General features: G+C 35.7%; 2 long non-coding RNA genes across 2 annotated transcripts; one reads left to right on the forward strand and one right to left on the reverse strand.

Moving 5' to 3' along the window:
- Nucleotides 1-11,064: 11,064 nt before the first annotated feature.
- On the reverse strand, nt 11,065-16,384 carry LOC129491820 (uncharacterized). Its single transcript, XR_008660632.2, has 4 exons — nt 16,251-16,384; nt 14,974-15,162; nt 14,487-14,730; nt 11,065-11,346 (listed from the first exon to the last, which is right to left on the reverse strand). It is a non-coding gene; the product is annotated as an uncharacterized lncRNA (long non-coding RNA).
- Nucleotides 16,385-17,902: 1,518 nt separating this feature from the next.
- On the forward strand, nt 17,903-56,684 carry LOC129491821 (uncharacterized). Its single transcript, XR_008660633.2, has 3 exons — nt 17,903-18,085; nt 51,010-51,072; nt 56,596-56,684. It is a non-coding gene; the product is annotated as an uncharacterized lncRNA (long non-coding RNA).
- Nucleotides 56,685-68,087: the final 11,403 nt, after the last annotated feature.

Here is a 68,087-nt window from a genome sequence, read left to right on the forward strand (position 1 = left end):
AGTACATGGCTCAAGAAAGTGTAGTAGTTTTGAAACATTTGTGCAGTTGGTGAGAAGGTCTGGAAAGGAGGAAGTACCTCGTTTTACCTGGGAGTGACCACAAATCTCCCTAAAGGAGTAGAGCAGGATCTGCATCTTGAAAGAGGAGTAGACTTCAAACAAGAGGAGTTTTAGAAAGAATAAGGGAGGAAATAAGTAGGAGAGAAAATGATAGGTAAGAAAGCAAATGTGAATTAAACAAAGCACTCAGGTGAAGCAGCATGAATATTAAGAGAAAAACAGATAATTATAGATAAATGCAGTAGTTCTCTAACTGTAGTGTGCATAAGAGTCACCTGGAAGGCTTCTTAAAACGTAGATGCCACGACCTCACAATCCCTGTTCTGATTCAGTAGGGCTAACCTACAAACTGAAAATTTGCCTCTCTCAAGTCCCCAAGAAGTGTTGACGCTGCCAGTCCATGAACCACTCTTTGGGACACATAGACGAAATAGCTAGAGCTTAGTGAGACATCAACATATAACAGAGGAAGCACAAAGAATAGCATACTAAGAAGTCTGGGCCTATTTAAATAACTAATAGGAAAAATAAGCAGAAGCAAGAAACAAGTTAAGTGTTTAGCAAAGAAGTAACATGATGTCTCTTTATTTCCTTTTTTGTTTTTAAAATATTACTCTGTCAACTGTGTATATGAAGTGTTCAGAGACAGAAACCAGAAGTTCAGTGGAAAGAGTATTGAAGCAAAGCATTCCAGAGTTAGAAAGCGCAATCAGGCAAAGGCAAAATCCTAGAGGAAGGGGTTGAGGGTCTGGACGGAAGAGAAGTTAAGTGTGTAAAAAGAATGATAATTGAAGGCGAATACTACAAAGAGTGAGAAAAATGAAACAAATGGACAATATTTCTGGGTTTCTGGTCTGTAGTTCTGAGTGGAGAAAGCAAGTTTGTGAGTTTATTTCTCTAGAATTTGGGGTATATTGTTTATACATGTATGTTTATAAAGAATGTTCTTTTTGCTTTTCCAGTGATTCAATTATGTGTGATGAGGTCTACTTATTTTTAGCCCATAAAGACTTGCTTCAATCTGAATAAATGAATGAATGGATCTAAATGTCTCTAAAAAGAGAATAGCTAAATAGTCTGTGACATAGTTTTTTAAAAAATACCAAGTAGTAATTTACTTGGCTCTTTTTAAAAAGACAATTTATTGAAAAATGCACATTGTCTTCTTTATATAAAACACACACAGATAAAACTTACTAAACCTTTCTGTAAGGAAATATATATAAGAGCTACTATTTAAAACAAGAGCAAGAAGAGTATATGTATTTGAAGAGATAATTGGATTTGGCCCTGGAGATCAAGAGGGGCTTTAAATTTTATTTATTATTTGCATTTCTACAACAAGAATATATTATGTGAAACTAAACATTTAGCTTTTAGTTTAAAAAATTATAATTACTCCTTTTGTTATAACAAAAGGCAAATTATAATAGGTATTATAAAAACATAAATATAAAATATCTAGACATCTACTTTACGATAAATATACAAGATCAGTATCAAGAAGAAAAAGAACAATGACAACAAAGACTTGACTAAATGGAGCCATGTGATGATTCAATATGGAAAGACGCAAAAGTATACAGTTGATCCATTCACAACATGGGATTGAACTTCGTAAGTCCGCTTAACATGCACATGTTTTTCAGTAACAGGTACACCAGATGTGTCTGCCTCCACTGCCTCGTCTTTTACCTCCTCTTCCTCTTTGGCCTCTGCCACCCCTGAGACAGTAAAACCAACCCCTCCTCTTCCTCTTTGGCCTCTGCCACCCCTGAGACAGTAAGACCAACCCCTCCTCTTCCTCCTTGGCCTCTGCCACCCCTGAGACAGTAAGACCAACCTCTCCTCTTCCTCCTTCTCCTTAACCCAATTACCATGAAGACAACAAGAATAAAAGCCCTTGTGATGATCCATTTCCACTTAATAAATAGTAAATACATTTTCTTTTTTTATGATTTTCTTAATAGCATTCTTTTCTCTAGCTTACTTTATTGTAAGAATATAGTATATAATATGTATAATATATAAAATATGTGTTAATCAACTGTCTATATTATCAATAAGGCTTCCAGTCAACAGTAGGCTATTAGTAGTTAAGTTTTCAGGGAGTAAACGGTAATGGGCAGATTTTTTACCGTACAGGGGTCAGCACTCTAACTCTCATGTTGCTAAAAATCAACTTTGTATATAACAGCTCTTCAAACACTAATCTATCCAACTGAGATTCCATTAAAATCTCAATTGGTTCTTATTCTAATACATGTGGAATATTAAATGTCAAGTGTATCACATATCAAAATACTTTAACTGTGTATTAATTATGACAGTGTGGTGTCAGCACCTCAATGTAGAATTGAGTTTTTTAATCAGACTGGGATTCATAACAGATACCTAAGAAAGTATGTTATAGTGATCCGGTATCACTTGCAATGAAAGTAGTTGCTGCAAAATTTTCACTTGTTATCATGGGTAAGTTTCATCCACCCCCACTGAAATAAATTTTTTAAAAAACTTTAGCTTCCTCTTCTGTAAAATGAATAAAATACATTTTAGGGATATTGTATGAATACATTAGAAAATTATTATAAAAGCCCCATTATAGTCTCTGGTAAATATAAAATAATTTTCCTTAAATTATTTTATTAAATTATTAATTTTATCAATAATCATGTATTATTTAAATAATTATAATAATATAATTAACAATTATAGTAGAATTATTAGCAACATATGTCATACATTATAATAATCAATGATTATATTAATATAACTGATATGTATATTGATTAATATGTATTCATTATCAAACTTACTGAATTTAGATTAGATGTGATTCTGTATCAACGCATACACAATTACCCTGTTCTTTTGGATGATTATTTGCTGTTTCATGTATTTTAACAAATGCCTAGTGATTAATATCAAGTATGTTTCCAGTTTTTGGCAATGTAAATGAGGTTGCAATGTAAACTTTTCACAAGCTGCTTGTGCACATATGTAATTGATTCTTTAAGGCAGCTGATAAAAAAATGAAGTATTATGATGAATTGTGCTCCACATTAAATTATTAAAAATTGTTTTTCAAAATCTGTTCAAATTTATTTTACTATCAGAAATATAGGGGTGTATTCAATTTTCCCACATTTCCCTACAACTTAAACAGCATTGTGTACCAGCAACATTTTCATATTTTAAACCATATTGGTGAAAATCATTTCTTATTGTTTTCATTTTCAATCCTTTATTTATACACAAATTGACCATGTGTTCATATGCTTACAGACAACTTTTTTAAAAAGATTATATCTTCATATAGTGTGTGTATTGTTGTACTCGGTATTTTTTTTCCTGTTTGAATGAGTTGCCCTATTTCTAAAATTAAGAAAATTGGCAATTTGTTGTGTCCTTTCAAACAGTATTTTTTCTAGTTTGCTATTTGTCTTTGATTTTTTTACAATGGTATCTTCCTATTTACCATTCAGAAATTTTGTACTGAAGAAAAACTCGCTAGTTAGTACTTATACCCCAAACCTTTAATTGTAGTGCAACAGGTAAGGTGAGAGATTTAGGCAATACCAGAGATCAGTTTTATAAAGAATCTAAAATGTACTTATATATTTATTCTATAGCATTGGAGATTTTAAAAAAAGCTATCTGAGTTATACTCCTGAGCTAGTTTTGGGAACAGGCCTTGCCAATGCTGTAGAGAGCAAAAGTTTTATGCTAATCTAATTTTCTCACTTGTTTTTTAGATCCAAGTAAAGTGTAAGACTGACAAATTTGTCTAGGAGACAATATTTTAGTACAATATGTCACCTGGTTTATTTTGAGCATATTTGTGGAAATACCATAAGAACTTTTATGGCATAAATTCTTCTTTCTTTAAAGTACAGAATTCCTTATGCTGTCAATATTTTAATGAACTCGAACATGTTTAAAGTTTAAATTTAGGTGAAATAATCAGAGTGACTTATATAATAAAAAATAGGAGATAAATTTAACAAAATACATATCATGGTAGAAGCCAAAAATATTTTCTAAACTTTTTTTCTTAACAAAAACATATTAAACACGGCTTGCAAGTGCTTTAGGAAGAAGGAAGACACCCAGTTATTTAGGACCTGTTATAGTTCAAAAACTTACACGTTATCACACTTCTCATAACTAAGAAAACTAATGGCCCAAAGCCAGCCATCATTTATCTTCTCTTAACAAATATTTATTAAGCAAATACTATATGAACTTTGTTTCAATAACTAAGAAATGCAGTGGCAAAACTAGAAAAAAAGCCTAAAACCTCCTGCCTTCTTGAAAACTACATGGGGTAAGAAAATGAAGGTTATAAATAATAAATTTTATAGTTGGTTAGAAAGTTTAAGCCATCTCTAAGAGAAAAAGTATAGCAACTATTACATATAAAGGCTGAAAGTTAATGTTAGGTTAGCTCCTATTCTAATGGCTAAGTCCTATTCTACTCTATCACGTGATTGAGATGTTAAAATTGGGTTTCTATATATGAAGGAAGTCATCAAAGCTTTGAGGTCTGCCTTACATTTCCAGAATACTCGTGAAAGAGATAGAGCATTGAATAGAATTCTCTTAGGGAGGAAACCAGAGGCCTTTGTAGTTTCAGGCTATGAAACAGGGATAGGAGAAATTAAAGACGGTCTTGTAAGTAGAGTGTTTAAATAATTATTTTCCATTCAACACAGAATGTAACAGTAAAAGAGGGTTATTAATAATTATACTTAGATAATAGGATAGAACTCTCGAGACTGTTCCAAACTATCACTAGTAGTCATTCCATTTATCATTGTGAACATGATTTTGCTGACCTCTCATGTAGAGCCAGAATATACACAACTGAGCACACTGCTTTCACTATTGCATCTTCAAAGAATTCACATTTTTTGCCCCGTTTTATCATCTATCTGAAAACTTCAACTGAGGATCCTTGTGATGGAGTAAGCCTTCTTGGCAAGTGTCAGCAGAATTCACTGTGTAATCTTGCGCTATGGGAAAAATAAACAAGTGAACAGTCTTAGAAGCTTGTATATTACTTTGCACCAGACACTTCTGGTAGAGGTCACAGTAGTATCAGGTGGACTGTAGTTCACAATGCTTGAGTGGAAAATATCATCCTAAAATCTATAATATTAATAACACCAGGATAGTGTCATTACATGGATGACTTCTTTTAAATTTCATGGAACTTTGACTGCCATAAGGTCTCCCTGTATCAGAAGTGACATGTAATCTTGAAATCTTGATTTGTGGGGTGCCAACCAGGCATTGCAAGCATGATACTCTGACCAAGATCATCCCTTACCATCTTCTCTCTCGTGTCATTCCAGGTCTGCCACTGCACATAGACTCAAGGGTTACAGAAAACTGAGACTTTTTTTCAGATTAAAAAATTTAGTAATCAGCAATGTAATTCAGGAAATTATTTTATAAATATGTCGTTACAATGTATAGATTCAAATACAAATACATAATTTGTGTCATGTACCACAACTCGTCTCTAAATTGAATTTAAAAGAAATGAATAGACTATATGTGATCTTTTTGCTATCAGTCAACATTGTGTTAGTTTTTAGTCATTCTATTATTTAATTTTCTGTTATTTAATTCCACTATTTAACATTCTGTTATTAATTTTTCCCAACTACGATTTTGATGTTATACTCATCTAGGTCCCACATGCAACATGCAAAACAATCAATCAACTGTCCGGTATTTCTTTGATGGTATATTGTGTTCTTGCTTTTGACCTGAAAAAATATGTCCATCTAAAGTTACTTGATTTTTATTGCTTTCTGATTTTGGATTTGTGCTACAGCTTATTGTATGAATAAACACGGCTGAATAGACAATTACTGAAATATATTTTCAAAGAGCAAATATTAAATGCTTTTACATGAGGTTTTATATTTTAATATATAAAATCACTTTGGGGTATATAAACTGCTAATTAAGCTCCTTAATTGATTCAAAATAATCTGTTAGGCAACTGTAAATATAACAATGTATGAAATCAGATAATTTTATGTTGTATGGATATTGACATTAAACATTATATAGCTTTGGGATCAAATATCATTTGAAATACTGCTTAACATCTAACCAACAAAATAAACAAAACCCTGAATGAATCAAACTTTAGCTATGATCCAATAATACATTTACATAAGCAAGTACTAAAACGATTATATGAATAATATATCAAAAATATTTTGGTCAGAAACATCTGAAAAAATAGAATTTGTATTATTACCTGCATATTGGTACCTGTAAAATCTTATAGCTAAAAAATAGTATATAAAGCCAAACATAATATATTTAATGCAACATTTTTGTGTTGGCAGTCCTAGTGGACTAATATTTTTGTGTCTTGGTAAGCCAGTATGGAATTTTTGTTTTAATTATATTTTCTTCTGAAAAAAATACATTACTGTGCTCTAATTTATGCCAAGCCCAAGAAAAATGTGATGGAATGAGGTATATATTTATGAAATTATATTATATGTAGAAAAGTAGCCATCAAGGGCAAAAAATATCTCTTCTCATACAGTTTGTTAAACCTTTTTAAATAGTATGCACATAGCCAAAATGCACATAATCAATATTTCCTTTTCTCTAAAGCTCTCTTAGGATATAAACTGATTCTGCAAACAGATGAAAATCCCATCCAATGAGGTTCAAAAAAGAAAATTTAGTGGTGGTTGAAAGTTAGGCCACAATAGCAATTAAATATTTTTCATTAATGTAATTATATAAACAAAACTTCAATCATATGGAGCCATTAAAACGATGACTGTGGTCACAGTAGCAACATAGAAAACATTATATAAAACATAGCAGGCCACCAAATAATATAGGCAGTTATAAGTTATAAGTTATACATTGCAAAATAACTTCTAATTTAACTTTTAAATTTAAAGATAGCCTTCTAAGTTTAAGACAACCTACCTGCAAACTGAACAATCAAACCATGCCCTTTCAAAAAGAAGATAGATTTGTTAATTGTGTATAGTAGACAAAGAAAAATGTTTACAACTACTCACTCACTTCTCCTACTCTTGGTTGCAGTGCAGGCTACTCATATAGCCTTTATATTCTACCTGTGGATGTAAAGTGGATCATAGCTCTCTGTATATTAGTGATTCTGCATGGAATACAGAGATGTTGGATCACACTCAAAGCTCTGTCCACACGTTTGCAAGATAAAAAGCAAAGAATCATAGGAAAGATGTGCCATGATGGACCTCAGTCCTTAGATGATGCTGTCTTTCCCCTACCATCGATAAGAGCATAGGCTACTGTTTACTTGTTGTTCCACTCAACATGAGCTCAGGAGCTTCGTTTTCATTGGGTTATCTCCCCTGATTACCCATTCAGAAGACTTGGTGACTAATTGTACTGACTCAGCTGTTCTATTTTACTTAGGAAAATAAAATTTAGCAAATATTAGAATTCAAAAGGTGTCTGCAATCTGATCTCATAAAAATTTACCATCTCTGATAATTTACTGAAAACAATATATTTCTAGTCAAAAGATGTTTAGGATGAATACTGCTTTTATTTCTTTAGCATAAGGTAATCATTTTTAAAAGTCTATACTTATTTTCCCATGTTGAGGCTGACAATTTCTTTCCTTTTCCCCTATTCAAAGGGAAAAGTATTTTTTAAACCAAATTTTAAGAAATCTTTCATTCACAATGTAAAAAAAGTTTTAATTATCCCCCAAAATTACTTTATGGAAACACAAAAGTATCATAGCAATGGTTAGCCTGGAATGGAATTATAGTACAATTAAAATCTGGAGTTGGAAACCTCTGAATTTGGTTCTTGACTTTACCACTTACTAGCTATGTGAGGATCTAATCTTTTTTGAACCTGTATGTCTTCTCACATAAAATTCGAAAAATACTATTTACCTTGAAGGGTTACTGTGAAAATTACAACTAACATATATAAAGCACCTTCTGGATACACAGTTAATGATCAACAAATGGTACCTATTTTATTTACTTTTAACTTTCCCAAAATGTGATACAATTATATATTTAAGAATAAGTCTAAGAAGACTTAAGTTTTTGGCATTAATAATCCAAAAGAAATATTCGCCCACTATATATTTTATTATATGTCCACTTAATTTCAAAAGCAATAGAAGTACAGTTGTCATAAACAAGTCCCATTTTTGTTAACACTAACAGCATCTGGAGCCAACACACCAGGATGTTGTATCTGATAAGATTTCCCTAAAGAATTTCTATTCTTTTTTTAATGTATATTATTTATTTATTTAATATAGATATATTTTTATTACACTTTAAGAAGACATTTATGCAGCCAACAGACACATGAAAAAATGCTCATCATCACTGGCCATCAGAGAAATGCCAATCAAAACCACAATGAGATACCATCTCACACCAGTTAGAAGGAAGTATTTCTGTTCTAAGTATGAGCACCTGAATTAAGAAACTATGATTTATTCTTGGTATTAGATCTATTCCCTTCTCACGAAGCCTTGCAAGTATATCTTTGTATTTATGAGCTCACCTGCCAAATAAATAAGGAAAAATCTGTCATGTTTAATTGAGGAAATAATTGTTATAACATGAATAATGTCTGCAACAAACAAAAGGAGAGTCTGGATTGAGGGGGCCTGTTTGAATGTCATGGCCTTAATCAAAGACCTCACACACTCCACCACTTTGAGATGGTATTGTGAACACAAAGTGCTAACTTTTTCAAATTGCTCATAATTTTTACAGAATTATTCAGCACAGCAAAAGGTTATAAGAGAATTGGATCTACATAAAGCAAACCTTCATATGAATATATACCACACCCACATGGGATGGGGTAAAAAATCATACTACTTTAATGTCTAAGGGACTTTCTGCCATGGTGACCTGGTCATCTCTGGTATGAGTGCTCTATTCCTAATAGCTGCATAGGATATTAATAGGTATTAGGTCTAACACGCTGGTTCTTGTCAGAGTAAGTTATAATGCCTTCAGCCAGAGACTCCACTATCCAGGTTTTGCAGCGCAAAAAAGTACAATGCATCCTTCTATTGGCAGCAAATGGCATGAAACAATGAAAGGTAAGAGTAAAATTTGTGTCCTAAGTAAGCCCTAACATGTGACTCCCAGATATGACTGGTCTACATGTTGGCTCCACTATTCACTATCCGTTAGGTTGAGGTTTTATGTGTATATAAATCTCGCAAAACTAATAAACTGATATGATTGCAGTAGATGTGATTAGTGCACATTTAACTAGGCTACCCTTACCAATTTGGCCATAGGTCTTATAAGTATGCAAATTAAACAACACTATTTTGTTGCTCATGATAATAGATAATTTGAGTTGTTTCCCTTAGCTACCTCTCATGGGTAGAAAATCTTATGCAGAGCCATTCTTTATTCAAATAGAATCTTTATTCCGAGTCTTGCTGAAGACTTTTCTTCTCTATTAACATTGCCCAGTTCTATAATACCTGTGTCTAATCTCCAGAGTGCACCAAAAAAGAAAATTCAGAGTGTCATTCTTGGAGAAAATTGAAGCCCAAATCTACAATCCCAACTTTGGCAGCTACTGTGTATTTATCTGGATCAGTTTTAACACATTTAATAAGATGAAAGACAGACATTCAAAACAGCACTATATATTTATGTCATTAGTCCTAGAAGGTAATCTAATTGTTTTAGCACCCACCACAGGAAGCAAATAGACAGTGCTGAAGTTAGCTATAAACTGTCTGTTAGGCACTAAGCAAAATAGGAGATTAGCATTTTGGATAAAATTTCACTTTCAATATTGTTTTATATTGAATACCTACTATTTGCCAGACATATTTGTAATCATTGATTGGTTTCTCAAGCTAAAACTGACAGAGAAAGTTAGAAATGAGGAAACTTAAGAGAGTACATATTGCACAATATTTCTTAAGAAATGACCTAGATAATTATTTGCTATGAAAATTGGAGCCATTGTTCAGACTACAAAGATAGGGCAAACATCCCATCCCAGCTATTTATAACTAGTTAATGTCAATTTGGATACATGTTTGTGTATGTCTATATCTATGTATGTTAGGCAATAATAGCACTGTAAGAACATTTCTGAAATCATTTGCAATGTTAATATTCCATGTATTGGCATTTGCTCTCTCATTCCAGATATACACATGCCCTCCCCTATACTAACATACATATGTACTTACTTATATGTTTACTTATATACTTAAATATTTACTTAAATATATATTAAACATGTATTTATATTTACTTATATATATTTGCACATATATATTCAAAAGTATTTTTATCAGTTAAAATCTTATTGAGTTTAATCATTTTGCAAGTATATGTTTCTTTTGAAATAACATTTGCATATTGAACTACTAAAACAAGGCTTTTTAAAATTTGACTACAAATGAAGAGATATAATTGAATTATACAAGGCTACAAGTATTCATCTCATATACACTTTAACGCAAGTTTTAAAAACTTGTATAAACAGCTCCTCGTTTCTAGAAAACTTGAGCAATCTGATAATAATATGGTGTTTTCTTATTGGTTTATCATAATGGCCTGGTCTGAGAGAATAAGAATTTCACTATGACAGATTCATCAGGAACAGGAGACACTCCAAATTTCTTTTTCTGTTGTTGTTTTTTGTTTTTGTTTTGCATATGGTGGCATTCTTTTCCTCCTTGGAGGCCTTGAAGTGAATTTTGTGATTATATGAGAGGAATTAACTTGAATGGAAATGAAAGTTTCTATTTAATATTTTCAGATCTTGATCTATTAGAAACAACAAAGAGTTAAAATGATAGTGTAAACCTTTTTCAAGGAAACCACTTAGTTTATTCCATGAAGGTATGAACTAAACATTTGAAATAGTTTTCAAAATATTTAACAAGGTTTGATTCTTCTGCTAAAACATCAGTGTTTCCTTAGTAGTCATGTTCTATGACAGTAAACATGTCTCTTATATGTTTGAGCTCAGGTATAAAATTGAGAAAAATTAGGCCATGTCAACAATCAAAATTCAGACATGTGCATGTATTGCTAACAGTCTGTGGATAACCTAATAGCGAGTAGACTGTCAAACAGTAAAGAAGAACTTTTGAGAAAAAAAGTCAACATAGTGGAATAATACATATTGATGGGTAAACTTAATTCAGCCCCAAACCCTGAGTGTTGGTGGAGGAAGTTGCAGTTTTGAACCCTCTGCCTTTCAGTGGCTCAGCTGCTCATCCTGGAAAGAGAAAAAAAAAAACCTCTTTCAAAAACGTCTCTACCTCTTTCAATGTGTCAACACACCATCTTTTCTCAAGCTGAGGTTCTTAGGAACTAGATATTGAGACAAAGATAGCATTTAACACTTATTTAGGGTGAGCAATCCCAGAAAATCCAGAATGAGGGAAGCAGGAAAGTAAAGCAGAGGAGGGGAAGGAAAATTGAAGTTGTTGTCTTATTGAGTTGATCTGAAGAGTCAGAAAAAACGTAGCTGGTTCCTCAGTGCCACCAAGGAAAATTGAAGTTGTTGTCTTATTGAGTTGATCTGAAGAGTCAGAAAAAACGTAGCTGGTTCCTCAGTGCCACCAAATATCTTCTGAATGTGTGAAATAATTTTCTGCATCTCAAAACAGTCTATGTGAGCAATACCAACTTACATGCTATCTTCTTCCTTTTTTTTCTTTCGTTGGTCAAGGGTCACCCAAAAGCACATTTACTCCACCATACTCTCAGGGTGTGGCTTACATTGGGAAAAGTATCTGACCTGGGTCCTTAAGTTGGTGTGGTTCTTTCCATAATCTGTGTAATGGAACTTGGTCCTAAGCCACATTTTGACCTCTGAGGGAGCCTAAATATTAAAGAGATGGAGACTTAGGATTTTCTGTAAAACAAATTGGCTGAGCAAAACACAATACAATATCACTGCTGCTGTAGCTGGTCCAAAGGCAATAATTAATATTAATCATAAATGTCCTTTACTGCCAATTCTATATTTTAGTGGAGTGAACAAGACCTTCATCACGAGATATATGAGCACTTATTTAACTTGCACATGCTGTTGAAGTTGCCAATGAGTTATCACTGGACAGAAAAATACTAGAGGATACTGTAATGAACTCCTGTATTAAAAACATATCTCCCTTTCTCCATCATGTATTTGCAATCCCAACTTGTCATAGTAATCAGGGTTGATTACCTCAGCCGATAGAGAAATTATTCTTCTGCCACTTGGCACAAAGAGTCCAAACTAGCGAAGTGGCAAACACAGCCTCCAGTTAGGTAAAACTCTTGTAGTGTACCTTCACAAAGGGGTTAACTTTTTAGAAAACATAGATTTTAAATACAGCAGAACATAATTTGGCATAAATGGAAAGCAAAAACTCTACAAGTAGATGATGAGAGTGATATGGAGAAGGGTCTATCCTTATTCATCCCTTAATTCCTAGACTTATAGTTTCTCAATATGAGGAAAATACCATCCTGTACTGTCCATTTTGATACTACCTTAACCATTCAACGTGGTTTGTCCAAGCTGCAGATTTAGTTGAGCTAAGTCTTCAGTAGGTCCTTCCAATGTTCAGTTAGTCATCTGCATCTGTGTGAAGAGGTGCATGATATATTTGATATGATTCTATAGGTTTGAGCCCATTAATTCATTCCCGGGCTATAAATGTGTCCTTTAATTCAAGGTAATATTGTGTGTGGTACCATTTTGATAGAAGAAGTATGGATGCCATTGACTAAAGGCATTGGTAAAGTCATTGTGAACAGACAAGATATCCCAACTTTTCAAGTTATGTAATATTTATTTTAAGAATAATTCAATGCTCCTTGTAAGTGAGAAATTATGATGTTTCAACAAACTACCACCCAATGGATAGCTGGTCTTTCTGAAAGGTGGTGTAGTCTCAAAAGCTCAACATCAGCCTCTACTACTGGCAGATTGATAATGTCAGAAGCTAGTCCAGATATGGTGAGGGTCTATATTGTTGGTGACAATTATTGCTCCATCCCTAGCCACTCTACCTGTGAGTCTGTGTTTACTCTAGGGTAAGCTGAAGACCAAAGCTGGAAACACCCACATGTTGACAAATCCTGTATATCCAGCTTTTGAAAGCCTTTTCTGCTTTGGAAGATCTCCAATTGGCATTATAAGTGAAACACAAAGATCTACGTGTCCAGTTTCATGCGTTCAGTCATATAATTCTTGTCCAAATCCCAAGTCTCAGGCCTCCAAGTCAAATTATTCTTCATTTCTAAGGCATCACAGCATAGCCATATATCAGTTTTCTTCTTCCTTCATAGCATAACCATAACTCAGCTTTCTTTTTCCTCCATGTTATATGGAAAATTACGTGTTCCCTAGCAGCTCTGTTCATGGTAAGTATTTCCCTCATATCTGTACTCAAGGCCAACTTGTGTAAGGACAGTAATGCAGCAGCTATTAATTCCAGCTCAGTCCCACGATTCATACCACGTCCCTGTAACGGTTCATATCCTTTCTTCTTCTATCAGTTAATTTTTGGGATTTTCCCATGAAGCTATATATGTGGCATTGTTGCTAAAGAGGTTGGAAATATGAAAGCATGGGACAATTACTCGTGATTATGAGGCAACTATTTACATATGTCTTCTGCAGCAGATCAGGCTACTGTTTGACTGTAGCACTACCAACACACAAGAGACTGTTGCTATGTTTGCTTACCCTTAAGCCTTTTGAAATTAGATGACATATGGCTACCCACAATCGTCGTCAATTAGTGTGTTATCAGGGGATCACCCTCCACATAGATACCAATAACTTTTTAGAGAAGAGAAAATAGTTCTTCTGAGATAGATATCGCCCCCTTTCAAGACCCAGGGTCTATGCTGCAACGTTCCTGACTCCAGATGCCATCATTATTTATCCTAGATACCGCTAGCAAGATTGAATCTATTTGGTCTTAAGATGCAGGTGATTTTTTTTCTTTTTTTTTTTTTGAGATGGAGTCTCTCTCTGTCGCTCAGGCTGGAGTGCAGTGGCGCGATCTCGGCCCACTGCAAGCTCCACCTCCTGGGTTCACGCCATTCTCCTGCCTCAGCCTCCCCAGTAGCTGGGACTACAGGCGCCCACCAACACACCCGGCTAATTTTTTGTACTTTTTAGTAGAGACGGGGTTTCACCATGTTAGCCAGGATGGTCTCGATCTCTTGACCTCGTGATCCGCCCTCCTCAGCCTCCCAGAGTGCTGGGATTACAGGCGTGAGCCACCGCGCCCAGCCTGGAGTCTGAATATTCTTAAGAGTAGTCTCTTACAATGGCCCTCACTTGACACTATCAATATTTGAAGTCACGCAATAAACGAGGTCGAAGAGTACAATAACATTTCAACTCTGTACCTTTTAGTGGCAGGAGATGCAAGGCGCAACTACTTGTCCTGGCCCTTAAGGAGGATAGTATAACATATCACAGACCACTGGCTTTCCAAGAAGTTCACAGGACCTTGTTTTGTGTGTGTGTGAGATTTGTTTTTCTCTTATCCTCTGCCAGGTCTATGTCTTCCTACGACGTCTAGGAAATTTTCCACTTTCTGGTCAGGTCCACTTAATATTATGCATTAATATAGTAGGCCAGCACAATGTTCTGTTGAATAAGTTCAGGACTACATAGTCACAGATAGCAGGACAGTTAACATAGATTTTTTATACTATTTTTCTTGCCCTGTAATTGCATATTGCTTTTGATTATTTCTAATAATGAGGACTGAATAAAAGCCTTCTATACATAAACAGCTTCATACCAAGTACCAATGTTTGTATAGATCAGCTCTAATGACATAGATAATATGTTATAATATAGTAAAATGACTACAATTCGGGCTACTACCTGAATAAGTTTAGACGTTATTTGTTAATTTTTCTATGTATTTTTTTTCTTTTCCTTTTTTCCTTGAAGAAGCCAGATGAGAAAATTGAATGAGGATATTGTGGTGATCACAACCATGCATGCTCAAGTATTTGTTACTGTGAGTAGTCTTTGTATGCCTCTGGGGTTTCAGTATCACTTCGTTTTTTTCTGTGGAGAAGGAAAATATTATAGATATCATTGCTCCCATATCAAGAAAATGCCAAAGGCTCTTGACCTCCCAATACTTTGCCATTCACTTTAATATCATCCCAAGTAAATACAGGTAAAAACTTCAGTAAATGGGATGCCAAGCATGTCAGGGATTTTTATCTTCACAATTAACACAAGCTTCACACCAAAATCGAGCCAGATGCTCGGTAGAAAACATATTTTCATTCATAGCTGAATGTTAATGTCCCGTAAGTAAAAAGTATATGCTGATTTACTTTGTCTTAACAGAAAATCTTTTTCCAAAATGGAGGAGATAGAAATGGAAAGGGTAAGCATGTTTAAAACTTTTGTAATTTTAAAAACACATTTGAAGCTAGAAGTTTTCACACTAGTTTCTACAGAATCTCTTGAGATGCAGACTACTCCTCTGAGTCTATAGATGAAAGTGCTGGCAGGAGGAATAAACAAGACTCCAAGGTGTCCAAACACATTTTGAAATTGAGCAGTTTCAGTATACCTGCTTTAAACACACAGCATTCTTGTCATATTTTTCTAAAAGAAAGTTTAGGTTTTTTTGTTAATGTTTTTTAAGCCACTGATCTGATCCAACATTTTAGTGTTCACTTTGGGCAATGATAAGTTTACTGAAATCTAACTTTCAAAGTTTATACATCAGACAACTATAATATATCCGATATATTCATGTATTAAATAGTTTCTTTAAAAATACATAGTTTTGCACTGCTTTTAAAGTTAGTATCTTGGGGAAAAAAACTGGTTTATTTAAGCCAATAGTCCTGAACTCTGGGGAAGTTATTAATCTTTCTTGTGTTTCAGGCAATATCGTATTAGTGAAGTGAAAGTTCTGGTGATGAGATTGCTATATTTTAGTAGATCTCATAGCTCATTTTCTCCTCTTGTGATTTGAAAAAGTGTGGAACAAAGTTTCACAGTATATAAAATCCTTATTCTATTTTCTAATAAAATTAATAATGTAGTTTATTTTTTCTGGAAAATATTTTTAAAGATAAAATTATAAATTACAAATATGCAAATACATGTTTCATTATCTTATAGCCACTTACCTTGAAAAGGACAGATGTAAATTTATGAAGAAGGCTATGGAAATAATGATTATGTTTATATGCTTCTCCATATATGGCACACATTTTCACAAGTCAGAAAAATATTCTTCTGTCAAAAATGTGAATAAGGGTCTCTACGAACTAAGCAAAATGTGAATAATATTGAATACAAATCCGTAAGACTGACAGATCAGCTTAGAATTATGTGTCACTGAATTAGCAGTGGGACAAAAGAGAAAGTACATAATTCATACAGACAATGAAGCAAGTAACCAACTCCAAAGCTAGAATAAAACTAAGTAGAATTGAAAGCTTTGCAGGAATAAAATTGCAATGGGCAGAAGAACAAATGGAATCTGACATTGTGACTTTCCATGGCCTAGATCTCTGTGACTGGAGATATCAAAAGATATATACGAAGTGTTAGTGAAAAAAAAAAAAATAAGGTTGCTAAACTTGGAATTGCTGGAAAGCAAATAATACTGAAGCAAAATCAGTTAATATGGCTGGGTGCCACAGTGATTTGCCATTGTCTTTCAAAATACGCTCTTTGTGGAAATGTTGAAAGGAAAAGTAACAGAGATGAGATTCAAACGTCACTTGAAGTTTTAGTTTTAACTTTGTGACAAATAGCCTCGCTATATAACCTTGGGTAAGTAACACGACTTCTTTGATTTTAGAGATTTTTTTATAAAATAAAGGTGTTGGGAAAAATAATGGAGGTCTCTCCTTTTTTTCACATATTGACTTTTAAAAAAATTAATATTTTAAGTAATTTAAGAAACAGGCTGCTAGGCATGATTCCAGGATCAACAATTTATTAAGAATATTTTTAAAGTTTTTCTCCGCCTCAGCATCCTTATTCATCAATTGTGGTTAATAAAAGTATGTATCTCTTATGATCATTATTAGAAAAATATGAAATAATGCATGACCAGTGTTTACTATACAGACTACTGGAAAAAGCATTCAATATATATTAGTACAGATTGATTTACCATGAAGCTAATACAACCTAAGCTTCAGGATCTTTATTTGCTAAGTTCTTCCCAACATTCTATAATTGATTTTGAATTAAAATGTTGAACTATTTAAAAACAAAAAAAATCCAATACATTGAATAAGCTTGAAAGCCTCACAAAACTAAAAAAAAAGTAGCATTTATCTTTGTTTTTATTACATATTTTTAAATTAATAACTAGAACTGTTTAACATTTAAGAAATGTATTTGTTCAATTTGACATATAAAATAATGTTTTCAGGAAGTTTGACATAACTGACAAGTAATAAAATTTATCATCTATAATAGAAATGATATAAAATAATATCTATATAACTATTATTTCATTATAAAATTGACGCTAATTACAAGGGTGTCATTATGTATTTTAAATAAAATTGACTGGGTGTGGTAGCTCCCATCTGTAATCCCAGCACTTTGGGAGGCAAAGGCAGAAGGATTGCTGGAGGCCAGGAGTTAGAGACCAGCCTGGGGACCACAGACTTGTCTCTACAAAAAAAAAAAAAAATATTATCCAGGAATGGTGGTCTGCGCCTGTAGTCCTAGCTATTCAGAAGGCTGAGGAGGGAGAATCTCTTGAGCTTACGAGTTCTAGGCTAAAATGAGCTATGATGATGTCACCGCACTCAAGCCTAGGTGACAGAGCAAGACTCGTTTCCAAAAAAAAATTAATTTTAATTTTAAAAATTAATAAGTCAACTAAGTCAGCTAATCAGCATGACTATGTAAGTTCATTTTCTCTTTTCAGGCACTAGATTGTGGTTCCCACTGGGAAAATACAATACTGCGGAGGATGGAATATTCATCTGTACTGGTCAGTGAAAGGGTCAAATTGTTCTAATTAGCTATGATTTTTCTGAGGAGAAAGAAAAACATGTATACATCCATAGTTTAAGGCTAACAATTCCTTCTCTTACTCTCAAATTGGTGTGATGAAAATTAAAAGTAAGCTTCTTATGCTCTTACATTCCTCATCTGCTTCTACCTGAAACCTTTTAGAACAGATTTCTGAAAACTTATTTCTACAGATAAATTAAAAATGGTATTGCACAGACAATGAAACCCAGGGGAAAATACAGTGTGAGGGCAAATCCAGGAGATATCCAAGTAAGGCAGAACTGCTAGGACACAGACACTGACAGGAATAGTTCTGAGTCTATACTTGCTATTGTTATAGGTACACATGAAAAGAATTTCTTCTCCCTGAGCCTCGGATTTTTTAAGAAAAATCTGCACAAAGCTGATATTTCCTACTCTGACTATCTTACATAACATACAGTCAATATCACATGAGATGAGGACAAGTACTGTTTTGCTTTCACATGTTTTACAAATAAAAGTTTAGTTAATTCCCATAGAACAGTTTAAAACTTACATCTTGCTGGCCCTTATTCACAAGAGGGTTAGTTTCTCAAAATATCACTAAAAACCACTTTCTTCTTTCAAATTATCCCTATAACATGATCTGAAGACTGGACATCATAGATAATTTTATAAAGGCCAAATGTGTTAATATAAAGATAGAGAATAAGACAGTGGTTATGGTGGTAGAGGTGACAGAAAATGGAAATATATAGGTGAAAGTACAGAAAGTAGCAAATATGTAGGCTGGACAAGACAGAGAGCTAATGTACAACATGAAGACTATAGTTAATAATAATGTATTGGATTCCAAATTATTGCTAAATGAGTAGGCTATTGCTGTTCATGCCAGAGGAGTGGCGGTGGGGGGAATAATGGGTAATTACGTAAGATGACAGATATGTTAACTTATTCTACTATAGCAGCCATTTGACTACATATACGGTATTGTATGACATTGTATACTTTAAATATACATAATAAAATTTATCAAAAATAATAAAATAAGATGAATTGATTGTAGATTCATTGTCTAAGATATTTGATAGTGGCTCTGCCATTTATTAGCTGTGCCATCTGTTATTTGAAATGTTTGTTTTTTTCATTATATTATCCATTAAACCAGGTTAATAATGGAGATAGATGTGTAGAATAGATTTCTAAATTTTAGAAAGTGCTTGTAATATGGTAAATGCTGCATAAGATTTTGTGCTATTATTATGCAATACTATAATGCCAAATGTGATACTTAATACCCAGGGAACATTACACTAAGAATAGACATTTTACAAAAGAAAACATAAGCATCCAGAATTACACTACACAAACGAAATGTTTTCACTTTTTAATATCTTCTTTTTTGTTTACATCCTTGAGTGTTTTCACGGAATTGCAATTTAATATTTTGTAGTTGCTTTACAATTTAGCATTATATTATAAACCTTTATCATATTTTCTTCTAACATTCATACCTCTGTTTAATAGTTAAAACATTTCACGAAGAGTACGGCAATTAAATTATTTAATCATTGTATCATTGTTTGAGATATAGTTTATAGATGTAATGAAGTTACCATAGCGTCAGAGGAAAAACACTCAGTTAATGTTAATCATTTACCAATTTTGTTATTGTTATCAAACATCGTGCTTATTAAAAAATAAATGTTATTTTATCTTTCTTCATATTATCTTAATATACGTTTTTAAGACCATGATTATCATATCAAAAATAACATTTTTAAGATGCTTGAAATATACCACCATATTGTTCTTTAAAACAGTATCATCCATTCAAGTGTCAAAGTAATATATGTAATATATGTGTATACATTTTCTATAACTCCCAGCATTAAGTTTATCAATAGTTTTAAGTTTCGATGATTTAATACATAAAAAAGATGAAATATTTTTGTCATTTTATTATACATACCTTCAGAAAAGACTAAAATTACTTATGAAAATAAATTAATAGTCTATTTCTTAGAGAAGTTTTCAAATAGGACTTGAATAGAAAATGAATAAAGTTCTATATACCCCCTACCTTGCATACAATGTCACTAAGTAACATTGGTGTAATTCATTCATTATAATAGCTGAATCAATATTGATGCATTACTATTAAGGAAATTTATGGAGTTTTCACTAGGGTTTACTCTCTCTGTTGTGTAGTTCTGTGGGTTTTGCCAAAAACATAACGGCATGTATCCATCAATGCAATATAACACAGGATAGTTTCAGCAGCCTGGATATTGCCTGTGCTCTGCCTATTCCTTAATCCCCTCTCCTGCCCAGCCCCTGCTAACTATTGATCTTTAAGTGTCAGTATAATTTTACCTTTTCCAGAATGTCATGTAATTGGAATCATATAGTATGTAGGTTTTACAGATTGGCTTCTTTCATTGTAAGTTTGTTATTTAATTAAAAAATGTGTCAGATCTTTTTATTGTCTCTGTCAATTGATATTATTTATTTATTTATTTTGAGATCTTGGAAACTTTTATTATTTCGTTAGTGTCACTTGTATAAATGGATTTTTAATTTTTTCTTTTTTCACTAATTATGAGGACATACATTTTTAACAGCATAACATTTTTAAAAGCTTTTTAGCACCTCTTATAGCTTCAAATTACTAATTAGTTACTTAGACTTATAATGAAAATGCCATGTATGGTGCAATTTTTTCTTTTAAATATATTTATTACTTTAGAATATCATAGCATAAAATGTATACAGTATAAAAACATCAACAATAAAATTAAAATCACCTAGAGAATGGCATTAGAAATAATTCTGAATGTATTCTTTCTTAATATTAAGAATTTTTTACACAATTAGGATAGTGGAATGTGTGTGTGTGGGTGTGTGTTTGTGGGCATGTGTGCATGTTTTAAATAAAAATGCTTTATGGATCTCTTGATTAGTTTGGGTTTTGGTGGTTTTTCCTCATACTTTTACATGTAATTTTCTCAATAACATTGAGTAAATACTTTAAAATTTAAGTGTATACCATAAAATTCACCCATTTTAAGTATATAATGAAATGACTTTTAGTAAATTTGCAGTCTTAAAGTCATCACTGACATTGAGTTTTAGAATATTGCATAAACCAAAGTGCATGTTTACAATTAATTGTGCACTACTGCCCCTGCCCCAAGTGACTACTAATCCATTTCCTGTCTCTATAGATTTGTCTTTTCTGTACATTTCATATAAATCAAATTATACAGTATGTGTTCTTTCATGTCTGGCTTATGTCACTTGGCATCATGCCCCAGTTCCCTCTCCTTCAGCTCTTTATACTGGGATACTACTAAATATAGTAGTCTACATTTATTTTTTTCAGAACTTTCTAGTGGGTCCTCTGGGCTACAAATGAAATAGAAATGTTATCCTCTGTGACTCTTCCAGCCTCACATTCTATATCCAACCCAGCATTTCTACTCATGTCAGCTGTTTATTTATTACCCTACAACCTGCAGAGAAGACACATTCATTTATACCTCATTTAGTGTTGGCCATCACTTTCTCTATACCTCTAAGATCCACTCCAACAGTGAGCTTCCCAAACTTGTGGAGTCCTTCGCTGGGTACAAAATATGGAATCCCAAGAAAATGTCTCCAAATCAATGGCTCTTCTTGTTTACAATGTCTTATATTCCGGTCCAGGTAAGCAAACTCAATCTAAATCAATATTAGGAATACTCTCTTGCCTCCTGTGAACTTTTAAAATCTAATCATTACAACTGCTTTATCATATAATTCTTTTCTTCCCTTGTCAGGATCAGCAAGTTCCAAATAACTCTCCTTTGAATTTAACCCTAGTGAAACTGGAGGCCAAGAGAGAAGATAGAGACAACTCATGAGTAGATGCCGTATTGTCTTGTTGAAGCAGCATCTTCCAGCCTAGGAGAAATTCTGGCTCCTATTAGGGATGGGTTGGCCACTTTCACAAGCTAGGAGAAATTAAAAGGCTTTGTGCAGCCAACATCATGTGAGGCACTCATCTAGTCTCATCCCATATTTCTGGGTTTCAGGTTTCAACAATAAGGCTCTGACCTTAGCATAACCTATTTCATTTGGAAATGTAAATGTTACCTGAGAGCTATAATTATCAGATGCCCAGGCTGCTTTTCAGCTGTGCAGCCATATCCATTCCTAGAGATTAATGTCTCTTGTAAGTTACCAAAAAAGATTCCCTTTCATACGTAGCCTCTAAACTGCTTGTTGCCTCAGTTTTTCACTATTTCTCTGCAATGTGTCAATACAACTCAGTTGTAACTGGCTACCTCTGATATTACTATGGGCATTGCTCGTCTCATATCTTTCAAATCTGAAATCATTGCACTTACCACTGGGACATTTTGCAGGTCTCCAACAATGAAATCTTTAATAACTGGAACAGCACCAGCTGGGGCTTTCTGACTTCTTGCCTGGTTTTTCAGACTACTACTGCAAACAGCTTTTAGTGAGGTTGCTCTGAGAAACATACGCTAAGACAGAATTTGACACACAATGAATTCCTGAAGAAAATGAGAGTTAAGAATAAAGGTGAGGGAGATGAACAAGATGAGATCTTTAGCCACAAATCTGCTGTAAAGAATAAGGAGAAAACAGAAAGTTTGAATAAGAAGTTTCAGTATGCAGTGCAACTTCAAGAAAGATTTGGCAAGGCCAACTGGGAGTCCTACAGCCAAAGTCACTCAGTGGATTAAGTCCCACATCTCAAGGAAATGGTCTTCATTAGAACCTCAAGAGTGCTCGTTCGTCGGCTGAAGCATTGCCTAGGCGTAAATGTGGTGGAATCCAGAGTGGCAGCAGATGGATCCATGTCAGACAATTATTAGGGCATCTCAGTGGTGCATTTCTGAGACTGCCACAGAGGCTTTCAATGCACAATAATAATTTAGTGCAAAAATTAAGTATTCTCAAGTGCTGCCATTTACCATGTCTTTAGAAAACAAGATTAGCACATTGACCAAGGAGTATGTAGTAATTAAACAAAACAAATGAATCAGTAACTATGAACATACTCAACTCAGGTCAGATATCAAATAATCCTTTGTGATATTTATTCAAATTGTTGTGACTAATAAATCAATCTGGCAATTCATTTTATCCCTTAGAGATCTCTCATACTTTGTAGTGAAAATATTATTTTCCTTTAAGAAATATATAAACTGCTAGAATTAAAGGATGATATATATCTTTTGGTTTATAATCCATAGCAAATTGTGGTTAGCCCTAAACTGCTATGCCTCAGCTTTGAGAAACATTAAATTGTAGAGACCAATAGATATTATCCTCAATGACTTGTGTGATTCCTTCAGGTAGTTTATAAATAATTGAGGATGATAATTATCCTGCTGCTAACTCAGAGGATGTTTCTTCGTGGTTTTATTGAGAAACGATCACAATCATCATCATTATAATAAGAAGTCACATATTAACTAACGTCATACCACACATTAGATGCTTCAGTCTATTCACTTTATATCCACTCTGATTCATGTCTCACAATTCTCCACATTGCAGCCATCTTTTTAAATAATTAAACCTGATTATGCCCCATTATACTTAAAATATTTTAATAGATCCCTAGTCTCTTAAGATGAAGACTGAAATTCTTGGTATTGCCTTCATGGTCTAATGTTGTGTGCTCCTGCTTATTTCTCCAGTTTTATTTCATTCCACTCTGCCCCTCCTTTCCTTTTAATTATTCACACTGACGTTCTTTCTCTTCTTGTAATGCTCCAGCATTCTGCAACATGATCCATCTTCTCTGGTAGCTCCATTTAGAGCAGTAAGCAGAGTTGTCTTTTGGGAATCTATTTGTCACTGATCATCATTGTCTTATAAGGTATTAGGCTACTCTATTATCTGAACCTTTCCACAAATAATACATTTAGCCTATTTTACATAAAAATGACGGAGTCTCGGCCAGGTGCGGTGGCTCACTCCTGTAATCCCAGCACTTTGGGAGGTCAAGATGGGTGGATCACCTGAGGTCAGGAGTTCAAGACCAGCCTGGCCAACATGGTGACACTCCATCTCTACTAAAAATACAAAAATTAGCTGGGCATGGTGGTGGGTGCCTGTAATCCCAGCTACTCAAGAGGCTGAGGCAAGAGAATCGCTTGAACCCGGGAGGCGGAGATTGCAGTGAGCCGAGACCGTGCCATTGCACTCCAGCCTGTCTGGCCTGGGCAACAAGAGCAAAACTCCCTCCTTCAAAAAAAAAAAAAAAAAAAAAAAAAGGACTGAGTCTCATATTTCACTTATTGGGAGGCAATAATAATAATAATTTAAAAAATGATATTCACAGGAGAAAATACAGTTTTGATCTCTGCTTCTCTTACTTCCTAACTGTGAAAACTAATCATTAATTTCCTAAACTACACTTTTGCTAAAGACCAAAGTTTACTGAGTTGTGAGGATAAAATAACATGCTTTATTTTAATAAAATGTGTAAGTTATTCAGAGAGTTCAAGAAACTCCTGGTATCTAATTATTCAGGAAAGGATAGGCATTCAGTATGTGCATATTTATTTATTTATTTAGAGACAGAGTCTCAGTCTGTTGCCAAGGCTGGAGTGCAGTGTTGTGATTTTGGCTCACTGAAACCTCCGCCTCCTAAGTTCAGGTGATTCTCGTGTCTCAGCCTCCTGAGTAGCTGGGCTTACAGACATGCCCCCCCACACCTGGCTAATTTTTGTATTTTTAGTAGAAATGAGGTTTTGCCATGTTGGTCAGGCTGGTCTCGAAATTCTGGCCTCTTGTGATCTGCCTACCTGGGCCTCCCAAAGTGCTGTGATTACAGAACGGCGCCACAATGCCTGGCCCTGTATGTGCATATTTAAATGATCTAAATGTTTGATTCAAATGAATTCATGTGGAAATAGTCTATATGACTAACAGTTACTATTCCAAAATTTATTTTAAAATTATTCTCTGTGTACTAATCAATCACATTTCAAAAGTAGTTATTTCTGTATAAACTATATTGTTGCACAACATTCTGAAGAAACTCAAATGCATTTCCTCTATGTCCTCTGAAATTCTGAAGACAAAACTACGGTATTTCAAATATCACCTAAATGTGGGTTATCTCTGAGAGTATCATCTTCTCTGGCTGCAGCTCTTGCCAGAAACTTTTGGCATTCCTGTTTGGTGAATGCCCTGTTAAGAAGAAGATTAAATCATCAGTATCACGATGTAATGTCTGATAATCTTATCTCCCCCTTAATGATGACATACTAGATTTTCTGAAAAGAAATCCGTCCCTCTACCAGACATAGATTATACATTTTGGATTTCCTTTGTGAAAAATGCAGCTCTCATGTTCTATTCAAAAGTTCATTGGCTCAGTTGTCTGTTCAAGTGCATGTTCTGCTAAGACTCTCAGAATTTTTACCTCTTTAGGGAAGATTAGCTCTTCCCCTTGAGATGCAGGTGGCCCTCCTCTTTGTCTGAGGACCACATAGTACCTTGGTTTCTGATATCATTTTGTAAGAACATAACTTTTCTCATTAAATCATATTAAATTAATCTTCTACATATCTCATCTACTTTACACCTCCTAAAAGAAAAGCATATTAGTAGAAAACTGGGTTGTCAATTACAAATAATAAAAATTGGTGCTTTGTATGTGACTTTTTTTTTTCCTTTGGTCATATAAAGTACAGGAACATTTTAAGGCAAAGGTGAAACATTTTAGTACCTAGAATGAGTTGGGCAGCTTTCTGCTTTTATTTATGTGCATCTTGACTTCATCAGGAATAATAGGAATCTACATAAAAAGCAGAATCTTGCCCATTGATTTTAAAGCCTAGAATAAGCAGAGTTAATCCACTTTTCCTCCTATCAACACACACACACACACACACACACACACACACACACACACACACACCCCATTTAAAAAAAATGTTTGCATTCCTCAACAACGTCCAGATGAGGGACCAGTTTATGTACTGCTGGCTCCCATTTGACTCTGACAGTCACTGACCTCATCTAGGTTTTAGGTTAAGTGCAGTGGATAGCTTTATTTGCTGGTATCATGGATGATTGCTCTAGGAATAAATAAAACAAGGAAATAAAGCCAGAATTCTGTGAGGACTGCCTACAATTCACAGCACGTAGTCAACCAACCGATATAAACGTCTTTTCTCACATTTACCAACATTTTCTAGTGAGCAAATGACAAAGTAGAGATTTCCTCTTTCATCTGTATGAAACCAATATTTATATCATTAATATTTGATGCAGTCAAACGTTTTGATAAAGATGATGCCACCAGACAATTCTGAACCAACTAAAATAATATAAATTCAGAAAGCTGTGTGATCCTATCTTTCTAATTCAAATTTTTGAGACTCACAATAACTCCTTAAGCTTCAGTTTTTCTTCAAACCAAAGTAATAGCAATTTTAAAATTCTGACTCCTGAAACAATGTGTTAGGTGTTCTAATGGAACTCCTACACATCATCTGGCTCTTGGAAAAATTATTATCCTCTATGGTAATAAAGTAGTTCCTGAAAACATAATGACTCTGTAAAAATATCAATTAAAATAGTTAGCAAGGAAATAGTTTAGACTTTGAGCTTTTGTGGGATTTCTGTATAGAAATAAAAAGTCATCATTCAATTTTGTTCCATATAACAACATTTAAAACACAGCTGTGAAATATGAAGTGCTTACCTTAGGAAACTTTTTTTCTCTTTCTTTCTTGATGTGTCTGAGATCCAGATTAGATCCACTTCATTGATTAAAAATATTGCTTCTAGCGATTTGCCAAAAATTGTGTTCAGAAATTTAAATTAGGTTAAGTATTTTGTAGCAGACTGCCATAATGATTTTCCAAAGCAAAAAAATCAGTTATCAGAATTAATGATACATAATATTAATTTTATGCTTTTACTTACATTGCCTTGCTTCTTTTGGTTATCTATTTTCAAATGAACTCCTATAACTCTATAACTCCAATGACCCTGGCTGTGGCAGAGGGGACAGCGGGGTTCAATATATTTCTTTAAAACATCTTCCTGTTTGTGTTCAGAAGTTGTGTGGAACATATATAGAAAATGCAACAGATTACATAGTCTGCTAACTCTGCAAATATGAAATCCCCCTAAAGTGGCAGTTGCACACTAAATGGCCTTCCCTGGGGTTAGCAGTGATGGAGTAGCCGGCATGACCTGCTGAGTGAATGGAGCAGCTGCCACTTGAAAAATCAAGGGATGGGCCCCTGTTGCTTAATGACTCTCTTCATAACTCTGCTAAGGACACAGCTCTTCCCTTTCTTCTCTTATTAAACTATGATGCCAAATGAAAGATTTGTTGCTTAAACAATTTAGTCTATCATTCATTGTGTCATTGAGCCTTTGAGTTCTTCACTAATAAAGGAGGTATGAAGCACCTACTATGTACAGGTTATGCCACAAATTAAAGCTACTGAAACAGAGATAGCTGGTCTCTGCGTTCAAGGAGACTGTCTTATGAGGAGACAGACACGTAATCCTCAAGACAGGAATGAAGTTCTACAATTGCACAAATGGGAGAGTTAATTATTCTACATTAAGATGTTAAGAAAGCCTCCACATAGGGTATTCTTCTGAGTTTCATGAAAAGATAGTTTTTAGATACTTGGTGGCTTTGTCATTCATTCTTTGCTGTGAATGTATATTGGAAAAAATTACAGTTATTAATTGCTCAAAAATACTTTAAAGCATTCACTTTTCTTAGTAAAGATGTTATCGATTTCAAGTGACTTGCAGTCCTCAAATGCATATACATGCTCCAGAATGCAATATATATATTGCTTGAGTTAAAGGAGCAAATAGTGAACATCTTAGAATGCTCCAGGGATCACTGGATACTCTAAAGGAAAACAAGCTGAAGGACAATCAAAACAGAACATCTGCCCTACCATCCTAGTTCTTCTTTCCTCCACCGCTATCCTGACCATTCAGTGTGTCTACTTTTTAACTTACCATTCCTGTTATAATCTTATTTTAACCTCATCTCTTTCTGTTTCAAGCTCCACAAAATTGTATAGAACAGTACTTCTTAAATTTTATTATGTCATTAATACAGACATCTAAAGATCTTCTAAAATGCCTATTCAGAGTGGGGCTTGAGATTCTCCATTTCAAACAAAAAAATTTCCAGATAATGCTTATTCTCTTGCTGACACTTTAAGTGGCAAATAATATATATCAAGTTTCAGTTATATATAAGGAAATCATCCTTATTTATTTTGACTTTTATTTAAAATTAATTGGAATTGTGAATATTATTGTGCATATCTGTTACTCTTCTGGTGGGAAGTATTTTAAAGGTATAATGGGTATGGTACAAAAGTGAAGTATTTATACTACATAAAAAATTCGTAGCCACTTGGAGGGAAAATACATTGAGATAAGATGCATATAATGTATACAGTTGAACATTTGGAAATTGGGAGATACTGGTTTCTTGTTCAAGGGATCCTATTGATACTATCGTCTATAATAAAATAATAGCCATTGGTCTTAATCCTCCTCTAAGATTCACTTCTACCTTCTGCCACGATTAATCCTTTGCACCTAGCACACTGCCATATAAAATAGAAGCAATTCTTAATTATTTTATCCTTGAATAAAAAAAGAAATACATAATTATCCAACAACATTGTTTTTCTCCTAGCAGGTCATTGAGTCCTGAGCTAAAAGCAAGACTCTAATGTAATACATATGTGCTAGGGTTGATGTTAGAGACCTGGATGGGGAAGAGGCCCGGAATATAAAAGAAAATGTGTTGTGCTTCTGGGTTGACATTTCTGCATACAGATAGATTAAGAGTTAAACCTGATGATCGTGAAAATACGGGGGCTCCTTGGGAGCAGAGATATAGATGAGTAGAACATATGCAATTAACAAACTTAAACATTAGAATGGAGGGCATCTGAGAAGGCATTTGAATACTTTATAATTTTGCCTAGATATACAAATAAGCATTGCATACTTTTTACATCAGTAATCAGAGAATGGTATAATTCACTTACTCAAAAAATAAATCCTATGGTAACATAAATATGTATATTGTATTGTTAATTGCCTGATTCTACAACGATCGTCTTAAACAACGCTGCAATTGATTTTTTTGGCAGAATAATATACCTTTTAAAATTCTACAAGGCAAAGGTCATTTCTGTCTCACCTATTTATTCCTGACACCAAATTGGAGCATAAGAGGTCTAAGTCTATGTTGTTGACGAATGAATGAATGAGCTGTTGCTATAAACATTGCACGTAAGACACTGTGACATAACGGAGCCTCTGAATATACCTAAAAAATAGGTGTTGTTTCTAGAATACACATTCTAAACGTAAAGTGTTTCTTTCCATTCAGGTTTGGTTGGGCAGGTGTTAGAGATATTTCTAAGCAAGATACACCAGTATTTCACTCTTTAAATGTCTTCATTGGAAACATTAAAATTACACCTTGGAACAAGTACAAATTCACCCATTTTACTAATTTTCTCCTAAAATAATGTGCAATTGTGAATCTTAAATATTACATTCATCTGTTTTGCTGGACTGTGGAAATACTACTCAGACTACATGCTAACTAATAAAAAAATTAATCATTTTTGCTGTATTCAAATGTTGTGAAAATAAAGTACATAAAACACATTTAAAGAACTAGCAATCTATCCAAAGTAATGATTATGTTTCATAAAAATCTTATCAATTACATTTTTTAAGGGCATCAGTTCTGGAATATATAACACAAATTAGCTGTGCATTTCTTTACCTAGAAAATTTGATTCTAATATTTTAGTCAAGTGAAATAATCTGATAATTTAGGAAAGATATATTTTCTAGGATATTATTTGCTGTGTTTTTAATGCCCCACTTCAAATTTATATACTAAAGAAGAATTAGTTAAAGAAAGAGAAGTATGTACATTCAATGTGATGCTTTGCATTTATAAAGAGGAAATTAATTGACTTCTATATTCAGCCATAGAAGAATGCTGAAGGCATATTGTTAAACATTTCAGAATCTTTTATTATCATTTAATTTCTGTTAAAAATAAGTAATTAATAATTCTTTATAACTTTTCATTTGAGAAAGGAAAGTTTCATGTCTTATTTTATACACACAAAAAAACCTATTTTTCTTTTAGAATATGTTTTCTAACAGCAACATTCAAACTTTTGGTATATTTAGAAACTCTCTTACAGCAACCATGTAAAAAATGCCTTTTGGTAAGCAATATTATTTTCCTAAATCTGGTTTGGTTACTCAAGAAGGATTAGTAAGTGTGGGGTATAAATTCACAAACAGAAGTGCATAGATGTTTCTTCCACGTATCATAGGCTAAATTAAGTATTAATTTTAATCCGTAAAAATGAATTGGTTCCTACAGGTAATGTGATTCATGTTCAAAACTTCCTAATTTGTGGTGTGCCCCTTCCACGTGGAAGGGGTTCCACAAGCATGATATTACTAGCTTCCTCTCAGTGCTCTCCCTCACACCAAGCATTCTTTGCAAAAGACAAGTTAGTTTATTTGGCTATTAAATTTAAGAGCAGAACATAGTATGCCTATATGGTTTGCTATTTCTTCTCTTTTTGCATAGAAGCCAGTCTCCTCCCCCAAAAATGTACTCTAACTTTCTATGTAAAAAATTTTATAAGAACAGGCATATTAGAAGTACTCAAACATTACTTATGAATGGGGAGAGAAGATATCAAATGTGTGGGTTTACTATGAGGAAATCAAATGAGCTACAGATACCAGATGTTAGCTTTATTAGAAAAAAATGTATATTTTTATCTCACATATTCTACAGGCTTTTTGTCATATTTCTCTGCTCAAAGTTTAGCTCGGAGAGGTGGGTATTATTTATCGCTTTTCTAAGTCCCTAACAATTGTCAAATGGGATTCTGGATACTGAAAATGTTCAAAATTCCCCCCTAAAATTTATGTTTACTTTCTGTTGTTGTTTCTGTCTGATTATAAATCTAGACGAGAATACTGATAGAATCAACATAATAAAATACAAAAATATAAAATAAATATAATAAATCAGTTATTTCAACATTTAGAAGCAATTATAGCTAAAATCTTCTCATAGTATGTTGGGCTCTTAATGATTATTTTAAACATTTCTGATAATACTGAAAACATAATTTGCATACTGTTTTATTCAATTATCAGCTATAGTATAAACTTTTTTGGTGCATAAAATGTCAAATAATCTTGGCTTTAATCATTCCGTTATTGTCTATTGTTCAGATGCATCTTTTTCTTTTAAACTGCCCTTGTACTGGCACTTAATTTGTTTCTAATTTCTCACCACTGTACATAGTGTTGTGTTGTATATCCTTGGGCCAAAATCATTATTTGCATTTCACTTATATAAGACCTTATACAAGAAAATTGATGAATACAAATTTACCTAACAGATTCAACGTTCCAAATTGTAATAGTAATTTAAATTATTGCAGGAGTGAACATTTTTAAATGATTTTACAAAGTTGCTTTGTTTTTTAATTTAAAAGCAAAAGTAATAAATGCTCTTTATAGAAAAATGAAACATTTAAAACAAGTTGGACTTTCAGAAAATGTATATTAACTTATAAAAATTTTGCATAATTTGTTTTAATATAAACCTGGGATCCCTGCCTTTCTTTCTTATAGGTATACTTCAATGTATTGCATGGATAACTGAAGTTTCCTAATTGATAATTGTTCAAGATTAATTATTACATTACATTAATGTATACATGTTTCACATTGAATCCCTTGAACATTTATCTTACCTAATAACTCAAAACTGTGTCTGAATTTGCACTAGCTTCAAAAAATTAGTCCAAAATAAAAATTGCAAAACAAAATTGATAAGGCTTCATAATCACCTCTTCTATGGAATGTATTGGTTTTCCACTCCCTAATTCAAAGTATCTCGGCTAATTCAGGAAATCTCTAAGGCACTGTCCAAAGTCCCTGTAGTTAGATCCCAAGCTACCTCAGAGTTCAATGTATTTTCCTCTTTTGATCTGGCTTGTTGGTTAATAACCCTTGGCACTGCACTCACCCAAAACATTAACTATATTCCTAATGTCTAAAAGATACCCACTTATCACTGCTGTTTCACGTCTAATAAGTACTTCCACATTGAATATTTCAAAAAAAAATCTCTTTATTCTTTCTCCCTCTATAAAAGTATTTCTCCCAAAATACACTTTTCCTCTGGGAGAGAACCACCATTCTCCCAGTTGTTAACATCAACACCTAGAAGTTATTCTTCATTTCTCTATTTTTCTCATTTTCAACATCCAATCTACACCATACTCTATTTTTCTCCAAAATATATTCCACATTTTTCCACTCTGCACCCACTTTACTACTGTTTCCTTGGTCTAAGCCACAATTATGTCTTACTTAAATCCCTATAATAGCCTCTATCTGGCCTTCCTGTTTCTAATTCTATTCCAGAAATCCCTCTTTCCCATTGTAACCCAAGGCATCTTTCCAAAATGTAATGATGTGAAGTGACTGCTTTCCTAAATCCTACAATAGCTTTCCATTGCAGAGTTTACAGCATAAGATGTAGATCTTACTGTGGCCTGCAAAGCTTTACATCTGTGAGTCCCTCTCTGCATTTCTCTTTTCATTTCAAAATGCTCATGAACCAAGCCTTCCCACTCTACCTTTCAGATCCTTGAATTGCTGGCTCCTTGTCATGTAGGTCTCATTTCAAATGACAATTGAAGTGAAAAAACATATCATTAACATATTTGCATAATAATTTCCTTTCCTCTTGATGATGCTTTATAAACTATATTAATTTGAGAGTTGACTTGAATGTAATAGCAAATAAAATATTTTTAAAAGTTATGCGAATAGTAAAGTTTCTGAGAAGTTGCTTCTCTGTGAATAACTTCCAGTTGCATTAAAAATTAAAAGTAAATTGTCCATCTTAGACATTTCCAGGGAATTTCTTTCTTCGAAATTGTAGATATATTTTCCATAAGTTCAGAAATTTACAGTTCAGAGATATATAAAACAAATTCTTTTCTTTTGTTAAAAAGTCTATTATTTTTAATATAAATGCTTATAGAATATTTTCATAATTATGAGGGGTCCAAAATGTTATAGGGCATGCACAAAATTTCATAGATTTTTGACAAATGCTCAACACTCTCAGATAGCACACTCTCAGGATTCATAACACTAGAAAGCCTTCTTACTATAAGCATTTATTTTGTTAACTTTGTTTTATCTCTTTCTCAGAAATGATTGAAGGAATCATTATGTTGAGTTCCTTCCTGTTCTGGTCCTTCATATCTATCAATCTCTCTCTCTCGTCAGTTTAGTCTCTCATTTTTTCCCTCTACATTACAGTCACTTCATTAGGATTTATAGTGTCAGCTTTGCTATTATATTTTTGAATTTGTAATTATTTCTTATTTAATCTACCTCAATTTTCCATATATGTTTTCTCTCATATACATACACATGATGTTGGTATACAAGATGAATGTATATGTATTTACTAGTCTAATTTCTCTTTACATCTCTTTTATGAGGGTAAAAGGTAATCGATTTTACTTACGTAGTTGTCTCCAAAAATATCAGGTGGGCTATTAAATATTAGTCCCAAAACTTTATTGCATTGACTCCTAAGATACCACTAGTTTCTAATAGATGTTTCATGAAAATATTTGTATGGTCAAATAAATTTTAATATACCTCTTATTATATTCTCTCTAAAGGGATTCCATATATACTCTCAAAGACATCAGAGTAAAGAAATACATTTTGTCTAACCTATCATTTATAAAACTTATATACACCAACATTATATTTTCATAGTTGATTCCCGTTAGAAACGCAGCCATAGATAGGATAGATACAATGGCTTGAGGCTTGCTGAAAATTGACTACAATTTGTTCATAGCATATAGAAGAAATGAAGCAAAAATCATTGTTTTCTAGATGGTATTGACACTAGAGATCTGGATACGATTCAGATTTTACAAATCAGATGAAGAAACTTTTAGCCACATGAAGTGAGAAAGATTTCCAAGAGAAAATTTTACTTTTTAATGAAGCTACTTGGCAAGAGAGGGAAGGAGCAGGCATGTTTACTGATAAGAATACTTGCAGGGTACCATGACCCTGGAAATAACAGCGTTGGTCACTTCTTATGTACCCCAATCTAGTGAGAGAAGCAAAGGCAGTATGTACTTTAGTCACCAGGCCTATGGATTGGTTTGGGGAATAATTCCTGAAACTTTAGGTTTGGGTGGGTCAATTTACTTCTCTAAAAGACGACTTGAGCTCTCTGTTTCCTAATAAACATAATTCTACTAAAAGTAGATAGAAATAATTCTGTTATTTATAACATTACATTTCACATTTAATAATATTTATCAATACTGTATGCAGGCAACAGAATAGAACCCTAAGGAAATAGAAATCAGGAGTGATTATCTGACATGGTCAAGTTTCCAGGCAACAAAAACTATTATCCTTAGAGGATGGAAGATGGGTGAAGTAAATAATGATGTAGGACACACACCTATTTTCTGAAAGCATAATGCTGTTGGGTCAAGGTACCACTGCTAGAAACCACTAGGGCAGGAATGGCTTAAGCCCCCATCAGATCTCTTTTATGAAAGTTAATGTACTGATTGGTGAAGAGAGACACTGATATTGTAACAGACACTTTCGTAGATTTGAATAATCTGTATATCCAAAACTCCTACACTCCCTGAGCTTCTCCTGCCAGCATAGGCTGGCTCTTTGTAAGTTTAATGGGTAGTTTATGCCCTGAGAAATCTTCAGTGACATCACCTTCCTTATTTACATTGTCATTCTCCCCATTGCCCCTCTTTTCTAATCCCTTCCCTAATTACCTTTAGATTTATAAATAGATCAGACCTTAACTTTCAAGGGAGATCATGTACAATTTTTAAATCAAAAGGAAAAGCTTTATGCACCAAAAGAATTACAAGAGTTCACTGATTTATGTCCATGTAAATCTTGGATCTTGGAATGGTGTGGAAATAGATTTAGAGAGTTCTACATTAAGGAAGAAGAATGGTACATTTAAGTCAAGCTGGCTTTTCAATATGGGTGTATTAGTAATTCTGTGCCAACTCTTAGGCTGTCTGACCAACACCTGGACTCAATGTAGGCCAATGCTAAATGCAATTGAATTGCTGGAGATTGTTTGATATAACATTAGAGAAAAGAATTCTGAAAGTTATACATAACCTTTTGGCTTATATATCTGATAAGAAATTAGCAAGTGGGAGATCAAATCCTCCCGTGAAAATGCTAATGACCTGGCAAACTCACTAATGGTATTTACTAGCTGGAGAATGCTTATCTCTGAAATACTTTTAGCAGGAGACACCTGATGTATTTCAGATTTTTTTACAGTTAACACACCTGGAATTATGAAATTATGGAATTTTGAGGGTATGATTCCTTGGAAGTGTCAAACTATGTAATTACTGGAGTATAACACAAGGACTTTTCATTACCAAAATAGTTTTATTTTCAGCAATACACACATCGTTTAGAAACTTCCTATGTTAAATCTGGGCCAAGAAAATTCAGGACCTGGAAAGGGGTTTTGACAGTACAGCATATCTCCAGGTTTTACCTAGTATTCCTATCTGCATCTTTGAAAATATTAGCATGGCTTGACACTGGTTAGGACCGTTGATTACAATTTGGCTACCTGACACTTTCTGTTTTCTCAATATCACTGGACAGGACTTGGATACATGGGCTACACCTATCTGAAGGGGAGGCTGTAAAACACTAAACAGAGAATTTGCTTATAAAGGAAGAACAGAAGCCTAGATATTGAGGCAGTCAACAGTCTTTAAAACATTTGCAGCATATGTTCTACTATGTCTTAAAGTAGCTCAGTTAGATGTTAGACTAAGTTTATATATTTGATTATATTAAAGAAAACTGCATGAAGAGACTCTCTAAAGTGATGGTACAAATCTCTGTGCAAGGACATACAGTAAACATGTTTATAATATCAATATTAATTTATTCATTTATCAAAAATTATCCATTAAGGAATTTTATGTGTATTTTTCAACAAGTCTATCAATTCAAGGCCAAGAACACTTTATATAACCATCAAACATTTTTTATCATGTTTTATTGGAAGTAAAACCTCCATATTAAACCCAGACCACACCAATCTTAAGTTCTGAAACTTTTGGAGAACTTGAGGTGATCTGTCAGGGTTTATAAGAATGTAGTCTCAAAAAGCTTCTAGGGAATGAATTTATCCAACAGTATAATAAAGAAACTGGAGTTTTAGAAACATATCTTCAGGAACAAAAAGTGGAAAGTGTCCTAGAACGTAGGATAATAATGAACAGTAGTCTATAGTCAATTGAAAGTAGAGGCCCAACCTTAAGGCATTAAAAATATATTAAAAAACAATAAATACTTCCCATGGGCTTCTAGTTTGCGATATTTATTCTGGACATACAGGTTTTAGTTAAAAGAAAATGGTCACTCTGTTTGCTCCAGGAGAAAGGTAGAGCGCTATGGAAAAAGGGCCAGAAGAAAAATGAGCTGTTCGACTAACACAGCTGAGAGCACACAGCAGCAGCATCCTCAGAGCCAGCGGCTGCAGCAGGGATGGAGGCAGTGCCAAGAGCAAGCAAGTCCTCAGAGACTACATCAGGGCTCACAACACTGGGACTTGGCAGCTTTCCTGGCAAAGACACTTCTAGGTATATTTAGGCTCCAGTGTGTTGGACATAAATTGGGTGGCACCTGTGGCCAAACTACTTCATTAGTTGTCCAGGGTACCAGCAGTTGTGACTAAGGATGACAATAGAAAACATGCATGGTGCTTTCTATGCGTCGCACACTTTCCAAAAGTTTACATATATTAATTTAATGAATCTGATGGCTTTCACGCCCTTGCTCATAAGCACACACAATAAGTTTAGAGCCAGAACTCAAGCTCAAAATCTATTCACCTAAACATTATGCTATGCTGAGAGACAGAGTGTATAATCCAAGGAACATGTCAGAGATCTCCTGCTAATCCCAGAGTTATTTGAAAGCTTTCAGGATTAACAGGAGTGTGGGTAATGTGGAAAGGAGGTGGCATGACCAGAGAAATAGTTTGAGGTATTTGATGTCACCTTATTTCACTATCAGTAGTCCTTGAGAAATATAGATTATAGGGTATTAGATAAGGTAGACTCTTTTAAGTAATTCAAAGAGAAAATGTATGCCTGTGAACATAATCTTAGACATATTTAAATTACAAAACCAAAATATTTCCCTTTCCAATATTTCCATAGGAAAGATGAACAAGAGGCCAGATTAACATAGATTTACATTTAAACATTCATAGAAGACTCCCAGGGTAAGGTAAATTTTCTGGAAACCAAACAAATATTTACTTATGCCAATAGCATCCCATCCATGGCCACAGGTAAGGGTTTTTTTTTTTTGTTTTTTTGTTTTTTTTTTTTACCTTTGAGATCAGCACTTTATTTACCTGATATGTTCCACTAACTTTCTCAACTCTTTTTTCTGATTCTTCTCTATAGACAATTTCATGCCAACTGCCTGAGACACATGGAGCTAGATTCAAAAACATTTCTTCAGGCATATGAACTATATCTTTCCCCAAAAAACAAAGTATAGAAAATACTGCAAATGGCTGGGCGTGGGGGCTCATGCCTGTAATCCCAGTGCTTTGGAAGGCCAACGCAGGTGGATCGCCTGCGCTCAGGAGTTCGAGACCAGCCTGGGCAACGTGGTGAAACCCTGTCTCCACCGAAAATATAAAAAATTAGCCGGGCATGGTGGCATGCACCTGTAGTCCCAGCTACTTAGAAGGCTGAGGTGGGAGGATCGCTTGAGCGTGGGAGGTCAAGGCTGCAAATAAGCCAGGACTGCCACTGAACTCCAGCTTGAGTGACAGAGGGAGACCCTGTCTAAAAGAAAAGAAAATACTGCAGGTATAGGTGAAAGTCTGCTAAAAATCTGTTTTCTGAAAATGCCTTTTGGTATTCCTATATTTATGTACTTAATTTTATTTTATTTTTTTTTCTTTTTTTTTATTATACTTTAGGGTTTTAGGGTACATGTGCACAATGTGCAGTTTTGTTACATATGTATCCATGTGCCATGTTGATTTCCTGCACCCATTAACTCGTCATTTAGCATTAGGTGTATCTCCTAATGCTGTCCCTCCCCCCTCCCCCCACCCCACAACAGTCCCCGGAGTGTGATGTTCCCCTTCCTGTGTCCATGAGTTCTCATTGTTCAATTCCCACCTATGAGTGAGAACATGCGGTGTTTGGTTTTTTGTCCCTGCGATAGTTTACTGAGAATGATGTTTTCCAGTTTCATCCATGTCCCTACAAAGGACACGAACTCATCATTTTTTATGGCTGCATAGTATTCCATGGTGTATATGTGCCACATTTTCTTAATCCAGTCTATCGTTGTTGGACATTTGGGTTGGTTCCAACTCTTTGCTATTGTGAATAGTGCCGCAATAAACATACGTGTGCATGTGTCTTTATAGCAGCATGATTTATAGTCCTTTGGGTATATACCCAGTAATGGGATGGCTGGGTCAAATGGTATTTCTAGTTCGAGATCCCTGAGGAATCGCCACACTGACTTCCACAATGGTTGAACTAGTTTACAGTCCCACCAACAGTGTAAAAGTGTTCCTATTTCTCCACATCCTCTCCAGCACCTGTTGTTTCCTGATTTTTTAATGATGGCCATTCTAACTGGTGTGAGATGGTATCTCACTGTGGTTTTGATTTGCATTTCTCTGATGGCCAGTGATGAGGAGCATTTCTTCATGTGTTTTTTGGCTGCATAAATGTCTTCTTTTGAGAAGTGTCTGTTCATGTCCTCTGCCCACTTTTTGATGGGGTTGTTTGTTTTTTTCTTGTAAATTTGTTTGAGTTCATTGTAGATTCTGGATATTAGCCCTTTGTCAGATGAGTAGGTTGCAAAAATTTTCTCCCATTGTGTAGGTTGCCTGTTCACTCTGATGATAGTTTCTTTTGCTGTGCAGAAGCTCTTTAGTTTAATGAGATCCCATTTGTCGATTTTGGCTTTTGTTGCCATTGCTTTTGGTGTTTTAGACATGAAGTCCTTGCCCACGCCTATGTCCTGAATGGTATTGCCTAGGTTTTCTTGTAGGATTTTAATGGTTTTAGGTCTAACATATAAGTCTTTAATCCATCTTGAATTAATTTTTGTATAAGGTGTAAGGAAGGGATCCAGTTGCAGCTTTCTACATATGGCTAGCCAGTTTTCCCAGCACCATTTATTAAATAGGGAATCCTTTCCCCATTGCTTGTTTTTGTCAGGTTTGTCAAAGATCAGATAGTTGTAGCTATGCGGCATCATTTCTGAGGGCTCTGTTCTGTTCCATTGATCTATGTCTCTGTTGTGGTACCAGTACCATGCTGTTTTGGTTACTGTAGCCTTGTAGTATAGTTTAAAGTCAGGTAGCGTGATGCCTCCAGCTTTGTTCTTTTGGCTTAGGATTGACTTGGCGATGCGGGCTCTTTTTTGGTTCCATATGAACTTTAAAGTAGTTTTTTCCAATTCTGTGAAGAAAGTCATTGGTAGCTTGATGGGGATGGCATTGAATCTATAAATTACCTTGGGCAGTATGGCCATTTTCACGATATTGATTCTTCCAACCCATGAGCATGGAATGTTCTTCCATTTGTTTGTATCCTCTTTTATTTCATTGAGCAGTGGTTTGTAGTTCTCCTTGAAGAGGTCCTTCACATCCCTTGTAAGTTGGATTCCTAGGTATTTGATTCTCTTTGAAGCAATTGTGAATGGGAGTTCACTCATGATTTGGCTCTCTGTTTGTCTGTTATTGGTGTACAAGAATGCTTGTGATTTTTGTACATTAATTTTGTATCCTGAGACTTTGCTGAAGTTGCTAATCAGCTTAAGGAGATTTTGGGCTGAGACAATGGGGTTTTCTAGATATACAATCATGTCATCTGCAAACAGGGACAATTTGACTTCCTCTTTTCCTAATTGAATACCCTTTATTTCCTTCTCCTGCCTGATTGCTCTGGCCAGAACTTCCAGCACTATGTTGAATAGGAGCGGTGAGAGAGGGCATCCCTGTCTTGTGCCAGTTTTCAGAGGGAATGCTTCCAGTTTTTGCCCATTCAGTATGATATTGGCTGTGGGTTTGTCGTAGATAGCTCTTATTATTTTGAGATACGTCCCATCAATACCTATTTTATTGAGAGTTTTTAGCATGAAGGGTTGTTGAATTTTGTCAAAGGCCTTTTCTGCATCTATTGAGATAATCATGTGGTTTTTGTCTTTGGTTCTGTTTATATGCTGGATTACATTTATTGATTTGCGTATGTTGAACCAGCCTTGCATCCCAGGGATGAAGCCCACTTGATCATGGTGCATAAGCTTTTTGATGTGCTGCTGGATTCGGTTTGCCAGTATTTTATTGAGGATTTTTGCATCAATGTTCATCAAGGATATTGGTCTGAAATTCTCTTTTTTGGTTAAGTCTCTGCAAGGTTTTGGTATCAGGACGATGCTGGCTTCGTAAAATGTGTTAGGGAGGATTCCCTCTTTTTCTATCGATTGGAATAGTTTCAGAAGGAATGGTACCAGTTCCTCCTTGTACCTCTGGTAGAATTCAGCTGTGAATCCATCAGGTCCTGGACTCTTTTTGGTTGGTAAGCTATTGATTATTGCCACAATTTCAGAACCTGTTATTGGTCTATTCAGAGATTCAACTTCTTCCTAGTTTAGTCTTGGGAGGGTGTATTTGTCGAGGAATTTATCCATTTCTTCTAGATTTTCTAGTTTATTTGCATAGAGGTGTTTGTAGTATTCTCTGATGGTAGATTGTATTTCTGTGGGATCGGTGGTGATATCCCCTTTTTCGTTTTTTATTGCATCTATTTGATTCTTCTCTCTTTTCTTCTTTATTAGTCTTGCTAGCGGTCCATCAATTTTGTTGATCTTTTCAAAAAACCAGCTCCTGGATTCATTAATTTTTTGAAGGGTTTTTTGTGTCTCTATTTCCTTCAGTTCTGCTCTGATTTTAGTTATTTCTAGCCTTCTGCTAGCTTTTGAATGTGTTTGCTCTTGCTTTTCTAGTTCTTTTAATTGTGATGTTAGGGTGTCAATTTTGGATCTTTCCTGCTTTCTCTTGTGGGCATTTAGTGCTATAAATTTCCCTCTACACACTGCTTTGAACGTGTCCCAGAGATTCTGGTATGTTGTGTCTTTGTTCTCGTTGGTTTCAAAGAACATCTTTATTTCTTCCTTCATTTCATTATGTACCCAATAGTCATTCAGGAGCAGGTTGTTCAGTTTCCATGTAGTTGAGCGGTTTTGACTGAGTTTCTTAATCCTGAGTTCTAGTTTGATTGCACTGTGGTCTGAGAGACAGTTTGTTATAATCTCTGTTCTTTTACATTTGCTGAGAAGAGCTTTACTTCCAACTATGTGGTCAATTTTGGAATAGGTGCGGTGTGGTGCTGAAAAAAATGTATATTCTGTTGATTTGGGGTGGAGAGTTCTGTAGATGTCTATTAGGTCCACTTTATGTAGAGCTGAGTTCAATTCCTGGATATCCTTGTTAACTTTCTGTCTCGTTGATCTGTCTAATGCTGACAGTGGGGTGTTAAAATCTCCCATTATTATTGTGTGGGAGTTTAAGTCCCTTTGTAGGTCACTCAGGACTTGCTTTATGAATCTGGGTGCTCCTGTGTTAGGTGCATATATATTTAGGATAGTTAGCTCTTCTTGTTGAATTGATCCCTTTACCATTATGTAATGGCCTTCTTTGTCTCTTTTGATCTTTGTTGGTTTAAAGTCTATTTTATCAGAGACTAGGATTGCAGCCCCTGCCTTTTTTTGTTTTCCAGTTGCTTGATAGATCTTCCTCCATCCCTTTATTTTGAGTCTATGTGTGTCTCTGCACGTGAGATGGGTTTCCTGAATACAGCACACTGATGGGTCCTGACTCCTTATCCAGTTTGCCAGTCTGTGTCTTTTGATTGGAGCATTTAGCCCATTTACATTTAACGTGAATATTGTTATGTGTGAATCTGATCCTGTCATTATGATGTTAGTTGGTTATTTTGCTCGTTAGTTGCTATAGTTTCTTCCTAGCCTCAATGGTCTTTACAATTTGGCATGTTTTTGCAGGGGCTGGTACCGGTTGTTCCTTTCCATGTTTAGTGCTTCCTTCAGGAGCTCTTTTAGGGCAGGCCTGGTGGTGACAAAATCACTCAGCGTTTGCTTGTCTGTAAAGTATTTTATTTCTCCTTCACTTATGAAGCTTAGTTTGGCGGGATAGGAAATTCTGGGCTGAAAATTCTTTTCTTTAAGAATGTTGAATATCGGCCCCCACTCTCTTCTGGCTTGTAGAGTTTCTGCTGAGAGATCAGCTGTTAGTCTGATGGGCTTCCCTTTGTGGGTAACCCGACCTTTCTCTCTGGCTGCCCTTAACATTTTTTCCTTCATTTCAACTTTGGTGAATCTGACAATTATGTGTCTTGGAGTTGCCCTTCTTGAGGAGTATCTTTGTGGCGTTCTCTGTATTTCCTGAATCTGAATGCTGGCCTGCCTTGCTAGATTGGGGAAGTTCTCCTGGATAATATCTTGCAGAGTGTTTTCCAACTTGGTTCCATTCTCCCCATCATTTTCAGGTACACCAATCAGACGTAGGTTTGGTCTTTTCACATAGTCCCAAATTTCTTGGAGGCTTTGTTCATTTCTTTTTATTCTTTTTTCTCTAAACTTCCCTTCTCTCTTCATTTCATTCATTTCATCTTCTATCAGCGATACCCTTTCTTCCAGTTGATCGCATCTGCTACTGAGGCTTCTGCATTCTTCGCGTAGTTCTCGAAACTTGGCTTTCAGCTCCATCATCTCCTTGAAGCCCTTCTCTCCATTGGTTATTCTAGTTATCCATTCTTCTAATTTTTTTTCAAAGTTTTTAACTTCTTTGCTATTGTTTTGAATTTCCTCTCGTAGCTCAGAGTAGTTTGATCGTCTGAAGCCTTCTTCTCTCAACTCATCAAAGTCATCCTCCATCCAGCTTTGTTCCGTTGCTGGTGAGGAACTGCGTTCCTTTGGAGGAGGAGAGGTGCTCTGTTTTTTAGAGTTTCCAGTTTTTTTGGTCTGTTTTTTCCCCATCTTTGTGGTTTTGTCTACTTTTTGTCTTCGATGATGGTGATGTACAGATGGGTTTTTGGTGTGGATGTCCTTTCTCTTTGTTAATTTTCCTTCTACCAAACAAGACCCTCAGCTGCAGGTCTGTTGGAGTTTACTAGAGGTCCACTCCAGACCCTGTTTGGCTGGGTGTCAGCAGCGGTGGCTGCAGAACAGTGGATTTTCGTGAGACCACAAATTCAGCTGTCTGATAGTTCCTCTGAAAGTTTTGTCTCAGAGGAGTACCCGGTTGAATGAGGTGTCAGTCTGTCCCTACTGGGGGGGTGCCTCCCAGTTAGGCTGCTCAGGGGTGAGGGACCCACTTTAGGAGGCAGTCTGTCTGTTCTCAGATCTCCAGCTGTGTGCTGGGAGAACCACTACTCTCTTCAAAGCTGTCAGTCAGACAGGGACATTTAAGGCTGTGGAGGTTCTCGCTGAGTTTTTCATTGTCTGTGCCCTGCCCCCAGAGGTGGAGCCTACAGAGGCAGGCAGGCCTCCTTGAGCTGTGGTGGGCTCCACCCAGTTCGAGCTTCCTGGCTGCTTTGTTTACCTAAGCAAGCCTGGGCAATGGCGGGCGCCCCTCCCCCAGCCTCGTTGCCGCCTTGCAGCGTGATCTCAGACTGCTGTGCTAGCAATCAGCAAGACTCTGTGGGCATAGGACCCTCCGAGCCAGGTGCGGGACACAATCTCCTAGTGTGCCGTTTTCCAGGCCCGTTGGAAAAGCGCAGTATTAGGACGGGACTGACCCGATATTCCAGGTGCCGTCTGTTTCCCCTTTCTTTGACTAGGAAAGGGAACTCCCTGACCCCTTGCGCTTCCCGAGTGAGGCAATGCCTCGCCCTGCTTCGGCTCGCGCACAGTGCGCTTCACCGACTGTCCTGCACCCACTGTTAGGCACTCCCTAGTGAGATGAAACCGGTACCTCAAGCAGAAATGCAGAAATCACCCGTCTTCTGTGTCGCTGGGGCTGGGAGCTGGAGACCGGAGCTGTTCCTATTCGGCCATCTTGGCTCCACCCCCTGGGTTTTTTTTTTTTTTTTAACAGTGTAACAGATTACAATCAATTTATTTATATATTAATTGCACAGTGGTCATGTAATAAACGTAAGAATTACAGTTTCAAGGTTGTGATCATTTTATTTCAGTAATAATGTTTCATTTTTAAAACATTAAAATTTATAGACTGTATGCTATATTTATGTTGAAATTCTTATTGCTCAAATACAGATAGATTAAACTAAGTTCCCATTTTCATTATAAGTTTTCAAAGTCTAAACTCCAAGATAATAGTACTTAAACTTTTTTAGAAAAATTACAGACCTCTCTCCCAAAACAATTTTTAACCACAATTTCAAAATATATGTTAAAATAAATTGTATATATAGGTGGTTACCCTTATATAAGTTTTATAAACATAAGGATACTCAAAGTATAAATTCTTAAGACAGAGATGAAATAAATTGTTAAAAATTGTAAGAAGTTCGGAGCATTACTACCTAAGAAATCAACAAGATAGAGTGCAATTTATTTTAAAAAATAATGAATGCAAATCCCTATGTCTGATAAACTAATTTTTTTCCATCTGTCACCCACCAGTTGTCAGATATAATTAAAAGAATCATGGTTTTGTTTCATGATTCAGAATTTTTACTAGGATATGTTAAACGTCATACCCATGTTTTTTCACTGTTTATTGTGTCTGAATCACTGATACTATTTTAATAGACTGTTTTCTTACAGAAATGTTTTAAAGTCATTAGCCATTCTGGGAGGTTTATTTAGCTTAATCTAGCTAATATAATCCATAAATCATTTTAACCTGGCATGTGTACACTGTAATTTGTCAAAATACATTAAAAGGAAAGAAACTATTGAGAGTGTAACTTTCACATAGTGCCTCATGGAACTTCACTGTTTCCTAAGGACATATCCTGCTCTGTACGTGACACATGACCTTCTGAAATAAATGGCCTTAGGGAAGGTGCCAGTGCCAGTCTAAATATTAAATATTAATAATGCATAACTATATTTGTGTGTGAGTGCGTGTGTGTATATATATAAAATTGTAAATATGTATATGTAAATAAATATACATATACACATATAATTTGTATAAATTTAAGGGATACAAGTGCAATTTTGTCACACAGATATATTGCCTAGTGGTGAAGTCTGGGCTTTTAGTGTATTCATCATTTGAATAATGTACATTATTATAGCCATTAAGTAATTTTTCATCATCCATCCTTCTCCCACCTGTGAAAACATATGGTGTTTCCCTTCTGTTTCTTAGTTGTTTTATTTAAGATAATGGTCTCCAATTCCATCTATGTTGTTGCAAAAAACATGATTTAATACTTTTTTATGGCTGAATAGTATTTCATTGTGTATATATACCACATTTATTTTATGCAACCATGAACGGATGATGGACAATTAGGTTGATTCCATATTTTTGTCATTGTGAACAGTGCTGCCATACACATATGAGTGCATGTATCTGTGTTTATATAGTAATATCCTTTGAGTAGATACCCAGTAGTGTGATGACTTTTACATTGTTAAATTCAAAATGTATATTGAATGCATATATTTCATCATTGATAGTTGTTATTTAGGATATTGATATATAATTATTTGAATTATTCATCATTTACCATAGAAAGAGAAAATTTAACAAAACACCTATGTACACATATATACATTTTTTCATTTTTTAAAAATTTTTTTATTTCCATAGGTTTTTTTGGAAGAGGTGGTATTTGGTTACCTGAGTAAGTTATTTAACGGTGATTTGTGAGATATTGTCACACCCATCTCCCAAGCAATATACAGTGACCCTAATTTCCTAATTTGTTATCTTTTATCCCTCACCCTCTTACCCCGTTTTCTTCTGAGTCCCCAAAGTCCATTGTGTCATTCTTATTCCTTTGCATCTTCATAGTGTAGCACCCAATTATGTGTGAGAATATATGATGTTTGTTTTCCATTCCTGAGTTACTTCACTTAGAATAATAATCTTCAATCACATCCAGGCTGCTGCCATTGCCGTTAATTTATTCCTTTTTATGGCACAGTAGTATTTCATCAATATATCTATATGTATCTGTATATAGATATAGACATCAGAGTTTCTTTTTTTACTTCTTCTAAAAAAAATAGCAGGATACATGCAGGACATGCAGGTTTGTTACATAGGTATACCTGTGCCATGGTGGTTTGCTGCACCTATTGACCTGTCCTCTAAGTTCCCACCCTTACCCTCCAACCCCTAACAGGCCCTGGTGTGTGGTGCTCTCCTCCCTGTGTCCATGTGTTCTCATTGTTCAACTCTCACTTATGAGTGAGAACATGCAGTATTTGGTTTCCTGTCCCTGTGTTAGTTTGCTGAGGATGATGGCTTCCAGCTTAATCCATGTCCCTGCAAAGAGCACGATCGCATTCCTTTTTATGGCTGCATAGTATTCCATGTTGTACATGTACCACATTTTCTTTATCCAGTCTATCATTGGTGGGCATTGGGTGGGTTCTATGTTTTTGCTATTGTAAATAGTCCCGCAATAAACATACATGTGCATGTCTTTACAGTAGAATGATTTCAATTCCTTTGGGTGTATATACCTAGTAATTAGATTGCTGAGTCAAATGGTATTTCTGGTTCTAGATCCTTGAGGAATTACCATACTGTCTTCCACAATGGTTTAACTAATTTACATTCCCACCAACAGTGTAAAAGTGTTCCTATATCTCCACAGCCTCGCCAGCATCTATTGTTTCCTGACGTTTTAATAATTACCATTCTGGTTGGTATCAGGATGCTTTTATTTTTCTTTCCATTTGTTTGGTTACTTTTCCTCCATCCCTTTATTTTGGGCCTATGTGTGTCTTTGAACATGAGATGGGTGTCCTGAATACAGCACACCAGTGGTTCTTGACTGTTTATCCAATTTGCCAGTCTGTGTCTTTTAATTCATGCATTTAGCCCTTTTACATTTATGGTTAGTATTGTTATTGTGAATTTGATCCTGTCATCATGCTGCTATTTGGTTATTTTGCACACTGATTGATGCAGTTTCTTCATAGTGTCATTGGTCTTTATATTTTGGTGTGTTTTTGCAGTGGCTGGTACCGGTTTTTCCTTTCCATATTTAGTGCTTCCTTCAAGAGCTCTTGCAAGGCAGGCCTGGTGGTGACAAAATCACCCAGCATTTGCTTGTCTGGAAAGGATTTTACTTATCCTTTGCTTATGAAGCTTAGGTTGGCTAGATACAAACTTCTGGGCTGAAAATTCATTTTTTTTTTTTTTTTTTTTTTAGAATGTTGAATACTCTTCTGGCTTGTAGAGTTTCTCCTGAGAGGTCCACTCGTAGTCTGATGGGCTTTCCTTTGCAGGTGACCTTGCTTTTCTTTCTGGTTGCTCTTAACAGTTTTTCCTTGATTTCGACCTTGGATAATCTGATGATTATGTATCTTGTGGTTGATCTTCTCATGGAATGTCGTAATGGTGGTATCTCTATTTCCTGAATTTGCATGTTGACCTGTATTACTAGGTTGAGGAAGTTCTCCCGGATAATATCCTGAAGTGTGTTTTCCAGATCGTTTCCATTCTCTTTGTCTCTTTCTGGTATACCAATCAATCATAGGTTTGGCCTTTTTATGAAGTCCCATATTTCTTGGTGGCTTTGTTTATTCTTTTTCATCTTATTTCTCTAGTCTTGTCTGCATGCCTTATTTTAACAAGGTGGTCTTGAAACTCTGATAACCTTTCTTCTGCTTGGTTGATTTGGCTATTGATACTTGTGTACGTTTCATGAAGTTCTCATACTGCTTTTCAGCGCAACAGGTCGTTTACGTTCCTCTCTAATTTGGTTATTCTAATTAGCAATTCCTCTAACCTTTTATCACTGTTCTTAGCTTCTTTGCATTGGGTTAGAATATGCTCCTTTAGCTTAGCATAGTTTTTATTGCCTATTTTCTGAAGACTACTTCTGTCCATTCATCCATCTGATCCTCTGTCCAGTTCTGTGGCCTTGATGGAGAGACATTGTGACCATTTGGAGGAGAAGTGGCACTCTGGCCTTTCAGGTTTTTAACATTTTTTTCATTGATTCTTTCTCATCTTAGTGAGTTTGTCTAGTTTCGGTCTTTGAGGCTGCTGACCATGAGATGGGGCTTTTGTGGGGGCTTTGTTGTTGGTGGTGGTGGTGGTGGTGCTATTGTTGCTGCCTTCTGCTTGTTTGTTTTTCTTTCAGTAATCAGGTCCTTCTTCTGTAGGGCTGCTGCAGTTTGCTGGGGGTTCACTTCAGGCCCTATTCATCTGATTCGCTTCCCCCCTGTAGATGTCACTTAAGGAGGCTGGAGTACAGCACTGATAGATGCCTGTTTGTTTTCTTTCAACGATCAGGTCCCTCCTCTACAGGGCTGCTACAGTTTGCTGGGGGTTCACTTCAGGCCCTATTAATCTGATTCGCTTCTCCACCTGGAGATGTCACCCAAGGAGGCTGGAGTCCCACTGATGGGACTTCTGACCTCAAGGGACACCAATCTGATGCCAGCAGGATTGCTCTGCGTAGGGTGTCTGACAATCCTAGAGGGTTTCACCCAGTTGGGTGGCACAGGGAACAGGACCCATTTAACAAAGCGCTTGGTCTCTTGGTGGAGGGGGTGTGCCTCCCCAGGGAGAAACCTACTCATCTAGGCTGCCCAGATTCCTCAGAACTACCAGGAGGAAAGGCTAAGTCTGCTGGTCTGCAGACACTGCGGCCACCCCTCTCTCTAGGGCCTCAGGCCCAGGGAGATCTGGGTTCTCTCCCTGAGCCTCTGGCTGGAGTTATTGGAATTCCTGCAGGGGAGTCCCGCCCAGTGAGGAAGGATAGGTCAGGGTCAGGCCTGAAGAGGCCCTATGGCAACAGAGTGCCACTTCCAGTGTGTTGGGCAGTGGGTGACAAGTGTTGGGACCAAGCCAACCAGCCTCCCTCACTCCAACAGTGGAAAACCATAGCTTGGAACTATAGAGATGGGTGCCCAGGGAGCTTAGTGTGTTAAGCAGTTGTAAGTCCCAGTGTTGGCTGCTGCCTCTTCCCAAAGGAGCTCATGTGGCTTAGACAGCAAACAGGCACAGCTGAGATGCTGGTCGCCCCTTCCCCAGGGAGTTCTGTAGGCTTAAGTAGATCCCAGCTGAGAGGTTGTTAAGAGTCTGTGAGTTCCCGGGTTGGGATGCTGGGCCCTGGTAGCATGGGTTTGTGAGTGGGATCTTCCAATCCATGGGTTGCACAGTTCCATGGAAAAAAGCATAGTTTCACCAGCTGCATAGCATTGTCACTCACCACCTCCCTTGGCTGGGGGGAGGGTGGATCTCAGGTGAGCCACAGCACCACACTGTTCTTCCTTCTCTCTGTGGGTCACATCAGCCTTCTAGTCATTTCTGATGAGAGAATCTGGATACCTTGGTTGCTGGTGAAGGATTCACACGCTTATTATGTTTTTTTTTGATGGGAGCCTCCAAACAATGCTGTTTCTAGTTGGCCATCTTGGCCCCACCCCTACATATATTTTAAATACATCTTCTAAAACAGTTTTGAAACACTATTTTCTGTAACTTCTAGGGTCCAATCACCCAGAATAGTCTTTCAGGTCCTCTACCAAAATGGAAACAAATAATTAACAAATACATAATCTGTGTTAAAAATTATCTGAAGTAAAACATTATCAAAAGGGCATACAAAGATTTCTGAAAGCAGTTGTATTTTCTAACTATATTTTTGATATTGTACAGAAATAATACCTAGCAATAAAAAAACAGCAAGCTATACTGGTGGTCAAGCCAACTAAGTTTTCAAAATAGAAATGTGCTCTACCCAAGAAGTTGACTTCTGTGATTGTGGTGTATTTAGTTGTACTCACTGCTAAATATATTTTATATTTTGACAATAAGACATTACACATCTCCTTCTATTATTAATATTTATCTCTATGATTATAAAATCCCTTTGCCCAGCCACTCTCTGATTAGGTGTCTGTTGTGCTCAAAACCTAGTAAATGATTTTGCCAATATCTTAAATCAGGAATAATCACATCTTACCCAAGGGGAGACTCTTAATGTCCAGTATTCAAACTCCTGTTTTATATCAGTTAAGATACAGCTTAATTAATTTATATATAACTAATAATTCTTAATAATAAACTTTGATTCAGAATTAGAATGTGTAACAATTTAAAAACCAGAATATGAAAAATCAGATTCTGTTTCTCACCATTGCTAAAAATTGGCTCATCCTGAATCAGAGACAGTCAAGAAAGAATTGCTGATAACTGACAAATGAGATTTTTATGTGCAGGCTTGAATTTACATAAAAATACCATATGTTTTTCTCAAAATGTGTTATTCTAAATTTCCTGCTATATTTGATGTCATTCTTTTAATCTAAAAATTAGAAATGACTGATGTCATTCTCTAAGGTCTTATTGTTTAGATAGGTCAATATTCAAAGATGCTCTCCTGTAACAGCTTCAACCATTGAAAACCCGTTGCTTCCTTTAAAGAAAATATTAATCTTGAATTATAAATGAAATATATTTATATGGCAAAGAGATAGTGCGCTGACTTAACCATTTTTGACATTCTTTAGAGTGTGGAAAAGAATTTGGCATGATAATAAGCAGCCTGATTTGGGACACATGTAAGGCACAAGGTAAATGAAAATTTGTTAAATAATTTAATCTATAAAAGGTAATTAGTAATTTAGAAATGTAGTATCTCTGTGTTGACTCTTTATCTCCTCAAAAAGTGCAGTTGATTTATTTTCCCCTGAGTATGAGGTTTTCCACTGATGAACCGGCCATTCAATATGCTTTTTTCTCCCCTTTCCCACATCTGGGTTATATTTCTTGAATTTACCTGTGTCTGTTTAAGTAACATACTGCATGCTGTTTAATGATAAAGCCTTTTGCTTACTTGAAGGTAGGGTACTTCCAATTCTAATAGCATTGTGGTACAATAGTTGTTTTTATTTCAATTTTATGAACGGAGTAAATAAGGCAGAGGTATTTTAAGATTTCATTGACTGATAAACTTGAGACTGTTGACTGGACCACATTTTCCACTGGAAATTAAATATAAATTCAAATAACAATTACACCATGTAATTTTCTGGGTCTGCGAGTTCATAACAGCCATTATATGACAGCTATAGAAGTCACATTAGTAATACATCTACACACACTCATCAGCCAAAGACTTCATTTTCAACCACAGTGTGCACAGTACTGGAGATTATCCCTATGTCTTACGCTGAGTGAGTTGCTTCTTTGGCAAGGGACTAAATTCTTTAGGAAGGCAATATGTTTTGGAAGGCAGGAGTCAGTGGAAGGATAGTGGAAAGGAAAGGAAGTAGAGTAGGTGAGTGGAAGCAATGTGAGTGGAAGAAGAGTGAAAAGGTGCTTTATATTAATGCTTAAAATAAAAATGGAGTTCCTTCAAACTGAGGATGCTGTCCTTCACCATAGATATTATCACAGTTCACTCCTACTGGAGAGAAATAAGAGGCTTTTAGAAAGCCGCAAGCCTTAACAAAGTGGTTCAATTGCTATTTTATCTAGTTCACTAGTGATGCCTTTCCTAAAAGTTTATCTGTAGATGCAGAGGCTTGCTTCGCACTGCCTTCAGGGCTCATAACATCATTTTTTTTTTTGCAGAGAAATAAACTCCTGCTATAGTAAAGCAAAGGGAGGAAATTCCTCTGTGGGCAATAAAATACTGTAACTATATTTAGGTTACAATCATAGATAGTGTTACTTGGAAAACTGACCAGGGCCCCTACATAGCCAAAATATAATGGGCAACATCCTGCAAATTCTGTACCAAAGGGCTTCAATTCCAAATTTTTCTGAAAGGCAGATAGAAGGGGACTTATGTAACATGAGAAGATGCCTCTGTCCAGATGTGTTTCTTAACAGGTGGAGATTTATTGTTAGTCACGGTCAGTTAAGAGATTTTTCTTAACAGGTGGAGATTTATTGTTAGTCTTGAGTCAGTTAAGATCCACCTAATTGGAATAACCAAAGAGGTTTTAGGGTGTGGACCCTATAAGCAGTCTTTGGTTGTTCTTTCTATTCTCTCCTTAGAGAATTTAATTTTATTGTTTAATAGCATACACATGATACTAAATGGAAAGGCTCCCTTTCATCCTCAACCTCCAGTGTCCCAGTTTTCTTCTCCAGCAGCAACCACAGTTAGGCATGCTTTGTACAGTCTTCTGGTGATAGTAAAGTCATATTCAAGCATACTTGTGTACATACTCATATATATATATATATGTATACACACACACACACACACACATATTTTTTGAGATGGAGTCTTGCTCTGTTGCCTAGGCTGGAGTGCAATGGTGCAATCTAGACTCACTGCAACCTCCGCCTCCCAGGTTCAAGTGATTCTCCTGCTTCAGCTTCGCAAGTAGCTGGGATTACAGGTGCCCACAACCATGCCTGGCTAATTTTTGTATTTTTAGTGGAGACGGGTTTTTACCATGCTGGCCAGGCTAGTCTCGAACTCCTGACCTTACCTGACTTAAAAGGTGAAAAAAAAAAAATAGAACGGTACATTCCCCTGTAACAAATAGACTACATATGAAAAGTCTCAGAGCAGATAAAGCAGTTGAACAAAATAGTCCTCTGGGTTCAGTTCTCTGGTGTATTCTTGATTTACTTCTTTGGGTTGTATGAACGGTGCAGTAGCCATTGAGGACGATTTCCTCATTTTAATGCCCTGAATAGAAAGTAGGCAAGGGATGCTTATCTTTAGGTATCTGTTTTTCTCAGAGTGGAAAAAACTTTGTATTCTACTTCTGGTTATAATTCAAGTACCAGAAGGGGGTTAATAATCTTACCCTTCAGCCAATCACTGACAAGTGGAGAAAAAAATGATTTAGTCCCTGAGACAGGTAACATTGCCTCTTATAAATGAAAAAAGAATAAAAGAAGAAGTGACCATTTGTTGATGGACAAACAAAATATATTATCAATATTATCTAGCCTGTCAATATATTTAGCTGTTTTCTCTTTGACTCTTTTCCATTATACATTGAGAGTAACTGCATTAGTCTGTATTCATGCTGTTGATAAAGACATGCCCAAGACTGAGAAGAAAAAGAGGCTTAATTGGACTTACCATTCCACATGGCTGGAGATGCCTCCAAATCATGGCAGGAGGTGAAAGGCATTTCTTACATGGTGACGGCAAGAGAAAATGAGAAGGAAGCAAAAGCAGAAACCTGTGATAAACCCATCAGATCTCGAGAGACTTATTCACTATCACGAGAATAGCATGAGAAAGACAGGCCCCCATGATTCAATTACCTCCCGCCATGTCCCTCTCACAACACTTGGAAATTCAAGATGAAATTTGAGTGGGGACAGAGCAAAACCATATCATACCACCCCTGGCCCCTCCCAAATCTCATGTTCTCACATTTCAAAACCTATCATGCCTTCCCAACAGTGCCCCAAAGTCTTAACTCATTTCAGCATTAACTCAAAAGTCCATAGACCAAAGTCTTATCCGAGACAAGACGAGTCCCTTCCACCTATGAGCCTGTAAAATAAAAAGCAAGGTAGTTACTTCCTAGATGCAATGGGAGTACAAGAAATACAAAAAACTTAGCCGGGAGTGGTGGCAGGCGCCTGTAGTCCCAGCTACTCAGAGAGGCTGAGGCAGGAGAATGGCGTGAACCCGGGAGGCGGAGCTTGCAGTGAGCCGAGATTGCGCCACTGCACTCCAGCCTGGGCGACAGAGCAAGACTCCGTCTCAAAAAAAAAAAAAAAAAAAAAAAGAATTGGAGAAATACAGCCATTCCAAATGGGAGACATTGGCCAAAATAAAGAGGCTACAGGTCCCATGCAAGTTTAAAATCCAGCAAGACAGTCAAATTTTAAAGCTCCAAAATGATTTCCTTTGAGGTCTCACGTCCAGGTCACGCTGATGCAAGAGGTGGGTTCCCATGGTCTTGGGCAGCTGTGCCCCTGTGGCTATGCAGGGTACAGCCTCCCTCCTAGCTGCTTTCACAGGCTGGCATTGAGTGTCTGAGGTTCTTCCAGGTGCAAACTGCAAGCTGTCAGTGGATCTACCATTCTGGGGTCTGGATGACAGTGGCCCTCTTCTCACAGCTGCACTAGGCAGTGTCCCAGTAGGGACTTTGTGTGGGGATTCCAACCCCACATTTCCTTTCTGCAACTGCTCTAGCAGAGGTTCTCCATGAGGTCCCCACCCCTGTAGCAAACTTTTGCCTGAGCGTCAAGGTGTTTCCATACCTCTTCTGAAATCTAGTCAGAAGTTCCCAAACCTCAATTCTTGACTTCTGTGCACCTGCAGGCTCAACACCACATGGCAGCTGCCAAAGCCTGGGACTTCCACCCTCTGAAGCCACAGCCCAAGCTGTACATTGGTCCCTTTCAGCCATGGCTAGAGTGGCTGAGACACAGGGCACCAAACCCCTAGGCTGCACACAGCACCGGGATCCTTTTTTCCTCCTGGGCTTCCAGGGAGGGGCTGCTGTGAGGGTCTCTGACATGGCCTGGGAGGGGCCGCTGTGAGGGTCTCTGACGTGGCCTGGGAGGGGCTGCTGTGAGGGTATCTGAGGTGGCCTGGGAGGGGCTGCTGTGACGGTCTCTGATGTGGCCTGGAGACATTCCCCATAGTCTTAGGGAGTAATTAGGCTCCTTGCTACTTATGCAAATTTCTGTAGCTGATCTGAATTTCTTCCTAGAAAATGGGTTTTTCTTTTCTGTCACATTGTCAGGTTGCATATTTTCCAAATTATTATGCTGTGCTTCCCTTATAAAACTGAATGCCTTTAGCAGTAACCAAGTCACCTCTTGAATGTTTTGCTGCTTAGAAATTTCTTCCACCAGACGCCCTAAATCATCTCTCTCAAGTTCAAAGTTCCTCAAATCTCTAGGGCATGGGCAAAATGCCACCAGTCTCTTCGCTAAAACATAACAAGAGTTAACTTTGCCCCAGTTCCCAATAAGTTCCTTTTCTCCATCTGAGACAACCTCAGCCCAGACCTTATTGTCCATATCTCTATCAACCTTTTGGTCAAAGCCATTCAACAAGTCTCTGGGGCATTCTAAACTTTCTATATTTTCTTGTCTTCTTCTGAGCCAGAGGGCTCAGAACTGTTCCAACCTCTGCCTGTTACACAATTCCGAAGTCACTTCCACATTTTTGGGTATTTTTTCAGCAACGCCACACTCTACTGGTACCAATTTACTGTATTAATATGTTTTCATGATACTGATAAAGACATATCCGAGACTGGGAAGGAAAAGAAGTTTAATTGGACTTACAGTTCCACATGGCTGGGGAGGCCTCAGAATCATGGTGGGAGGCGAAAGGCACTTCTTACATGGTGACAGCAAGAGAAAATGAGTAGGAAGCAAAAGTGGAAGTGAGGAAAATTACCTCCCATCGGGTTCCTCCCACAACACTTGGGAATTCAAGATGAGATTTGGATGGGGACACAGCAAAACCATATCAGTAACCAAAATTATGTCATGAGCTTTCATGCAGTTTCATGAAATATCAATTCCATTTATATGCTGGATATGCTACAAATAGAAACATTGTTATAAAACATGCCTTAGTAGCAGATTCACCTTATCCAGTCTGAAAAGCAAGATTCAAACAACCACAGAAGCAAAAAAAAAATTCTAATATGGGGGGTCTGATTGCTGAAACTAAGTAAGTATTTTCCACATAAAGGGAAGGTGCAGAATAGATGTTGCTTAGGTATAGCTCGGGTGTGTACAGAGGGAAGCAGAACAAAAATTCTGTAGGATACAACTAATGAACAGCCAATTTTGCTTGAAGAAACTGCAAGCAGGTTCATACATCAAGGCTAAGGATTGATAAACATGAAGTTGTAGATTGACATTTAAAAATTGAAATTATAGAGTTACAGTATAATAAATTGCTATGGGCTAAATGCTTGTGTTTCTGCAAAATTGATATTTTGAAGCCCTAACTTCTGGTGTAATCATATTTGGAGATGGGGCCTTGTGGAAGCAATTATGTTTAGATGAGGTCAGGAGAATGAGCTCCTCATGATGGGATTAGTGCCTTTAGAAAAGAAGAGGCCAGAGCGTTTGTTCTTTTTGTCTCTCTCTCTCTAAATAACTCTCTCACTCTCTTTCTCTCTCTCCACCATGTGAAGCATAAAGCAAGAAGATAGTTTCTGCAAACCAGGAAGGAGGCCCTCATCAGGAACCAAAACTTGATCTTGATCTTGGACTTCTCAGCCCCCAGAACTGTGAGAAATGAATGTTTGCTGTTTAAGTGACCCAGTCTATGGTATTTTTGTTATAGCAGCTGAACTAAGATAATGCCTTTCTGTAAGAAGGTAGAGAAAAACTAAGAAGAATATAGTATCTTTCTCATTGTCTCTAAAACCATATTATCTCCAATGTGAATACTTAGCCTCAGGGGAGGAAGAGATGGTAGAAAGGAAATAAACAGGATATAACTGATTCTTGCAGGACTGCATTTGGGTAAATCACACCTTTGACCCTCTCTTGGAGAACAGGAGAAAGGAGCTTCAGGAAAGATTTTCTGTCTTTCTTGTTTCCTGTCATAGCATTATTAATCATCTTTGGAATCCCATAAATTTACTTCAGCCAGTCTTAGGGAGATAGTCTTTATCTTGTAACTTAGGCCATATAAAAGTCACCAGATCAAAATCATGTTCATAATCGGTCTATAAAACTATAAAGTCTGGGTGTTCTCTCTCTGAAGGCTCTTGTCACTTGTCAAGGTAATAAGTGACCTGATTAATTAAGGTGAGGTCTGAGGACAAAGGCTTCTGCCTTCCATCATTGCTGTAAGCCTTGATTTAATAGTTGTCAACTTTTTAAAAAATCAGTTTTCTATATATATAAAATTATGTAAATTACAGATATATCTAGTAACAATATTAGTGAGATCTGGTAAAGTTAAATGGAAGTGACTTTTAAATATTACAAAAGTTTTGAAATACTGAAGAAAAAAATCAAATTGCTTGTGTAAACTGTATTGTTCTGTCCATTTCTATTATTTCTATTATGTCTAGAAAAGAAGTTTCTTGATCTAAATACAAATTGAAAACGAATAAGTAACACAGAAAATATATTTTCCCCAAGTGAAAAATATTTTTTTCCTTTTAAGATATAAAAAAATATAAATTTTCATCCTATTTTAAGGCAACTAATTGATGAGTCAGGAAGACTCAAACATGTTTAGTAAAATCTAATTGTTAAACCTTTTTGAATGTTTTCAAGATTTCTCTCAATAACCAAGTTTTAAAACCACCTTATCTCATTCATGACGTAATCTCAGAATGCAGGAACAAACATATGTGACAGAATTTGCAGGGCTAGCTGACTTTTGTAGACATAAAATAGAAATACTCTTGAACTTATGTTTTCTTACTATGTTTTGTGAAACAAGCAATCAAATAAAACAAGAGCATGCTGTTGGTGAAGACACCTCAACTTCAATCTCTTCACTCATCACGATCTTATCTAATTGCTTTTTTGTTTGTTCATTTGTTTTTGCTAGTGTAGTGATTTCTTACAGCAACATATGGTATCCACTTCCTCTTTCAGATTTTCAGTGTATTTCTTAGGTAGGTGTGAATAAGGTCTTCCTGAAGAGTGTTTCTGAGCACTGCATAACGAAAATATGAAATTTTCATATTTATAGCACTTCCTGCTTTTTGCTTTTTTAAACCAGATTTGGTTAATAAGATATTATATGTAGTTCTCGTTCCACAAAGCTAAAAAAAAGTCTTTGAAGATAGAACACAGAACTTTGCTATAGCTGAAAATAACAATTCATTTAACTTATAATTAGAAGGCTGGTTATGTCGGAATAAAAATATATGATTAAGAGATGTATAAGCAAATGTTGTTAATTTAACACAAACTAGAATTGAAAGCTAAATTCCTAAGTAATTGGCTATACAGTCTCTCCTTTATTCTAGTAGAATTAGTTATTCTCCTTTCTGTGATTCTACAGAACTGTGCTAGCATTTTTCCAGTTCATAATTGTCTGTTTGACTGCCAGTCTTCCCATTAGACAGACTATCCTCTAATCTGTATTTGTATCTTGTTCTTTGTAGCAGTCCCAATGCGTGGATAGTGAATGACTGAATGAATAAAAATATGAATACATGAATATATAAAACAGCAACCGTAGGAACAATATGAAACCTAATTTATTGAATATTAAAATTTTTAAAAGTACATAAGGAGTAAAATATATGTTGCAATTTTTCTCCCTTCAATGCAGAATTGTATGAAAGAAAGGAATTAATATTTATTGAGTTATCAAATGCTTTATTGGTTAAGCTTCTTGGATAGAAATTAAACAGGTCTAATTAGTAAACTTAAAAAAGAGAGTGAGCAAGAGAGATAGCTTATTGACTGTAAATATCCAATTACCCAAATGTTATTCATTCTTGTTTAAATTTTAACTATAGCAGCCAATCTAGCCGGTGCATGCAATAAACCTGGAATTCAGTTTTCTGCCATAACAGCTTTAGACTTTGTGTGTGTGTGTGATTTCTACTATTTCATGAAGCAAGGCCTTAAGACAGTCCACACTCCCTTACCTATTTCTTGTCAGATAATCTGACACATGAATTTGTTATTTTTGCCTCTTTCATGTGTCCAAAATGGAACTAGGCTGGCAAAACCTGATTTTTGGTAGTCAGTACCTCTATCCTAAATTATCATAAGAGGGAATGTTCATCCACTGCCTCATTACACAGCTCTGTCCTTGAGTTCCAACCATGGAAAGGTGAGCTTAATGCTTCCCACCCCACCCTGAGGCTGCAGACAGATCCAAAAACTTCCTGAGTGCTGACTGCTGGCAACTCCAGCACAACTGGCTAAAATGCCTCATGTAAGTTCGAGGAACAGAGACTAACTCCACCTGATTTTGGATTGATGGCATTTATGTTACAGGTATATATGTTCCGGCACTGGAAGTAGAAAAAACATGAGGAATCAAATCAGCTTATCAGCTCCTAAAGCTATTTTGTGTTTATGGTTACTGTCTTCCCCTGCTTAACCCCACAACACCCCAAAAGTCTTCTTTGTCACCCCTCCTTTTATCCTCAAAAGATGGATAGTCCAACTGGCTGAGGTAGTTCTTATCAATGTTATTATTCCTATGGGTCACAAAGAAGTTGCTATCTAACTTACCAAGGAGCCAGCCTCAACTCAGGCAGCCACCGCCACCACCTCAGGTCCAATCTTTGGTTATTCTTCTGTAAAGAAGAACATAACGCAGCTTCACTGAGAAGACGGGTTATGGATTGAAAAGTTTAAAGTAAAAAATTTGGATTGGACAGGATCTGCACAGTAACTGATATGCCTTCACGCATGCCCATAGAATACCAAAGACTGGCAGGGTGTGGTGGCTGATGCCCTTAATCCCAGAGCTTTGGGAGGCCAAGGCAGACAGGTCACCTGAGCACAGGAGTTGGAGACCATCCTGGACAACATGGGGAAGCCCGTCTCTACAAAAAAATACAAAAACTTAGTCGGGCACAGTGGCATGTGCCTGTAATCCCAGCTACTTGGGAGGCTGAGGCAGGAGAATCACTTGAACCTGGGAGGCAGATGTTGCAGTGAGCCAAGATCGCACCATTTCACTCCAGCCTGGGTGACAGAGTGTGACCCTATCTCAAAAATAAAATAAAATAAAATGGATGGTGGGGACTGTGATGATATCAAGTATTACTTCGTCACCCCACATTTTCTCCCTGCTATGCATTCATGATCTCACTTTACAGAGGAGGAAAGTGAGTCTCAGAAGGAATAGGCAGTTAGAGCATGACATCGGGTCTAGCACTGAATGAGAGTGTTCGGGCTTCCGCTTGGATCAGGAGTATATGGAGTTCTGATAACAACTTGGAATCTCCAGTGGGAACCCAGGCCACCTTATCCTGGAATAGCCTTTTTTAGGCACAGGAAAAGACAGGCATTCTCTTCTAGGGGTGGTTTTAATGACTATGCAGAAAAATCTTAGGTGGCAGCTGACACAAATAATAATTTTTAAAAGCCAAGATTTCAGGTACTTGTAGCTTATTTCAGAGTATTATCTTCCCAACCAGTTGAGTATACTTATTTATAACTAAAGCAGCAAGACAGGAATGAATTAGATACTAATAAACGTCTGAGTGACAAAAGAAATCTAGGACAGATGGATGGATGACTAGATAGATAGGTAGATAGATAGATATTCTTAATTTGTGATAGTATCTTCGTAATTGGGCAAGTGAAGGATTGGATTTTGTACTATAAAATAGAATGTGTGGGGGAGGTAGATAGGGAGATGGGAATTATTTGTAGTCCAAACTGTAAAGCAGAAACTCTGACTACCTATAAATCCGTTATTTCTTCCCAGGTCTACTATAATTTGTGTATGATATGAGGTCATGTCATATATTTTTGTTATATAATAAGGCTAAAAATTATTCACAGAATTTAATGAAATGAATTAGACTACGGGATTTAACTCCTTTACCCTTACTTGGTAATTGCAGAAAAAATAACAATTGAAAAAAGCATGCTTTTTTGAGTCAGACAGTCTTAGTTAAAATTGAAGATTTGATCACTTATTGCCTAACTGACCTTAAAAGTTACGTATTGTCTTTGTTCCACGCTGCAAGTTTATGCCTCCATAAAATTCGTATGTTGAAACCCCAACCCACAATATAATGGTATTAAGAGGTGGGGTCCTTGAAGGCTATTACATTATGAGGGTAGAATCCCATAATGATATTTGTGTCCTTATAAGAATAAAAAGAGAGCTAGCTAGCTTGCTTGTGGTCCTTTTGCTTTCTCTCTCTCCTCCCCTGTATGGGGATACAAAGAGAAAACAGCCTCCAGTAAACTCGAAAGAAGGCCTTCCCTAGAACCTGCTCATGCTGGAACCCTGATATTTGACTTGTAGTCTCCAGAAATATGAGAAATAATTTGCTATTTAAGCCATTAAGTCTTCGATAATTCATTATAGCAGTCCAAGCTGACTAAGACATGCTTGGAGTTTCAGTTCCTTTATCTACTAAATAGGCATAAATATTCATGCATTGCAAGGATGTTGTAAAATTTAAATATGAATAAATTATGTAATGCATTCTAATCATTTAGCAGTTGTATAATAATTGGTAACTACCATAATTTTTAAATATTATTCTTTTATCCTAGCGAAAGAGGGAGAAAAAACATAAAGCACAATTAATCCTATGCTAGTCTAGTTTTTCATACACTTGTTAGATATTTACTTGCCAAATGGATAAACAAATAATCTGAGATTCCCTGTGTTTAAAATAGGGCATGTTTCACAATTTTCAACTAAAGCAAAAATATATGTAGTAGTATTTTGGGCTATAGTTAAAACAATTTTATTGTCCTTCATTCCACCAAAATAAAAACAAAATGTTAAAATCCTAAATAAATTAAAGTAGAAGGAAATGAATAAATTATTTCACCTTAAAAATAAAAGAAATGATTTATATGTCCTTTATATTGATAAGGTAAATATATCTTAAAATATATGACATGTAGTCAATATTTAATGTTTTCACACGTGTATAGACTATGAGCAGTATTATATAGAACTTATAAAGCCATTACTCTACAAATGATATTTGAGTATTTAATGTTATTTTTAAAAATCTCCATACTATTGCTTTCGTACATTAAAACTAAAGCAAAATAAAATGCAATAAATAATCACAAGGAAAATTAGGGACACAGAAACTTATAATGAAAATAATGAACTAAGTCTTCCTTGTGAATCCAAAAAAAGACTCTTTACCACTTTCATTCTTTTTTTTTTTTTTTTTTTTTTTAGAATCTTGGATTAGAAAGCGTTAGTGAAGCACTTTCGTTTTTCTTCTGAGAATTTCTATGACTCAGTAGCATAGGCCATGTGGGAGCAAGACACCAACCCCAAATAAGTGGCTGAAAAAGATACCGATGACTCCAATAGTAGTGATAATAAGGCTACTCATTTGCTTTACAGCTTGGCCACTACATCAGGATAAGTCTAACTGTGTTTAGTTTTTCTCCCTGGGTTTCTGATTTAGGGAGCCAAAGTCTACTTCTGCAGTCATATATTTTGATAAGAAATGGCTGGATTTTAAAGGTTAGAGTCTCCATAATATATTGTTTTTTTCTAAATATTAACTCATTTCTGCCCTTACTTAAACTTCTGTCTGAAAAATAAGAAACAGGGAAATTTTTTTTGAAAAAGGACTACATTTTCAATCCTGAGAAATAGTACAAATTGTCAAGATTATACAGTTTTTCAACAATAACGATTGAGCTACAAACAGTTTACAAGTCACTTTGAAACACATACTGTAAAATTATTAAGCGCACGCAAACTAACTGTATATGTATGATATTTATCAGATTAATATTTAAATTTAAGTAGGTGACTTTAGTTTCTGGCAATACAGCACTGTATATACTAAAAACACCTAGCAGGACATGAAATCTGGCAAAAAAATTATATCTGTATATATTTATAAATATATACACATATATTTCTATATGTACACATAGGTACATTGGTATATTCAAGAATCTAAATATGAGTATATCATATATATTTTAATGCATAGATGAATTTTAGAAAACTGAGAGTATTATTATTATCCAAAACCAAGAAAGAATGAATCCTAAGAAATAAAAGCTCCCATTCTACTAGGTTCATAGCAATTTAGTAATTTATATTTAGGAAAATACAGACATACCTTGAAAAAAAAAGTACTTTATTACACTAAATATATTAATAGCTTGAAAATATTAAAACTGGAAAAGGTATTGTTTACCAACACACATAAATTGTTATTGGATGACTAAACCATGATTATTAGATAGTATCAAATTACTACATCGCACATGAAATAATTTAATGGGAATTTTAGTTCCATTGTAAAAATGAAGTGATAGTGAAGTTTTGCTTCTTCAGATATTGAGAAGAAAATGGTTCAAAATTTAAGATCTGTATTACTAAGGGATCTCCGGAAACAGAACCAATATGATATGTGTGTGTTTCTGCATGAGTGTGTGTTTTTTTGTGTGCGTATACAGTCATTTGCCACATAACAATGTTTCAGTCAATGAAGGACTGCATGTTTGATGATATGTCATATGTGATACATATTGTATTTTTACTGTATCTCTTTCACATTTAAAGGTTTAGGTATGTAAATACCCTTGTATTCCAATTGCCTACAATGTTTTAGTACAGTAATAATCTGTATGTGTGTGTAGCCTAGGAGCAATAGGCTATACCGTATGGTGCAAGTATGTAGTAAGCTATACTATCTAGGTTTGCATAAGTACACTCTATGACACTTGCACAATGGTGAAATCACCTAACACCTTTTTCAGAATATTTCACCGTCTGCTAAGTGATGCCTAATTGTCTATGTATACACACACACACACACACACACACACACACGAAGGGGGAGATTTATTTTAAGAAATTGGCTCAGGGCCTTGATTGTGGAAGCCAGAAAGGCGAAAATCTACAGGGTGCACAAGCAGGCTGGAAACTCAGGGAAAAGTTGATGTTGATGCCTGCGTTTGAATTCTTTCCTATGTCTCTTGGGACCTCAGTCTGTTTTGTCTTAAGCAAACTTCAACTGATTGGATGAGGCCAACCCACATAATGTGGAATAATCTGCTTACTCAAAGTCTACTAATGAAATTATTAATCTCATCTAACACGTGCCTTCATGGCAACATCCAGTCTGGTATTTGACTAAATATTTGTGTACTGGGGCCTGGCCAATTTAACACATATACTTAAACATCATAAGGACACAAAGTGAAATAGGACTGCCACAAGGATTATTGAATGTATTTCAAAAATCACAATATATTTGTTTTTTGAAATGATCGCCTTCTTCAACCAGAAAAATAGTTTTGATGAGAAAATGAGAAGTATAGGTCTTCCACTATTGTCTGGAGCATGGGTTGGAAAACCAGAACCTGAAGGCCAAATCCCATTAGCCACCTGTTTTGTAAATAAAGTTTTGTTGGAACATAGTCACACTTGTTCACTTAAGCATTGTCTTCTGATGCTTTCATGACACAAAGGCAGAATCAAATAGTTGCCACAGAAACTGTATGCCCCAAAGCCTAAAATATTTACTATATTTACAGAAAATGTTTGCTAATCCCTGGTCTAGAGTTCATATCTCCATATATTACATGAACTTCCCAGAATTCTAAAGTATAGAACTGGTAAGGTCCAGTAGGAGAGGTTAAGCCATATTATTTGAAGATAATTTTGTCATGCTTCTACTCTGTCAAGCTATGAAAAAATGCTTCAGCTTGCGCTAGAGTGTACCCTAAGTAATTTTGAGGTAATTGTAGTTTTTGGTTGAATGAAATGGGCACGAGAATGTTTTATTACCTTTAGAGACTACAAATGAGGTCTTCAAGGGACTATTTTTGTACTTGACACATAACTGTTCATTGCAAGAGCTTTACTAAATATTTAAAAAGTCCGAGTTACTGCTCTCAAGACATGTAAAATATATCCTTGGAACAAACTACTAAATTATGCAAACTGTGTGGGTTTTAAAGTGTGACCAGATAGGCTGTTAGGAAATTAACTCTCAACTAGTTTTCCAGTTGGAGGCAACTTATGCTTTTTAATCATGAACATACCACATCCCACTATATTTTGCATGGATAATAATGCTTTCAATAATTTTGGCTTCAAAGGCTAAAGTGGTCATGAAAATTCACTGTTTGTAGCCACTCAAACTAATTCTTCCATTGAAAATATAATGAAGAAGCCATAAAGGAATTCATAGATTTTTCAAAGTGCTGGAGCAATAAATGATCCCTCGTGTTTCCTCTTTGAAACATTATTTTCTGTGCTTCACAGCTCTTACTAACAGAATGAGAAACATTCAGGATGTATTTATGCATTAAAGGAATATGGACATTCCTGGCCAAGGCACAGATGGCGAGAATTAAAGTTCGTTCCCGGGGACAAAATTCAATATATGAATATAAAGAAGCTGATAAGTGATTTAAAAAGAAGTTAACTGTAGAGTGTAAAATCTTTCTAAGAAACATGTGAAGCTATTAAAGTATTACCAGGTGATTCTTCAAATGCATTTTCATAGATCACTTTAAAGACAGATTATGTTTATTTTTAGCGTATAAAATTGTTAAGCTGGTGCTCATGCTATTTGGAAAGTAATACACAAAGCACTTATGCCAATTTGGAAGAGAAAGAAATGAATTACTTATATTACAATAAAAGGTTATATTATGTTTGGTGTCTTGGCTAAACTGTTGTTGTTGAAATCAAATATTAGCTCCTTCTATTAAATCAGCCCCACTCAATTAGTAACATTTAGTCTGTGTTCAAATCATCATCATTTTAATGGCCATATTTAGGCTAGGCATAATTTTTAAAATCGTTTTTTGTTTGTCTCCTAATTCATCCAGAATTAATTTGCTAATTTTTATATTAAATAATGCAAAATATAAAGTCTATTTTTAAAATGACGTTTGGCCTGGCGCGGTGGCTCGCGCCTGTGATCTCAGCACTTTGGGAGGCCAAGGAGGGCAGATCACGAGGTCAGGAGATCGAGACCATCCTGTCTAACACGGTGAAACCCCATCTCTACTAAAAATACAAAAAATTAGCCAGGTGTGGTGGCAGGCGCCTGTAGTCCCAGCTACTTGGGAGGCTGAGGCAGGAGAATGGCATGAACCCAGGAGATGGAGCTTGCAGTGAGCCGAGACCGCGCCACTGTACTCCAGCCTGGGCGAGAGAGCAAGACTCAGTCTCAAAAATAAATACATAAAATAAAATAAAATAAAATAAAATAAAATAAAATAAAATGACTTTATAACTATATGTTACATACCAACTATATATTTAAGGCATTGGTTTTACAAAGGAAGAATGATATACGTGGCTATCAAAATAGTAGGATGACCTCGAATGACAAAAGCTATTGAATAATCTCTTCCATTGAATATGATCAGAAACTCTGAGTATGATGACATAACACTCCAATAATTAAGTTATGTCGTATAGCACAGTTGTCTAAGAAAAGATCATTTTTAGTGGACCTGCACTAATCAAGTAAAACATTAAAAGGCTGGGGATCTCCCTGACAAAGAGATTTTAAGTTAGAGGGTTTAAAGCATTAGAGAGACTTATTTATTTAACTTTTATTTGAGGTTCAGGGATACATGTGCCCATTTGTTATGTAGGTAAATTGCATGTCTTGAAGATTTGGTATGGATTATTTCACCACTTGCATAAGCACAGTACTCAATAGGTAGTTTTTTTATCTTCACTTTCCTCTATCCCGCCACAATCAAGTAGGCCCTGGTGACTCTTGCTCCATTCTTCGAGTCCTTATGTACTTAATGTTTAGCTCCCACTTATACGTGAGAACATGTGGTATTGTTTTATCTTCCTGCATTAGTTTACTTAAGATAAGTAAGTTTACTTAAGATAATTGCCTCCAACTCTATTTTTTTGTTGCCACAAAAAAACGATCTTGTTCTTTTTTATGGCTGTGTAGTATTCCATGGTGTATATGTACCACATTTTTTATTCCATCTTGCCATTGATGAACATTGATCTTGATTCCATATCCTCACTATCATAAAATAGTGCTGCCATGAACATAAACATGTATGTGTCTTTAGAGTACAATGATTTATATTCCTTTGGGTGTATACCCAATAATGAGATCACTGGCTTGGATGGTAATTCTGCTTTGTGTTCTTTTATCACCAAATTGCTTTCCACTATGGCTAAACTAATTTACATTCCCATTGGCAGTGTATAAGCATTCCCTTTTCTCCACAACCTAACCAGCGTCTGTTTTTTTTTTTTTTGACTTTTTAATAATAGCCATTCTAACTGTTGTGAGATGGCATCTCATTGTGTTTTGATTTTCATTTCTCTAATGATTAGCAATGTAGACCAGTTTTTTCACGTACTGCTTGGCCACATGTATGTCTTCTTTTGATTTTCTGTTCACGTATTTTTCCTTTTTTTAATGGGAAATATTTTTTTCTTATTGATTTATTTATGTTTTTTATAGATTCTGGATATTTGACTTTTGTCAGATGCATGGGTTGGGAACATTTTCTCTAATCCTGTAGGCCCTCTGTTTGCTCTGTTGATAGGTTCTTTTGCTGTGCAGAGCTTTTTAGTTTAATTAGGTGTAATTTGTACATTTTTGTTTTTGTTGCAATTCCTTTTGGCATCTTCATCATGAAATCTTTGCCAGGTCCTGTGTTCAGATGAGTATTTCCTAGGATGTCCTCCAGAGTTTTTATAGTTTTAGATTTCACATTTAGGTCTTTAATTCATATTGAGTTGATTTTTATATATTCTGTTAAGAAAGGGGTCCAGTTTCAATCTTCTGCATATGGCTAGCTAGTTATTCCAGTACCATTTACTGAATAGAGAGTCCTTTCCCATTCTTGACTTTGTTGACTTCGTCAAAGGTCACATGGTTATGGGTTTGTGGTGTGGTATTATTTTAAGGCTCTCTGTCCTGTTCTGTTGGTCTACATGTCTGTTTTTTGTGCCAGTACCTTGCTGTTTTGGTTGCTGTAGCTTTGTGCAGTTTGAAGTTAGGTAATA

This window comes from Symphalangus syndactylus, chromosome 10, assembly GCF_028878055.3.
Source record: "Symphalangus syndactylus isolate Jambi chromosome 10, NHGRI_mSymSyn1-v2.1_pri, whole genome shotgun sequence".
NCBI classification, from domain to species: domain Eukaryota; kingdom Metazoa; phylum Chordata; class Mammalia; order Primates; family Hylobatidae; genus Symphalangus; species Symphalangus syndactylus.